The 69,476-nt window shown below is 54.4% G+C and overlaps 2 protein-coding genes and 1 pseudogene across 2 annotated transcripts; 1 reads left to right on the forward strand and 2 right to left on the reverse strand.

The window, feature by feature from the left end:
• Positions 1–3,478: 3,478 nt before the first annotated feature.
• GNAT1 (guanine nucleotide binding protein (G protein), alpha transducing activity polypeptide 1) lies at positions 3,479–7,803 on the reverse strand. Its single transcript, XM_006892881.1, has 8 exons — positions 7,571–7,803; positions 5,373–5,415; positions 5,145–5,286; positions 4,875–5,032; positions 4,660–4,788; positions 4,251–4,380; positions 3,802–3,955; positions 3,479–3,671 (listed from the first exon to the last, which is right to left on the reverse strand). The coding sequence occupies exons 1-8, from the start codon at positions 7,674–7,676 to the stop codon at positions 3,481–3,483; spliced, it is 1,053 nt and encodes a 350-aa protein (XP_006892943.1). The 5' UTR covers positions 7,677–7,803; the 3' UTR covers positions 3,479–3,480.
• A 3,030-nt stretch (positions 7,804–10,833) lies between these two features.
• On the reverse strand, positions 10,834–34,952 carry SEMA3F (sema domain, immunoglobulin domain (Ig), short basic domain, secreted, (semaphorin) 3F). Its single transcript, XM_006892882.1, has 18 exons — positions 34,841–34,952; positions 20,654–20,814; positions 20,483–20,545; positions 20,251–20,370; positions 19,477–19,569; positions 17,938–18,031; positions 16,430–16,549; positions 16,105–16,244; positions 15,905–16,019; positions 15,695–15,764; positions 15,398–15,542; positions 14,315–14,537; positions 13,689–13,777; positions 13,524–13,565; positions 13,206–13,363; positions 12,961–13,028; positions 12,568–12,701; positions 10,834–11,244 (listed from the first exon to the last, which is right to left on the reverse strand). Exons 1-18 carry the CDS (start codon positions 34,950–34,952, stop codon positions 10,834–10,836), a joined length of 2,358 nt encoding a protein of 785 aa, XP_006892944.1.
• A 23,566-nt stretch (positions 34,953–58,518) lies between these two features.
• LOC102868682 lies at positions 58,519–59,171 on the forward strand (annotated as a pseudogene).
• Positions 59,172–69,476: the final 10,305 nt, after the last annotated feature.

The following is a 69,476-nucleotide window of genomic DNA, read 5'->3' on the forward strand; positions in this document are numbered from 1 at the left end:
CTCTCACACACACCAGGATATGCAAACCCAGGCCTGCTCCTAACTATAATCTATTCAACCTGCTTCCTGGGACGCACCTCCTTAGGGTTCTACTGACACACTCTAGAATTGTGGGAGTGTGGAGGGCACTCAGGGTGACCCTCTGCCTAGCCCTTCCCCTAGCCTGGGCCCTCAAAGCTGGTGACCCTTTGGTCTTCCCCTGTCTCCACCGCCCTGGCCTGCCTGCTTGCTCCCTCCTGAGATCTGGCCCCCAGCTTCTCTGCCCACTGAAGCGGCTTAATGAGCTCAAGTCATGTGGGCTGTGCCATTGCCCATGGGGAGGGCCTGAGCCACCAGTGGCCACCCGGCCAGGTCCTGACGTCAGCAGCATTAATAGTCCACCAGGCTTGTCTAATCTCTGGTTGGTGGCTGGGCCAGGTTAGTCCCGCCAGAGCCAGAGCTGCAGGCCGTGGGGGCCCTCGAGGGCACCTTGAGGTTGCAGGTCAGGCAGGGATGGTGATGGACGGAGGTGCCCACAATGAGTAACCCCAGCTTTGAACCTGGGGTGTGGCTGCTGTGCCTGCTCTGGCCAACCCCCTCTGATCCTCTGCCCTGGGCTATGAATCAGGCATTAGATACTCATTGATCCTGCTCCTTAGGATATAATTACACTGGTGTGATGGGTGGGGTTGAGGAGACTTCAGGCCGGAAGACACCCCACCACCATTCGATGGCTATGGGGCAACTCGAGGTCAGGCAGCTTCCCTAGCCAGGTCCTGAACCTCAGATGTTGGGGTTAGAACTATATGTAGGAGAGGATTCCTAAAGGCTGGTCCAGCCTCTGCAGGGTGTTCAGCCTTCTCTCTGCCTTTGGCCCAGGAAAGCTGGGGAAATTATTACCTTTCTTCTAAGACAGGGTGACTCTACAGAAGACCCTACTGACTTACCTCGACTTTCCCAGCCTCCTGTCTCCCACCTCCTCTAGTCTCTCAAGGCTTCCTGCCCTCTGCCTGCCTCTCTCCACTGAATCCTGTCATTTCTCCTGCTCTAGTAGACTGCTCAGGTGGAGTCCTTAAAAGAGACAGTCCCAGCTGAGCCAGACCTAGATTTCATAGACCCATAGATCCAAGCCTCATCCTTCTAAATAGCACCAGTATGGTTGCCTAGACCCAGCCTGGACTCCCTAACACCCCTTAACCCATCCAGTGTTCCTCACATACTACTAGGCTCTGGGCTCTCTTACTTTCCCAGGCTGCCACCTATACTCTACCTTCTGTTCAATCCTAAGCATCTATCTGCTTCTTGGACATCGCCCCCAGGTCCCACAAACTCAGCTTGTCCAACATTTGAAAATCTTCCCCTAAAATGGATTCTTCTTCTTCAGTTCTGGCTTGGAGGGCTTGTTGCATATACTCGGGCAACAGCACAGATGAAGACTCCTGCCACTGGGCTTTATGACTTGCAGATCTTGGTCACCATGACTTTCACCTGAATCCCAGTCCTGTAGTCTTTTCTCCACTTCTAAAGTCTCTAAGATTCTCCATCATCTTCTGAACAAAGCCCAGACCTCCCACCTCGCTTTTGCTACCTGGCTATCAGTCTCATTTATTTCTCTGTTGCTCCATTCAATTCGTGTAGCCCACAGTCCCATAACCCAGGGTATTACTTATACACCCTCTGTGCCTGCTGAATGAGCCTCTGCTCCTCCTGGATCCAAGATCGTTCCTGTGAACATCTCTCTGTGACTCCTCTCCCTCCAGAAACCACCTTTAATAAGCCTAAGTTGGTCCCATGGCCCCTACCAACTCAAGCCAGCTGCTTCTCCCTGACAGTGGTCATCTTCCCATTTCACGTCCAGCCCACCACTAGGCACACGACTAGTGATAGTTAACTGCCCTCCCCAGTGCCCCCAGGAAGGACAACTAGGCCCTGATGCAAAAAGCTTTATTGCTGAGTCTGTGCATCTAGCTGAAGGGAGTGCGAATCGTGCCCTGGCCTTGCCAGATAGAAGCTCCTTGTCTGCGACTACAGCTCAAGTCCAAGGGCACCAGCAAGGATTTTGTGTTTGATGAAGAAGGAAGGAGCAGGGACGTGGAAGACATGGCCCTTCAGTCTTTGATGGTTCAGGCCTGGGCCTCAGTATTCCCTGCCAGAGAATGGGCCCTGAGTGGAGAGGGTGGGAGAAGTCACAGGCAAGGACAAGCTGGCCACCATCTGAGACATCTGCTCATGACACCATCTGAGGCAGGCCACTCTGGGCACAGCCTGGGCCTCGATCCTGTCCTGACACCTGGGTCTGGGTCTGATCGATGAGAGCTGGACTCTGCCCCAGCCACCCCTCAGGACTGCTTGTCCATTGGCCACGGATGGCATCAACAATACCCTCCCCAACAAAACTTCCGTTTGGCCAGCTAGGCCAGAGTACGATGTGTGGGTGGGTTAAGCAGGCATGGATCTGATGTCCAAGGATGGCAGGGGCAGAGGCTGTGGAGGAAGGGGCTGGGGTTACTGTGAGCTTGGGACGAGGTCCAGTGAGTTTTCACTGGCTCCAGGGGCTCGCATGCCTGTCCTTTATGCACTAATTCATCTACATGAGGGCTGCACATGCCAGCACTGGCTTGGACTTTGGGCCCCTGAAGTTGCTGAGAGGAACAGCCAATGGCTGCTGGGTGGACAGGTGTCAGGCTTGTCACATGGAGGTGGCAGGGCACGAGGGGGCTGATGGGGAGCAGTGGCCTGCCTGGAAGAGATCCTGCCTGTCCCCTGCCATTCATGAAACTCTGGGAGGGAGGGCTATTTCTTGAGCCCAGATCCCTCCCAGGTGAGTTGTGGGGCCCCTGGGTCCAGAGAGCTGTAGGACATTGGTCAACGGGTCCTGCTGAGTCACTGTGAGCTCTACTGACCCCAGACTTGCCCATTCCTAGCTGGGGCTGGTTGCTGTGGGTTCTGAAGGCCAGAGCAGCCAGACGATGAAGGGTGGGGCTGGGTTGGGGGGCATTGGGCTCTGGATGACCTGGGGACAGCAGGAAAGGGACTGTGCCTCAAGGCTGTTAGGAATCAGGGCTTTGGGTCTGTGTATGGTGGGGCCACAGAAACTGAGATCAAAAATCCTGGGGTGATGATGGGGTCCTGGGAGCTGGGTCTATGAGTGCGGGGCCAAGGAAGAACATGAGTCCAGGCACCTGGGAAGAGAGAAGGGAACCGAGATAGTATACTGAGCCCCTAGACAATCAGATTGCGTTGAGGGGCACTGTGGCGGTCCGTGGGGGACAAGGGTCAAATAAAAAATGAAATGAGTAGAACTTTTTGAGATCCGGGAGGAAATGTAGAAGTGGGGCAGAGCCGGAGGTCTGGGACCTGGTGTGGAGGTGTCAGCTGGTGGAGTTGGGCTGGAGAGCAGAGCGAGGGCGGGGTTGCCGCAGTGGGCGTGACCGATGGGAGTCTGCAGAGGAAAGGGTGGGACAGGGGAGCGCCCCCTTTCTTGGCCGTGAGCACCCTACCTCAGAAGAGCCCGCAGTCTTTGAGGTTCTCCTTAATGATGATGTCGGTGACAGCGTCGAAGACGAACTTGACGTTCTGTGTATCGGTAGCGCAGGTCATGTGCGAGTAGATCTCCTTCACATCGCGCCGCATGTTGAGCTCGAGGAACTGCACCTTGATGTAGTTGCCCGCGTCCTCGTACGTGTTGGGCCCTGGCGAGGAGACGGGGGTGGGGGGTGAGGGGCGAGGGGCATCCTCAACTCGAGGGTCCCCCAAAAACCCAAAAACCTCACTGCGCGAGGAGCGCTGCGGCGACCCCTGGCGGCCGGGCGGGCGCCTCACCGTCATAGTCCGGGAAGCAGATACTAAGATGAGCCTTCTTGATCTTCTCTGAGAACACGTCCTTCTTGTTGAGAAAGAGCACGATGGACGTGGTGGCGAAGTAGCGGTGGTTGCAGATGCTGTTGAACAGGTGCAGGCTCTCGTGCATGCGGTTCTGGGGGTGGGGGACGCAGAGGCTATAGGGACCCGACGGGGTCCCCGAGCAAGCCCTCCTCTCCCGGCCGGTGGACACACGAGGAGCCTCCTACCCAGCTAATCAATCGCTCAGCCTCTTCCACCTGGACAGATCCAGCGTGGGTCTGACCCCTCCTGTGGTCCTCCTTTCCCCCCTCTACGACCACGCTGAGAGACACTTCCTCTTTCACACGCCTCCTCTCTTCCAGTACTTTCCAGCTGCAGCCTCGCCTTGCCCTCCCCTCCCCTTACTCCGAGCCCCCCTTAACACGCACCACTTCGTCGTCCTCCACCAGCACCATGTCGTAGGCGCTTAGCGCTGCGATGAAGATGATGCAGGTCACGCCCTCGAAACAGTGGATCCACTTCTTACGTTCTGAGCGCTGCCCGCCTACGTCGAACATCCTGCGGGGCCGTGGGGGCCTGAACCCGCGCCCCTAGCCCTCTGCACGCGCCCCTGGGCGTGCCCTCCCCTCCCCAAGGCGGCGGAGGAGCTCTCAGATGTCAGATGGGACGGCACTTGAAGGGACAGAGTTTTTCTGCGGGGCAAGGTGGGTGGCCGATTGAGAGACGCAAGGCCTCTGCTGGGACTGGGACCTACGGGACGTGGAGAGGCCCCGGGGGGGCGCAGATCCTGGAGACTGGAGGCAGGAGCTAGGGGCCCCACCCTCCCCGGGGTCGTACCGGAAGTTGAGATCCTTGAAGGAGAACTGCGTCTCTATGATGCCGGTGGTCTTGACTCGAGAGCGCAGCACGTCTTGCTCAGTGGGCACATAGCCTGGGGTTACCAGGCGCTCCAAGTCTGAGAGATAGCTGCGGGAGATCCCCAGTGTGGGTGGGGTGGTGGGGGCCTGGCAGGGTCCCCCGCCCGCGTGCCCACGCCCGGCCCGTGCGCTCACTATCCCGCGGAGTCGTTGAGCTGGTACTCAGAGGCGCGGTCAAAGCAGGCCTGGATGCCGGAGTCCTTCCACAGCCGCTGGATAATGTCCGACATCTCCTTGGGCATCGTGCCCTCTTCGATGGTGTCCGCCATGTGCATCAGCTTTCGAGCATCATCCTGCAAATAGGAGTGGGGTGGCAGTGTTGATCACCGTGGCCTGAGGTTCTGCCCTGCCCGGCATCTTAGGTCCCCAGAGACTATATGCAGCCAGCCTGCCTCCCCTGCACACCTGGCGCGCAGAGTCTCCATACTGGATGTTGAGTGTGGTCATGGCGCGCACTATGGCCAGGATGGACTGCAGCGTGTTGCCATAGATAATGGCAATGAACTCCAGGCACTCTTCCAACGAGTACCCGTCCTGGTGAATAATTCTGCAGAAGGAGCGAGCTAGTCAACACCCTCGTGGGCTGGGCTTTCACCCACCCTGAGAAGCCTGGGGATGAGCCTGGGTACTCACTTCATCTGCTTGACAATGGTGCTCTTTCCGGACTCACCAGCACCTGGAAAGAGAGCCTCGTCACTCTGGCCACCCCACCCTTCTCATCCCTGCAGTGAGCTTGAGAAACGACAACTAGCTGGGGTGGTGGGTGGGCTGAGAGCTAGTGAAAAGACCTTCAGCAGAAGAAACCTGGCACCAGTTCAAGCCCCATTTACACCTGCCTCAACTTCATCCAAAGTAGAGCCTATTTGCCCTGGAGGAAGAACATGTGTAAAATTTAAAAAAAAAAAAAAGTGACTGGAACAATCAGCAACCTTAATAATTCCTCTGAGCCTCACCTACATCCCAAGACCCTGGATTACAAGTACTAGTTGCTGTTGGCTGTTTCATGATGATTTTATGTGTCAGCATAGATTTGTGTTCTATGCAGTTTCCAAGTAGCTGAATTGTCAGAAGTAGATCTACCAGATCTTTTCCTCCCAGCTGTTTCCGGATTGGCTCTTACCTCCAACTTTTCCGTTAATCGTTTGCACCCCCAGCGACTCCTGATCTTGTTATATATTAGGTGCCATCAAGTGGATTTCGACTCATAGCGACCCCGTGTGACAGAGTAGAAGGTCCCCATGAATTTTCTAAGTTGTAATTTTTTCTGGAGGAACCTTGTTGGTTAGTAGGTTAAGCGGTAACTGCTAATCATCCTACATGCTCCAAGGGAGAAAGATATGGCACTCTGTCCGCTTCCCTAAGATGTGCAAGCCTAGAATCCTATGGGCTAAATTTCTTCTAGCCTTGTATGAGCCATAATCAACAGAATAAAAATAGTTTTGATTTTATTTTAATATTTACAGGAGCTGATCGTCGGGTCTTTCTTTTTCAGAACCGCAAGTTAGGTTTGAACCTCCAACCTTTATATTAGCAGTGGCGTGCTTAAATATACGCAGTTGCTCAATATCCCACGGGCTTCAGGCTCTAGGGCCAAAAAAAAAAAATCCTGGACCGCCACCTTGTGGACAATTCTGGTACTGCCTTCCCGGAATCATTTGAGTTGAACTGGGTTGGAAGGATGGGGAGGATCATCCATTGTCAGTATCAACTCATTGTGACCGTATAATTGTAAGTCATTTCCAATTCAGCATCAGTTCCAATTAATAGCGACCATATAGGAGGAGGTAGAACTGCTTCACAGGCCTCCCAAGGCTGTACTCTTTACGTTCGCCGTCACTTTTCCCCTGGAAGAACTTGATGGCTTCAAACTACCTACTTTTCAGTTGGCAGTCCAGCGCTTAATACTGCCCCACTGACACTCCTTGAGCCGGATCAGCTTTTGGTTTTCATCTGGAGCGAGAGCTAGGGCATCTCCAGAAGACTCAGAGGGAATTAGCGCCTTTGGGTGAGGAGGAGGGCAAAGCTGACTGAGTCCTTCCAAGCTTAGCCGTGTGAGAGCTCTGGACACAATTAATGATATTCCCGGCTTAGCCTCTTTTACTACTGTGAAGTGCCCAGGGATCTATCTACCTGCGTCCTCCTGGCAGTCTGAATCCTGAAGAGGCAGAAAGAATTGGTGTGGCACTTCTTAAAACATCTTATTTCCCTCAGACAGTGGCTGAGAGGCAGCCCTGAATAGTGGATTGGCATCACTTTTTTCCCCGACCCGTTCAACCATAGGCATGGCTTGTCTAGTCTCCTCTGGACTTGGATCTTTCCCCTCCATTGAAGCTTGTTGTTGTTGTTGAGTCATACCGACCCACTGCTGACTCTCCAGCAGTTTTTAGAGGCAGTTAATCTCCCGGCAAGAGTTTGCCCATCCTCCTGCAGGGCAGTTGGCGAATTCATACCGCGAGCGTTGGGGATTGCAGCACAGGTCCTTACCACTAGGCCACCAGCACTCCCTTTGAAGCTTGGCCGCCAAAAAACTCTGGCACCTGAGAGCCACTGCCTGTGGGTCAGTGTTGTCCCCCAGGCCTGGTTTATGACTCCCACAGTTTCTGAGCCCATGACTAACAGGCCAAAAGCTGGAGCCTGAGGGAACTCAGCGAACACAGCCAGGGTGACAGCATTGCCTGAGGTCTGGCCCTCCCAAGAGGCATTGAGGGTCAGGCCCTCTCTATGCCCTGACCTGCATAGAGTCACTCAATCCCAAGGAATCCCAGCTTCACAGAAGGGCCCCTGTCAGCTCCCACACCTGGTGCCCTGACCCACCGGGGCCCAGACCCTACCCAGAAGCAGCAGTTTTACGGTTCGAGCATCCTTCTCAGCATCTTCTTTCAGCTTCTTTTCCAGCTCTCTGGAGTGCTTCTCCTCTGCACTGGCCCCAGCCCCCATGGTCCCAGGAGGAGGGGAAGGGACAGGGTGGGCAGGTGACTCTTCTGGATGGAGGGGATCCCCAGAGCCAGGGTCTGGCCAGCCTCTGGCCTCCCCAGATGCCCTTCAGGCCCAGGACTGGCAACCAGTTGGCTCTCTACACAGGCCCTGGCGGGGGCTTCTTAGTGGGATTTGGGGGTGGGGGGTGCCTAAGAGCCAATCAGAGACAAGGACAGGTGAATCCAGCTCAGGCCCCCAACCCTTCTAATCGGGCTTCTGTGGCCCCAATCCCTCAACTGCTGACTCTGCACCACCCTCAGTGCTCCGCCTCCGCCTCTGGCAGAGGCCTCTGTGCTCTGCCCCCACCCCAGAGTTGGGAGACATATGCAGGTCTGAGGGGAGAAGAGGCCCTGGACCCCCGAGATGGGGGCTGGCATCAGGCTGGTGAAGAGACAGAAGCATGGAGCACATGCAGTCTGCCCAGCACAGAGCTCAGCCCAGAGCTTGAGGCGCTTTAAGTTCACACGAGCCTGGGGGACAAGTACCCATCTCAGCTCCATTTTTCTGATAAGGAAGTGGAAGGAAGGCCAGAGGGTCACACAACAGAAGACATTTGAGCTTGGCTGAGTGGCTTTGGACCAGGCTTCCATATACTGCAGGAGCGTATGAGTGAGAAGGCTGACATTGCATCATCTCCATGCCAAAGGCAAATTCTCACGCTAGCAGGCCCACTGATGCTTCATGGCGGGAGGACAGTGGACACACGTGCCCGTGTATGTCTGTCCCTCACCCACATCAAGCAAGGCGATGACTTACAGGATTTTGGGTGTGTGATTTCTGTGCTTGTCATTAATGTGTGTATGTATGTATGCTTGTTTATATGTAGATGTGTGTCGGTCTGTGTGCAATTGTGTGATTCTCTCCATAGGCACAGGTGCTTGTCTGCATACTTTTCACACGTTAGTACAGGTTCACATATGTATTTTATGCACATGCTTGTACATGTGTGCACGTGTGAAGTGTGTGCATACGCTGTGACTGTGGATGAGTGTGCCTGTGCAAGTATATTCCTGCATACATGCACATTTGCACACCTGGGTGGGTGTGTGCCGGCATGCTTTTATACACACTGTCTTTTCTAAGTGGCCAGCTCTTCCACTGTTCTGCAGTCCCATTGTCACAGGAGGAAACTGAGTCCTATAGCAGGTCTGCCATTCCTTGGGGTTTAGAGGAGAGGGGCTTGCCCACGCTGCTTCATCGTGCACCATAGAACCGTCTGGGGCAGTACGTCTCAGACCTACCCTACTTCACCCAGAGTCTGACCCACAGACACGTGTTCAGTGGGCTGGGGTGAGCTGCTGTGCGGGAGTGATTGGGCTGAGCACATAATATTGAGAATTCAGGCTCTGGGACCACTGCTTCCATCATAAGACCCAAACTACGCTCTCGAGGCCCTATCCAAAGGCGAGTGGTCCTTTGGCTGACCTTGTCCTCCAAACCGCACAACCTTTCCCTAGCTAACCCAAGACACCACAAGGGGGCGCTAGGGCCCCAGGCATGGCAGGCTGAAGGTTGGCTGTAAGGGATCATGGAGAAAATGGGTAATTGGCTCTATTCATGGACCATGCAGTGCAGGGGGATCTCTCTGGGGTATGCTTGTATAAGCGCCATTTGTAGCCTTCAACTTTCATTCAGACTCATCACCTCCACATTGAATGGGCTGGTAGGGTGGGGAGTTTCTGTAGCGCCTGAGACCACCCAGGGTGCAGGAATTGGGTAACAAACCCAGACCTACTCTCTGCATACTGGATCTGCTTCCAGTGGTGGCCAATCAGGCCAGCTTCTGCTGATGGCTCCTCAGGTGCCAGCTGTGACCCTAAACCCCTGCAGGATCTGTGGGTTTCCTCAGCCCTGCCTGTGCACGGCTCTAGGGTTATAAACTTGGCACGAAAGTCCCTTCTTCACGTCAGCATTTTCCATCAGTATTTGCTCATGCTGGGTCCTTGTGAGAGGGGGCTGGGAGGACAAGGAGCAGAATTTCATCAGATTCTCTGAGTGCGGACAGCTGGAGGACTGCCTCTTTTTTGCCAATTCTGAGTCCTCTGTTCCCTGCATGAGGCTGAGCAAGAAAGCCAACAAATGACTGAAGTACTGAATGAGAAAGAAGCAGCTGAGAGCAAGAGAGATCTGAGAGTTGGAGGGCAGGCCATGCTGGGGGGTGTGGAGAACTGGGAGGGGCAGGATCTGGGGCTCTGGCCTCCCTGGCCCCAAAGGAGAGAAGCTGGAGTCTAGTCCCAGAGCCAGTGTTTATTAGCAAGATGTAATTCCAGGGTGTGTGGCCTGGGCAGCAGAGGGCTGCAAGGAGCTCCCAGTCAGCCATCCAACTGCCCCTCAGAGCTATGTACACCCATTGCTCAGGGTGGTGGCAGAAGAAGGCCCCTGGAGAGGTGTCTGCAGGCCCCAGGCCTCCATGGTGGTCCCCTCCCCTCAGGGCTGGGGTGTTCCTCTCAGCCCTGCCTGTGCACGGCCCACTGTGGTCCTCTGGCCTCAATTCAAGGTGGCACAGGAAAAGTTAAAGAGAATGGGCAGCCCTGTCCTAGCCAAGCAGGGAGTGGAGGAGGGGCTGAGGGGCTGCCCCATCCAGGTGGGACTCTGTCCTGTACCCAATAAATAGAGAATAAATACCCAGGAAGTGGCTGCCCTCAGCTGGGCGCCCCCTCCCAGGCAAGGTCTGGCATCCTGTGCTGGCCCCCTTGTTCCCTTCTCTGAGTGCACCTGAGCCCACCCCGCCCACCCCAGTCTCCGAAGCAGTCCTTGAATCCACGTCTGTGCCACAGCATGGCTTGGCAGTGCTCATGGCACAGGTGTGCAGTCCGGGCAGGGCTCCTTCCTTCCCCTGTCCTGCAGATCCTGGTGGCGGCTGTGGAGCAGGTAGACTTCTGCGGGGACGCTAGGTCCTGACCTGGTCCGATGGCACTCTGTATTCTGCTGTCTCTGACGAGCATGGGTCCAGGTTCTGGACAATGCTGCCACTGAGGCAAGCTATATACAACCCACCAATAAATACTGTCTTTGCAGGGGTAGGGTGTGTATAGAATATAGATATTTTTTATATTTATATATATATATATCTTTTATATTAAAAGGGATGAAGACTAGGCTGGCCCATTGCAGGGCCTCATGTGTCCGGCGGATGGTGGCGGCGGTTTCGAGGTTTTTTCTGGTCCTGGAGCTCAGGAGGCCTGGGTGCTCCTGGGGCCTCCCTGGGGCTCGGGGGCACATGGCGCCAATAGCCCTGGCAGTACTGGTGGATGAGGCCCACTTCCGGCTGGGCCAACAGCTGGGCCAGCTCTTGGTAGGGAGGGGTTGGGGGGCCTGAGCCCAGAGGCGGCTGGGCACTCCCAGCTGGTGGGGGGAAGAGAGCAGCATGGACAGCATCCCGGCCCAGCACGTGCAGCTGCACCCGAGTGACGATGTGCTTGAAGTTGTTCTCCGTGGCTGTGCAGGAGTAGAGGCCCTGATCACTGAGCTGAAGAGCGCGGAGCAGCAAGCCTTGCTCTGTGCGCACAAGGCGGTCCTCCGAGCGTATCTGCAGGGGCAGGGGGAAGGGGATCAGGGCCAAGTGACCCACTCGCTGCACTCTGAGATTAGATCACCTTTGGAGCCACTCCACGTAAGAGCACCCGAGTGGGGTTTCCACATTCCAAGAGGAAAAACCCACATGAGGCTTCTAAGGCATGAGAAGCATCTGAACAAGGCATCATTAAAGAATTCCATGTCAGAAGAACAGGTATGTCTTGGAGAAGGCGCAGCCAGAGTAGAGTGCTCCTTGGAGGCAAAGATAACAAAGCTTCGTCTTACATACTTTAGGCAGGTTGCTAGGAGAGCCTATTCCTTGGAGAGAGGCATCAGACGTGGAAAGGTGGAGGGTTGGAAAAGAGAGGAAGGCTCTTAATATTAGATGAAATGACACAATGACTGCAGCAATGGGCTCAAGTAGGTCAGAAATTATAAGGATGGCATAGGATAGGATGGCAGGGTCTGTTCATAGGGTCGCTACGAGTCTTATGGCAGCTAACAAGTGTGCCAGAAGAGATGACCAGAAGGCATTTCAAACAAGGAGAGAATTTCCATACAACATAGCACGCAGGCATGGAATTTATAGGGTTTCCATTCCATGTTGTTGTTAGTGTTGAGTCGATACAACTCACGGCAACTCTATGAATGACAGATCTGAACCTTGCCCTATCCTGCACTATTCTACCTCTGACCCTATGTCATTACAGCCACCGTGTCAATCCATCTTGTTCAAAGTCTTCCTCTCTTTCTCTGACCTTCTGCCCTCCCCAGCATGATGTCTGTCATAATTTTAAGACATTTTCATAAAAGGAGGGTTATCCTACAAAATTTCCACCCAGTGAAGTTCACCTGACATTTTCATAGGACAAACATAAACCTGTAAGGCACCAATATGGGATTTTCATGCAAAGAGAGATGCCTATAAATAGTTTTCCATATAACAAGGTCTACTCCAAGGAGTTTCCATATAGCAAGATTCAGTCAAATAATTTCCTAAGGGAGAGAAGTCAGAAAGTGTTTCACTGATATTTCAATGAAAGTTTACAGAAAATTAGATTTTCATTCATTCAAACTTTCGTTAAAATATCAATTTTTAAAAAAACCCCAGAACACCACTCATATGGAAGCTAATTAATACCCTACTTGAGCTCTATTGGATTACAGAAGAAATAAAAACGGAAATTAGTAAGTTAAAAAACAAGAAGGTGTTTCACAGAACGAGGGCTGTCGCAGATGGTTTCTTTACACATTTCAGTCACATGGGGCTTTTTCTCTACACCAGAGACTCTGGCACCCACACCCAGGCTGCGGGACTGTGGGCGTGAGAACTCACCTCGCGGCGCCGGTCTCCCAGATCTCGCTGGAAAAGCCACTTCACAGTGGCCTGGGGCGAGCGGGGCTGGCACTCAAGGAAGGCTGCACTGCCCGCCACTCCATACTGCACAGATTCCACTGCATTCTTGTTGGCTGTGGATCAAGAAGGTGCTGGTGGATATAGTGGCACTCCCGGGCAGACCACGCATTAGCAAGGCGCAGGCCCCGAGGGGCACCTTCAGGGGCTAGGTCATTGGGCATCACTCCTTGAGGAATGGCAGGGATATCCCACTCTAAAACTGCAGCATCCTCCCAGCCCACGGACATCTGAGAGCTCTTATAGGGGGGCTGTGTGGTGAGTAGCTATGGTGGATGTAGCGGCCGTGTGGTGTGAAGGGTTCCACAAACTCACCATTGGAGTTGAACCCACGGCACTGTCTGATGGGGTTTCCGTGCCGAACGTCCTGCCGCCGACTGCGCCTGGATGAGGACAGGTCTTGAAGGTATGCCTCTGGGGGAGAATGCCCCAAAACTCCAGAGTCCAGGACTCCATTTCCCCAGAGCAGAGAGAGTGGTGTCTCATTCATAGGTTCCCCCAAAGCATCCCATTTTCTATTTCTAAGCCCAGAACAGGGCCTGGGGGCTGGAGGTTCATACCTCTTGGAAGATGCTGTGTACCGGGAGCAGAACTGGCCATCCCAGGCGCAGTAGGGGTCCCGAGCAAGGCAGCAGTCGGCACAGGCGGCCCCGTATGCCTGGCAGCGGTGAAGGCTCAGGTGTGTGACGCCCACAGCAGAGGCCACATACAGTTGTTGCTGAGGGTGAGGCCAGGAACTCGTCAGTTTCTTCCCCACAGCCAGCCTGCCCAGGCTCCTTCCTTTCCCTGTTCTCTGCCTTGCTTTCCCCATCCTGTTTCCCAAGATGTGACTCTTAGGCGATGCAATCTCTACCCTGCCTACCTCCACAAAGACTCACCCGCTTGGAAGAGATGGTCATGGTCTTAACTGGTGCTGGCTCCTGGAAGAAGGTGAGGGTCAGCTTAGCACCCTGGGGATCGCTCCCGGCCCTGCCCTGGACATCTGATGTCTATTAGGCGCTTTGCTGGTGGGCAGGACTTGGGGTTTGGGGTGCTGCACCTACCTTGAAGACTTCCACTTCCTCCAGCATGAGCTCCTCCATCTCCTGGTCATCCTTAGGCAGTACGATGACCTTCTGCACTGTCCCTCGGTCTGGAACGGGCCGGGCAGGGCCTCAGTGAGGCTGGGGGCGGCTGGGGGAGGGGCATCAGCCTCAGCCCCTTCCCCCACCAGGGCCCAAACTCCCTGAGGGTAGCAGAGCAGGAGTGCTGTGCCAAGGTGGAGGGGTTTCCCCACAAAAAGGTGCCCAGGGGCCTGGGGGGTTGGCCCAGAAAACGAGGACTCAGGATTTGCTCCTGGACTCCAGACCCTTTTTCTGGGACCCATGTTGGGGACTACTAGAGTTGCATGTGCGGGGTATGCTTGTGACACACCAGTATGTGGTCCTGTATATTCTGTTAGTGTTTGCCTTCCTTTCCTGTCCATATAAGGGGCCCTCAGGTGCCCCAACAGTGCCTCTGCTCTCTTGGTTGCTACAGCATGGGAACAGGCTCTGGGGGATGAGGGTGGCAGAGCTGACCTTCACGATCCTGCAGCAACCCCCTAGCAGGGCAGGTCCCAGCCCCCATGGAGCATCACCCCCCGCCCAGTGGGCCCAGCGTGGGAGGGGCTGGGAGCAGCAGCGGGTACCTGTGCCCAGGAAAAGCACCTCATAGCGCCCATCGGCTGCGTCCACCTGGTCCACTGCGACAGTGGTGAGCCGGTAGGGAACGCCTGTGCGGACCACCAGGGGCCGCCGCTGCAGCGGGTACACGGCCTGGTACATGAGCGGGTGACTGCGCATGAAGTTGATGACTTCATCTGGATAGTCTTTGGTGGACTTCATGGAGGGTGTGAAGGTCCCACCAGGGCACTGTGGGCAGATGGGAGCGTCAGTGCCAGCTCATCTGGGTGAGACACTAACCGATCAGCTTCAGAAGAGGCCTCAGGGCTGTCTGCTCCCACAACCCTGACCCTCTCCTCAAAATCCCCCACGGGAACTTCTGTCCCCACCCTCAAACCTCTCGGGAAGGCCCATTTTAGTCAAGGCCCTAAGATCCCAGGGTAGCCAAATCCCATGGCTATTACCTGAGCCTCATGCGACCACTCCCTCTCCATGTCCTCATACCCCTCCCTGCTGTCTCCATCCCCTCCAGCTGCTTCTCACAGACTTACCTCTCTCCTTCCTGCTCAGCTGAAGGGCCCCTGAGGGTCCCCTTAACCAGCCCTAGTCTCCCTTCCCTGACGCTTGTTTCCCCTGCCTAGGCCTCAGCCTGCTCCTACCTCTGCCAGTATAAGTCAGTCCGTTCTTTTAGACTCTGGGATGAAGCCTGCGGAGACCCCGCGCCCCAGGCTGACCACACAGAACTGAGCAGTCTTACTGCCTCTGACCCGCTCGTGTGGCTATCCTGCTCAGACCTCGGCAGCAGGCCCCATGGCACTGAGGTATAATGAAACTCCTTATCTGCCCGCAGCTGCTGTGTGGGCCTGACCTCTGAACACCTCCTTTCCAACCCTCTAGCTGCTTCCCTGTGACCTTTAGCTGAGAAACACCACCTCTGATCCATGGAGGAGCCCACACAATCAGCCTGCGGTTCCTTCAGAGTTGATGTGAACACGGGTGGCTTATTTGTGCGTGGGCTTCATGATGGTGGGAGACAGGTATGCAGCACCCGGCCCAGATCAAGACTCTGAGAGGAAAAGGTGAGCGATGGGGGTGAGTGGGGTCCTTACCGTGCCTGGCCGGGGATAGGGCATCTTCCCTGAGAAGGGCATCCACTGGTAGTTGGGGCCTTCCTTGTGGGCAAATGGCCCATTGAAGACCATGCGAATGTCTGCCATGGAGTAGACGCACACAGCAGAGCCTCGGAACACAGAGCTGTGGGTGGGCAAGTGGCTACTGTGAGCAGAGCAGACCCTTGGCCCAGGACCCCTACCCATCCTGCCCCATCCCCATGGCTCTTTACAGCAGCAAACTGGGGTCTTCTATAAATCAGAACCCTCAGTCTGGCCACACTGACCCCTGCTCACCCAGAGGAGATGAAGACGGCATAAATGACTGGGTTTCTCACGTCCTGGGTCTGTTGGACAAATACGTCCTCTGGGGGCAGAGAGAGAAGTGCTGAGTGTGCCTGAGCCAGGAGCCCCATTGTAGCTGTGGGGACCCACTGAGGGCACCTCACCCACCTATTCAGCCTTAACTCTTCCCGCAGTAGCCCTCAGCCCCTGCCAGGTACTCACGGAGCTCATCAAAGTGGGTCTCAATGCCATCCTCGCCAGGCACCGAGCAGACCAGCCGGGCCTTGAGGAAAGTGCTCCACTTGTTGACCAAACAGCAGTGCCCACCATCATCGTTCTAGAGAGCAGAGACCAGGTCAGCTCGCTCATGCCCAGACTCTGCCGCACAGCGAGGGCTGGCAGGGGGCCCCACTCGCTCTTACCAAGCAGATGCGCCCGATGCGGGCATACACAGCGGGGCTCTGAGTGGCCTCTGCCGACCGCTCCCGGAAGAAGAAGTAGAGCTTGTCATCATTGCGTTCTGCGCTGTCAGGGATGAGCTCGGCATGGATGAAGGACGGGTCTGAGGGCAGTAGGGCATCAGCTGAGTAAACCTCTTCTCTCAGAATGCCCTCTTCCTCAGCCAAAGGGGGAACCCTCAGCTCTTCCCCAAACAAGACCACCACTCCCCAGCCAGTTACAGGGGTACAGATTCATCTCCCCATTCGTCTCCTTTGCCATCTCCCAGGTCTTGCAGGCCGTACTCACCATTGAGCCACCGGGAGTTGTACTGGTCAGTGCGCATGGCCGTCTGCTTCCCGAGCGTGCGGAAGATGGCAGCGTCGGTGCCCATGAAATCAATGTACACACCGGCATAGAGCTCCTCATCTGTGGGCGGGTCGTGGGTCAGTCAGGGGCTTGCCCTTTGCTGAGGCACAGCCTGAACGAGCCCAGGACAGGGCCTTGTCTTCTTGCTCTCGCTCCCCACATCATCAATGGTGGGCAGGTAAGGGTCTCACCACTGGTTGGAAGGTGGGGCTGTGAGAGCAAAAGCCCTAATTAGTAGCAATGGCCAATTCCTGTGGTGTAAATACCCCCAACACGACCCATTTCAAGCTTCTAGCCTGAAGTCAGTGCAAGCTAGGAAGAGCTACAGAGGCCACTGTGTACTATTTTCATCCTATAGAAATAAGGGGGTGGGGGGCGCTCTGGTGGCCTAGTGGCCAGGAGCTGCAACTACAATTCCAGAGGTGCACAGTTCAATTCCACCAGATGCTCTGCTGGGGAAGGAGGGACAATCTCCTCCTGTACCAGTCAGATCCGATTTGACGGTACACTCACACAAAAATAATAAAATAAAAATTAAAAAAAAAAGAAATAAGGTCTCAGTAATCTCAAGAGTGTAAGTAGTAAAGTGATTAAGAAGTAATTAGTTTTGAGTATCTGTAACTTTTATTTTTTACTAGAACATTTTTAAAAATCTAACTTATTTAGTTGTAGAGTTCTGGTGTCCTAGTGGTAAGGAACTGTGCTGACAACCCAAAGGCACATAGTTCAAATCCAGTAGCTGCTCCATGGGAGAAAGATGGGCAATCCCCTCGTGCATGATTTACTGCCTCTGAAAAACTCACTGGAGGTCTGCTATAAGTCAGTTCTTACTTGATAACACACAATAATTTAGTTGTAACTTTCTATCATTTAATTTTTATATTATCTATATTTCACAATTGGCTCCAAAACTCCTAAAAATTTAACCATTGCAGTGGCTCCAGCACCCCCTCCTTGTCTTTCCTCTCAGACTCTGCCAGGGCAGGCCCTGTATCCATTGTCAGACCCTGTGTGCCTGCCTGGCTCTGGACTCTGCCAATGAGCACTCTCACTAGCCAATGGGGGAGGGTAATATCTGTCCCCACCTGGGACCTTTCCCAATCTTGGTGGTGGCACAGTGCCTGGCAGCTACTCTTAGAGGTGGACTGGAGTGAAAAGGCAGAAAAAAAGGCAGGGGCCAGCGTGTGTGTGTGTGTGTGTGTGTGTGTGTGTGTGTGTGGTTTGCCCGACCTGGGGGTAGGGGCCGCAACTGCCCCGAGGCAGGATCTCTCCCTGAGGAGGTTCCCAGATGAGAAACACGTGATCCTCAGCTGGCTATACAGCCAGAGATCCACATCGGAGCTTTGTGAGCCTTTGTTGTGTCCCAGACACACTGGGAATGCGCAGACACCCCCTCACCACACCCCAAACCCAGACTCAGTTTAACCCAGGTGGAGTGAGACACTCACTGATGAGGGCTGAGGTCGTGTCCAGCTTGGGGTCATATGGACACTTGCCCTTCCCTGACTCGAGTCTCTCAGGTTCCAGGTAGAAGATGTAATCCTGCAGGACAGAAAGAGGCTCAGCACTGTCCATGCTGGCCCCACAGCCAGGGAGGGCAAGGGGTCCAGGTGCCAAGGGCAAGCGCGAGCCCAAGGAGGCATCCTGAAGGTCCCCTCTGCATCCCCTAGATCTTCTCGGGTTTGAGCTCCATCCAGCTGGGTCTCCCTGGGCAGGGCCATGCTGTGGGCTCCAAGGGAGGTTCCTCTTGGTCCAGCATTCAGAACAGACCAGGGGAGCAGGCCTTGGAGGGCCCTGCCTCAGGAGCCGGAAGAGGCATAATGTGGCTTTGTTGGGACTAAAGTCAGTCCTTACCAACTGGGTCAGGAGGTCTCTGTCCAGGGCCCTCTTGGGCCACAGAGTTACAACTCTTGGGGCCAAAGAGGGGTTCAGACCTCATCATGGTAGGAAGCACTAGCTGAGGACCTAGGCTTCTGTCCTGTGTCATCAGGCCAGGAAGCTTTGAGGTCACTGTGTCCTCAGACTTTACACCCTACCTGTGGTCCTCAGAAAGGCCATTTCCCTAGCCCTTAGCAGAGTCCCAGCTCCCCAGGTCTCCCCAGGGAGGCAAGAGTCGAGGAATCTACCTTGGGCCATACAGATTTTACTGTTTCCCTTGTGCCTCCCAGCCTGGCCCTGAAGATGCTAGGAGGGAGGAGCCTGGTGACGCAGAAGGACCAGGAAGAGCTCATCGACTATGAAATATGGGGAGAAGGGAGGAAAAGGGGAGCCAGGAGGGAGGCGCAGAGGCAGGAAAGAGGAAGCAGCAGGAGGCAGGGATGGTGATGGGGAGGTGCACACAGGCCTGCTTCCGGTCCCACTCTGCACACAGGGGCTGCACACACTGCTCAGCACACGTCACCGCTGCCACTCGGAAGCACCGCTCACACCGTGGACACACACTGAGTCTGGCCCGTCCACCGCACTGCCCACAGACCACTCGCTCGCTCACCATTCACCGGCAGCCCTTGTCCTCTGCCCGCCCCTGCCCAGCCCCAGCTCCCCCAGCTCTGCCTCCGGTCACAGCTAGTGGACAGCTAGCTCTCCCTGTCCCCCCAGGGAAAGGGTGTTCACTGAGTGACCTGTGGGAGGCCTGCCTGACCACATGTGCGGGCCACAGCTGGCTGTGGGCGGTCAGATGTGGGTTTGAGAGTGCACGTGTGTGTGTGCGCTCATGTGTGTCTACACACGTGTGCTCTGAGTGGCAGGAGGCTCGGCTGTCCCCAGAGCTCCTATCTTCCCACCTGGTGGCTCTATGGCTTCGTGCCAACAGGAGCTGGTGTGGGTCCATGGGGAGTGCCTTCTGAGCCAGGGAAGGAAGGGGGGGCCCTGGGGGGCCCTGGCAGACACCACCCAGGAGTCTGGCCTGAGGTGTACAATTCTGGCCAAGGCCCAGGATGAGTTCAGAGATCTGCTGCCTGGTATGGGCCTGGGGGGATGAGGCCCACCTGGTGGGGGGCTCTGGAGGTCGGGTGGAGGGCACCGTCAGTGGCTCTGCTGCCGCGGCCTCTCACCACCTGCGTCTGGGTCCACGGTGCAGCCTGAGGAAATGAGGAACAGGGGGTTAGAGCTGCAGGGGGGCTGGGGCTGGGGGAGCGGGCGCGGGCTGCCAGCCTCTCACACCACACAGGCCAGGCACACACAGGAGTACATGGGTCTCAAAGTACACGGATGCGCGTGACTGTGCACACATACACATGGGCTTGGGGCACACACACATGGCCTCAGGTTCAGTCACTCTCACACGTGCCCCACGAGGTCACACCGGCTCACGTACATGGCCATATGGAAATGGAGAAGGGCAGAAGCAAGCAAGGTAGGGCAGAGCTGGGCAGGGACTCCTCCAACCTCCTAGACGTGGGGGAGGAAGGCAGTGGAAGCTGACCCAGGCACCTTGCCTCCTGATGCCACCAAGGCCTGGCCAGGCCTCCTGGCTCGGCCACAGGGGTGTGGGCTCCAGGAACCACCAAGAAAACTGTGGCCATGTATATAGTGAGTGCTTACTACAAGCCAGACACAGAGCTAAGAACTTCTGAAATATTAGCCCACTGCCTCCTTTTCATGTCTACCTGTGAGAAAGGCTAGCCTCCTTTTCAGGTGATGAATCGGACAGGTGAGGGAGGGAAGTCACTTGGCCAAGTTCACAGGGCTGAGGTTCAAGTGCATCTTCCCATGAGGGCCACCAGTATGGGCATTGCAGAGCCCTGGTGGATGCAGCTTACCTGGGCCCGGCGGCCTCGGTTCACATAGGTGCACATGGGGTTGTAGGCGCCTGTCCCACACACGTACAGGTGTGTTCGGTTCCAGGGCTGGATGAGCCGGACGAAGTTTCCACACTCACCCTGGGGCCAGAGGGAGAGTTGTGGAGGTGTCCAGATGCCTGTCCGGTCCTAGTCTCCTCCCCTGATGTCACTCGGGCAACCCCTGCCCACTTGTCAGCCCCCTGACACTCACATTGCCATCCTTGCCTGAGAGCACGCACTCCTCGATGCGCTGTGGGGACGCCGCCCAGTGGATCTGCCGGAGGTGTGGGAGTCAAAGAAAGGGTGTCAACTGATGTACAGGGGGGACCCCTGGGAGCCCCGGACCTGCATCCCCGCGCCCCACATCTGTGCCTGCCCTTACAATGAGGGGCTCGCGGTTGATGTCGTGCAGGTCCAAGGACAGCACGTAGTCCTTGCTGCCCACATACATGCGGTCATGGTCCTCGTCCTTGAGCAGAATCCGGTAGTCAGTCGTGTTGAGCAGGAAGTTGAAGAAGTGGGCAGTACCTGTGGCCTTAAGCTCTGTGAAAGGAAAAACAGGACAGCACTGAGGTCTCTCAGTGACCAACCACAGCAACCACATCCACTTTGACAGAAGGTGGACAGACTCCAGAGGTCGCCCTCAGGGTCTCCATTCTCCCCTCAGCCTAAGCCCTCCCCAGACCCCTTCCAGGGCCCACTGTGGCCCCTTTCCAGCTCCTGCCCAGGCTAGGAGGAGAAAATGGAACAGGTGGATAGGCCAGGAAAGAGGCCACACCCAAAGCTAAACCTCTGATTCATCAGCAGCCAGTCTCTGGGTCCCGATGAAAAGGCAGTGGCGCGGGTCAGAGCACATGATACCATCAAAGACTCTAGGCTTAGGGGTGCGTAAAAGCTCCCACACTCGGGTGGGGCCAGCGTCACACAGGGGTTAATGAACAGGTGGGGGTGGGGCAAGGGCAGCCAAGACAGCCACAGACACTGGCATGGTGCCCTGCTGCCCTATCCTCACCCTATCTGCCCCCTCGAGCTCAGTGCAAAGCTGGCACACAATAAAAGCCCCACCACAGGACATGGGAACCCCTGCTGGGGCCGTGCTGCCCCACAGAACTCCCACTTCCTCTAGGCCTGGGGGATGGTGCAAGGGGGCTTCTGGGGCCATGAACCCAACCTATAATAGCTCCGCTTAGACAGTGCAGTCTAGCTCCAGAGCCCAGCAAGGCATTGCTAATGGCGGAGTGTCAGGCCACTGAGGCAGCTAGGGGCAGTCATTCCCAGGCAAAGCAGCCCTCCGCCTCACACTGCAGTCTCCAGGGCTGAGGACAGGGTCCAGCTGGTCCTCTGTTCTCTTTCGTGGCCCACACTTTCCCACAGCCTTGCTCTTCCAGCCCAGGTTGCTGGGGCGGGGGGAGGGGGGGAAGCCTTCCTTTAAGGTAGAAGCTTGGCCAGTGGCAGACATGGGAACCTATCTCTGGTGGGGTGGAGAAGGGGGTGCAGAGGGTCCCCTTGGCAAGCCCCTCCTCCAAGCCCAGCTATTTTTAGTTCAGAGGAGAGGGAGGACTACAATAAAAGTGATGAATATTCACAAGCACAGGAGCCTCAGGATGGCAGCACACACTGACGAGCACATACACATGACGCATGTGCCAAGTATGCTCACGTATGTATCCGTGCACACACGTGTCCTGCATCACGGGGTGCTCAGCAAAGGCATCACCCACATCTCATCTCCCCTCCTCACAGCTGGTAACCTACTTCCCAGGTGGGACAATCAAGGGAAAGGCCTGGGTCAGGCCTGAAAACACCTGACAGAGAGCAGCTGGGATCTGGGGCCCTAAACCCAAAGGCAGGACTAGCAGGTGGCCCCAGCTCCTCCATCAAGGTCACTTCCTTTTAGGGTCGCTCTTCCCTGACTGGCCTTGCTGACTCAGCCCTGCTGGGGACCCCAGGAAGGACAGAAGTATCCCTGAATGGAGCTTCAGACAATCACAGATGGGGAATCACATCAGGCTGAGGTCAGGGGGCTCCCACAGCTGCCTCAGAACCCATGTCAATTCCCAGGACCTCACTCAGAGGGCTGAGGGCAGCAGCCCTGACTAGTGGTGACAAGGGAATACAGGTGATGACCTTGGCCAACCGCTGGGACGCAGGGACGCTGGGGATCAAAGGGCCGATCCTGGCCTGGCCTCGGCCTCGCCCGCCTGTGCAGCGGCGCCTCTGAAGTCTTGGGCAGGGCAGTCCAGGCACCTGTCCTGCATCTGTTGTTGGGTCACTCGGAGTCTCCCGCCTGGCCACCCAGCCATAGTGACAACAGGAAAGTAAACATTCCCCCACCCCCAGAGTCGGGAAGTGGCCAGAGAGGAAGCAGGGCTGCCAGCAGAACCCCCCTCAACCCCCCCCCCCCCACAAAGCGGGGACAGCCCGCCAGCGGTTATTTATACCCTGGCTGGGGGCACGACTTTGAAGATGCCCTTACTCATCCAGCTGGGCTAACGGGCACTTTGGGGGCAATGGAAGGGAGAAGGGCAGGGACCCACCTTTAGACACAGGCACCTGGGGGTGTGTGTGAAATCTCTGGGTATCCAGTCTCCAGGGATTCAACCAATCATAACCTTTACCCTGTACCCCTGCCCAACTCTTGGGCCTCTATAAGCTGGACCCTCCCCTTGGACTGTGTCAACACTCCCAAGACCCAAACTTTGCATTCAAGTCCGTTACTCAAGTCCAAAGCCCTAAAACACATCAGCTCCAGATCATTCCGTCAGCAAGTCAGGGCAGGAGACCAGCCTTGAACAACATCCAGCCTCTTAACTCCCTGTCCTGCCCTCTCAAGTCTGTCCCTGGATCTAAGTGGGGGTGGAGGGAGCCTCTATGCAGTCATCAAGGGTGGGGAGCCCTGTGTCTACAATATCCAGTTTACAGGTGAGAGCATCAAGTCACAGAGAGGAAGCGAGGCAGCGCGTCAAGGCGCACACCCATTCATGGGATCCCCATCCAGGCCTTTTGGAGACCCAGGGGGGTTAATCCTGCTGGAAATCGCCTCTTCGGGAGGGCCCTGGCCGGAAGGTGACTCTCCCTCCATGACAGGGTGCATGACTCAGGACCCCAGGGATGCCTCCCAATTCCACAGGATGTGGCGTCAATGGCTCTCATCACAGGACGTGATGCTCTGTCACTGTGGAAACTGTGCAGGGGGGAGGAGAGGCTCCCATGAGGTAGGGGTAAGGACGGGAAACAGGTGGGATCAAGGGTGAGCGAACCTCAGTCACAGACGTGGCCTGAGCGGCACAACCCCAGGGGGACATCTGGCTAGACCATCTCTTACAGCTTTTCTAGCGGCAACATTCACAGCGAGATTAAGGTGGGTGGGAGGCCTACCCTGACCTCAGAGAGATGGGTACAACTGGGCCCTCTCTTTCCTTCATAGAGGCTCTCTGCCCTTGAAGGAGGAGGAGGAGAGATGGGATCACAAGTTTTTTCCAAGGAAGCAGCTCCCAGCTGTCACCATCTCTTGGAGAATGCCGCACCCCCACCCCATTCTCATCCCCGCTTCATTCCCAGTGCTGGGGAGGAAAGAAGAGGGCAAGGGACAGGAAGGGGCTTCCTGTACACTCATCTCAACCCACCCCACACCCCCAACCTGCCTGCATGCACTATCTTCTGACGTACGGAAGGAAAGTTAAACCCATAATCATCTTAATCCATAATCATTTTAATCCATTCTACAGAAGGGGAAACTGAGTCAGGGAGAGCTGAGTGCTTTATAGATCACAGAGTGAACTGGGTATAATAGAGCTTTTGCCTGACCAACTCCAACTCCTGGTTAGAATGTTAACCTCACTCAGACCAGATAGTAGAGAGGAATTTAAAGAAGGACACCCAGTGCGTACCTCCAACTACAGATAAGAAGACTGAGGTTGAGGGGAGAGTAGTCGCCACCTCAGGAATCTCACCCCAAACCTCCCCCACCCTTCCCCCATCCCAGCCAAAGGAACCAGGGATCTTCATCCCTCTGGACACCTGACTCTGGCAGGAAGCAGATAAATGGACTGGAGCCTTGGCTAGCCCTGGGTATCTTCCTCTGACAATTTCAGTCCTAGTAGAGGGCATCTCCCGCTGGCCCTCTGCTACCGGGGGGCTTAGGTCTATTGGGAAGGGACTTAGGCCAAGGGAACTCACGAATCCAAAGAGGTATTGGTGAGGGGACCTCAGGGCTCCTGTGAATTCAGCCTGTCCATGTCCTCAGATCTATTCCTATCTCTACCCTCCTGATCACAGGCACACCTTTGGGGACAGAAGTGCTATCCCTGCCCCATCCCCGTGGCAATACTGTGAGAGGGGTCAGGGCACAAATGGGTTCTGTGGGTGCCAGGTTGAAGGGCCTCTGTAAACTTGGACCTCTGGGTCTACGGGTGGGAGGGTGTGCCCGAGTGATGTCCCTTCACCTTCACCCAAACTCGGGTGGGGTGTTGTCCAGGAAGGCCTTTCCCGTCAAGAGGAAGGAAGAGCCTTTTCTGGCACCAGACAGCTCATTTCCCGCACTGTTCCCAGGCTCTGGCACTCCCCCGTGGCTGTTACACACTCAGGGTCCTGGCACAGAGCAGCCTGGCAGAGGTCCAGCACAGGAACACTCTCAGGGCACAAGGACTTAGTCCTAGGGGGTCGCTGCATTTTTTAATTTTGGGGAAGCAGCAGAGGATGCCTGCTTCTGAAGGAACTGCTGAGTGGACACAAGTCCTAAAGAGGTGGGCCTACAGCCTTCATCCTCAGACCCCCCCAGTTGGCAGCCCCCTGACCCCCGCTGTCCATCTCTAGGACATCAGGTCAGCTGTCAGTGAGGCAGGGTCTGCTGCAAAAAGAGGGGTCTTAGAGCAGAGGTGGGCGTCCCGCCCCTTTGGTTACGGGCTCAGAAAGCAGCAGGCCTGACTGACAGCGACACCTCCCCTGGCTGTGCTGGGAAGTAGGGAGTGATGGACAGGCCCCTGCAGCCCATCCCTGACCTCTGACCTTGTGTGGGCTGATGCGGCCCTAATCCCCAAACCGAAGAAAAACGCCTGGAGTGGGGAGGGCCTGGCCAGAGTCTTTGTCAGCACTGGAAAGACAGATATCCTTTCTGAGGAGGGAAACTGAGGTAGAAAAGGATATGGTGACAGGGACAGCAGAGGCAGGACCAGAGGAGTTCCTCCCAGGCATCCTGTGGTTGGCTCCCCATCCCTTTATCACCTCCCCAAAGCTGTGAGGGGCCTCAGAGGAAGGCCTGGGGCCTGGGCTGGCCCCCTGGCTCCTGGCCTAATCCCCTTTTAATGAGCGGCCAGCCGGAAGGCCTCAGCCCCTGGCCACAGCCCTGCAACCCCGGGAGTCCCAGCCAGGCCGAGCTGGGGGCAGGGCAGCCCAGTAGCTTCTACATGCACCTCTCCCCAGTGCAGCATACCAGCCCCATTCATACCCCAATGTCCAAGATCCCGGCTGGTAGCCAGGATAACTCAGGTCCCCCAGCATCTTCAGGGAGATTTATCAGGGTGACACCTACCCTGTGTCTCTGTGGACTCTCTCCTGGACATTTACTATTTATTGAGGTTCAGACCCCACTGGGACAGGGGAGTGTCCCTTTGAAAAGCAAACCCAAGGTTGTTTTATGGGCTTAAGCTGCCCTTCTATAGGAAGCAGGTTCCAGAGTCCTCTGACCCAAAGTCCCTCAATATCTGACCTCCATCACTGCCACCTCTGGGCCCTGGCTCTCCAGATTGGAGACCCAGAGGTCTCCCCAGGAGCTGTTTAGGCCCCGCCCCATCCCCATGGCAGGTGAGCCAGGTCGATGCCAACAAAACCAATTACAGGCGCTCTCACCCAATTAGCAACTAATTATGGCCTCATAGCCCATTCAACGTAATTAACATGTAAATGACTCTGCGTGTTTATATTCAATAACTGCTCTGATTGAATTTAATTTAAATGTCTGAACTGGGGACCCAGTTACCATATTTCACCAGTTAGAGCTGCTACTTCCTGGGCCATGTCCGCTTATCCAGGTGACAGGGAGCCAAGGCCAGAGGCAAGGTACATCGTGGGATGAGGAGAAGGCAGTGAAAGAGACCCTGACATGGCACTAGGGAAGCGCCCTGACACTGACCCAGCCTCTGCCCGGGTGTCCTGAACAGCACTGAGTAACCCCAACACCCGGGCATGCCTATCCCAGGAGTGTGGGGAGGTGATGAGGTCAGAAGAGCCCTCAATGGGACCCTCAAGATGGGAAATCCTCCCGCAAGAGGGGCCTCTTCTTAAGGGCTACTGTAAACATTCCAGCTGTTCAGTAAACACCAAGTCCAAGCTGAGCAAGCCAGGGCCGCCCACTGAGTTGGGTTCCAAGGACGCTCCCCTCCTGCTTTGAGGGTTGGGGGCTGGAGAATGGGGGCTAGAGGCTGGCAGGCCCAGGCATGTGGTTCCCACGCCCGTTCTGCCCCAACAGCCACCTGCTCCGCCCAGGAGGGGACGCAGGGGGCACACTGCTCAAACAGGAGAAGCCAGAAGGGCAGGCGCCACAGGTCACTCACTATCTGACTGAGTTCCACACACCTCCCCCAACAACATCCATGGACCTGGGTCTTTCTGCCCCAGCAGGTGGGGGCTGCCCACACCTCAGGATCTTCACTGACCCTTGTGCCTTCTGCCCCCATGGTGCCGCCAGATCGTTCCGGGTCAGGCCTGGGGGCTCTGGGGCCTGGGAGGTTCTGTAGGACCTTCAACAGCTCTCACGGTTGGCTGAGAGAACACCTTTGAGCATTCATGGGCAGAGCAGAAGTCGGTGTTCCAGCCTGCATGGGGCGACACAGTGAGCAGATGGCATGGGCAGGGGGAGGCAGGGTGGCCCTGTGCAGTGGGAAAAGAGGCCAGGCCAGGCAGTTGACATGGACGTGTGTCCCCATGGAAGCTTGGAGGAGTGGGGAGAGGTCAGTCCCGAGGGATGGGCACAGAGATCCATTTCTCAGATGCAGAGAGGGGAGACAGTATTGGGGCCTCCAGCTCCCCAGTGGGAAGGGGCGGGTGGGGCCACCCCTCCCCCCACATTCCAGACCTGGCCCGGAAACCCCTCACTCCTTCCTCTGCCACCTCCTCCTCCCCATGACTGCAAAAGACAACAAACTTTCCATGGCTCATTTACTCCGATAAATCACCCAGATGGACAGGCCAGGATGGAACCGACAGGCTGGTGGGTGTTGAGATCCTCCCCCTGCCCCTGGGCCCAGCCCCCACTTGTGCTGCCATCCTTGGATTCCTGAGGTCCCCACCCAGAGTCTCATTAAGTTTCAGGGAGGTTCTTCAGTCCATTTCTTGACATTATAATGGAGAAACTGAGGCATAGGGGCAGGTCAGCCACAGAGGATGCTGTGCAGCTGGGTCAGAGGATGCTGTGCAGCCTGGAACTCAGCAGTCAAGGGGAAGCAACTGAGAGAGGGCCACACAGGCCTGCTTCTGAGACAGGAAAGTGTGGATCAAAGTGACAGGCTAGCCCTGGGCAGAGGCCCCCTCGCGTGCCACCCATTCCACTGTGGGTGCTGCCCAGAGCCCCCAAGTTCTAGCTCCTTACTCTGCCAAACGTGCAGCGTGATGCCAGGAGCCAGGCATGCTGGCTGACCAGCAGATACACAGATCAGTGGGCTGGGGCCAACTTAGGAAATGAGGGCATCGTACTGAGCTCCAAGTAGGAAGAAACAAGGCTTTTGGCTGGGGAACGTGAGAGGAAAGAGCATGTCCGGGTAGGAAGCCAAGGAGGGGACAGGGTGGTGATCAGAGGGGCTAGAGGAGGAGAGGGGGCAGGGGAAGGAAGGAAGGAAAAAGAATGGGGGAGGGCAGGCTGGACCCCAGGTCAGCAGCTCCAGCCAGACACTATCCATTGCTGTGACTGGACCAGCGATTGACAGTCTAGAGCCCAGGAGCCCCTTGGTGACTCCAGCAGCCTCCACTTTCTCCCAGGGGCTGATTAACAGCCGGGGTGGGGGGTGGGGGGCTGCAGGCCTGCCAAGCTCCGGCACCCACGTGAGCAAGGCTTTGGATTCAGACCACAGCCTTCTGGCGTCCAGGCCTCTGGCAAAGGATCTCTTGCAATTTCTAAGAAAAATGCAGAAGGAATCCTCTCTGCTTCTCTAAGACTCCAGGGGCTCATGGGAGGCGGGGCTCAGATTCCCAGGGCAGCAGCAGGCCTGGTCAGGAGAACATGCTCTCCGATCAGCCACGCAGATAGATGCCCAAGAGAACGTGCCCAGATCTCGTCAACTAGACCAGAGTCAGGGCAGTACTCTCAGCGAAGGCTACATGCTTCAAGCGGGCAGGGGGCGCATCTCAGGACAGCCAGTCTCAGAGGCTTCCACTCCCTCCTGAGGCATCGTCGTCATTGGATTTTTTTCCTGTTATATATTTAGTCCCTCTGCCGTGAGAAAAGAGCTCGAAAATCATACAAAGAAAGCTCATACTCTATGTCGTGGAACCTAAAGCAAGATCCGGGCTCCCATCCTCTCCAGCAGGTGCCACATGACCCCACCCCTGCCCCTGCCTTGGTGACTACTTTTCTTCTCCCACAGTCCCAGCTGGAGACGCCGCTGCCTCCAGGAAGCCTGCCTGATGTCCTTGGTGGGAATCTATCTTCAATCTCACTCTCTAGGATTACAGTTCCTACTGCAGCCCTTTCCAAATGTCTTTCTGACGTGATACTAGAATTGAGGCGGAGAGACTCTCTGGAGCACCCTCCTCGACTCTTGAGCATCCTATGAGATTTACTCCCTTTACTAGGGTAGGAGCCATATTCACACTGTCAAATTTCCTTTCATGAAATCAGAACTATTAACATATTCCCATTTTACAGATGAGGTAGTGGGAACGTATCCCAAAAAGTCTCCACCAAGAAGTCTATTCTGACTCATTGGGATCCTATAGGACAGAGCACTGCCCCATAGGGTTTGCAATCTTGCTGAAAGCAGACTACTACTTATTTCTCCCACGGAGCAGCTAGTGGGTTCAAACCACCAACCTTTTTTGTTAGCAGTCTCAGGCTTTCACACTGCACCACCAGGACCCCTTTAGTGGGAAATGAGGACACAGAGAGAAGGTCCTACCACAGCCAACATCTACCCACTGAATATTCCATGGACTGCCAAAAGAACAAACAAATCTGTCTTGGAGAAAGTGCTTCTTGGAGGCAAGGATGGTGAAACTGCGTCTCACATATTTTGTGCATGTTGTTAGGAGGGGCTAGTCCTTAGAAAAAGACATCATGTTTGGAAAGGCAAAGGATCGATGTAAGCGAAGAAGGCTGTCAATGAGATGGATGGACACATGGACACAGTGACTGTAACAACGGGCTCAAGTATATGAGAGATGAAGAAGGTAAGAGGATAGGGGAAAGGTTCTCTTGTTTATAGGGTCAACTATGGGTTACACTCAACTTGATGGCATTAACAACACCCGCAGCTTACGAGTCCCTGGGAGGAGCAAATGATTAACACATCCAGCTGCTGACTGAGCGGTCAGTGTCCAGTCCACCCAGAAGATCCTCAGGAAAAAGGTCTGATGATCTGTTCTGAAAACTAGCCCCTGAAAACAGCTGCTACTGTGATATATATGTGGTCATCAGGAATGGGCAACAACCCCATGTCAAAAACAAACAAACAAACAAACAAACAAAAACACAGCAAAACCAGTCAGTTATCAAGATGTGCTCGCAGGAAGAAACCAAGTCTAAGAGAGACAGTCATTTGCTGACGAGGTAGAATCAGAATTTGTCCGCCATCCCACCATTTCATTTCTGCATCATGACAGATGTAAGTGCCCCCTCCTCTGGTGAGGGGTGGAGGTCTCTTAGTAGTTAAGAGCCAGGTCCCCACATCCCTGCTGACACCCTCTGGGGCCATCACCACCTTGAGAATGGCCACAGAGTCAGAGGGTGCACGCACACCGGTGCAGACAGCCAGGAGCCCACTCAGGCACGCTGCCTCTAAGCCACAGGGTGAAAGATGCCTTTATGGGCAGGGATGAGATTTTTATCTTGGCGGTTTCTCTTTAAATTCTTTATGATTGCGAAGCAGCGGGGGCTGCCAAGGAACATGATTTACTCCTTGAGCATGCACCAGCTCCACGCTCGGTGCCAAGGGAAGCTGGAGCCAGGGAGGGAGGGGCAGGCGTCATGCCAGGGAACCAGAGACAAGGTCTGTTCCGCCCAGGCCCCTTGGGTGGCAGTCCCGTCCGAAACATAGCTGGACCTGGAAGGGACACAGCTGAAGACCCCAGGCCTTGTCTAGGTTGATTCAGGGTGGGTTTCTGGCGAGTTCTTGGGCAAACGCAAGGCGTGTCTCTCTCCACTTTACATAAAGGTCGATTCCCAGGGAGGAGGGCAACCCTCACAAACCTCTCAACTCCTCAACCGGCTACTTCTGAAGTCCCCTCTCAGGAGTGAGGTGGCTCTCATTTCCTGGAAAACCAGGATCCCAGATGCAGGCATCTGGGCTCAAGTTTATGCTTTGGCTCTTCCTTCCTCCCCTATCCTGGCTCATCCCGGAACATCCGCTCCTCCCAGGCTGGCCAGTTCCAAACCCATTGTGGCTGTCAGTCACCTGACTCATACCCAGCTCCCAGGTCCCTGATCCCTGGCTTCTAAGTTCCTAGGCTTCCTCTCACTCTCTCCCAGTGCCTGCAGTCTGGAGCTCCGTACCTTGGTTTGGCTGGTCTAGGATTCCCTGGGGGACCAGAGTCAGCCTTCTATTTTTATTATATTCCCCACTAAATAGGCCTGGGCCAGTGGTCCATCAAGGCTTGCCAAAGGTACTTACACTTCCTCCCATATTCACCCCCTCTACACTTGAACTAAACAAGCTGTGACCCCTCTCAACCTCTCATTGCCAAACAAGGAAATCTTGTTTGGAAAAAGATCTTGCTTGTGACTTCAGTCCTTTGCTGCCACATGCAAATGATGTGCAGGATGGCTCTGTTCTGGGCCATTAGCCCCAGAGGCTCAGGCAGGTGGGAAGACTGTGACAGGAACTCACCCATTCACCCCCCACCTGCAGACATCCTTCCCCGCTGAGCAAGCCAGTTTTGTCAGGGCTGTCCCGGCCACAGGAACCTTTTTTTCTCCCTTGGGTTCTGGTTTTCTCATCTCTGAAGTGCTCAGGAGGCTGGAGTGTTCAAGGGCTGGATTAACAGCCTGGAAATAAGCAAACCCAAGTGCTGCTGCTTCAGCAGACAAGATGTGGGGAGCCTGGCCCAGCGTGACCCCTGCCAGTTCCTTGGGAAATGAAGACAAGAGGTTGGGCTAGGTCCTTGAACCCTGGGCCTTTTACCCACTCCCCTTGCTGCTGGTCCTGAGACAGGCACAGGCAGACCAGGCTCAACCTCATTCTGCTCCTACTGACTTGGGAAGCTACTGAATCCTTCTTATCTCATTCTTCACCAGAAACCCAGGGAGACCCCCGTAGGCCTTGGGTGGAAACTGGTTATCAACTCAGAAAGCTATTGTTATTTCTGTTTTTTTCTAACCTCCCCTGGCAAGGTGATCATCTACTCCCTTTTCTGATCTCTGTCTCACTTTCCCCAGCCTTTTTTGTCATCACAAGATCCCTACGCCAAGTAACACCTCTTACTTGAATCCTGAAAAAAGCTAGCCCATTCAACATACTGCATTTTGGGGCAGGGCTTCCAGGAGGAAAAGTAAACTCTCTGAGTTGAACAAAGGGACTGGCACTTCCTTGTTAATGCCAAGAGGTAGTTCTCAGACCCTAGGGACTTCTGTCCCAAGGGCAAGGTCATGCTGCCAGAGGTCACATAGTGGGGGTAATGTGGAAGGAGGACTTTTACCACCTTGGACTACAACTCTGGGTTGAGGGACCCCAAGCCCAGGCACAGATGAATGGAAGAACTGAGTCAGCTGTCCAGCTCATAAACTCTCAGGGACTTCCTGGAAATTTTCCTTGCTCGATTCCTCACTTCTGCCTGACCTAAGCTGTGCTGCTGATGGAAGCTTAGGGGGTGGGCTGTGGAGCATCCCAGGCGATGAATCCTGAAGCCCTCCTCCCTCAGGCCTTCTCAGCTCCAGACCTGGCCAGGGTGCCCAGGCGGATGGGTGGGCAGTAAGCCCGAGCCTGGCTCGGTTCCTGCCTTTGTTCCTTTATCTGCCTGGGCAGCGCGGCCCCTCATGCCAGCACCTCCGGCTTGGAGGGTCTGGCCCAACTCAGGCCGGATCTGACACCTCCCAGGAATGGCAAGACCTGAGGCTGGGGGGGCGGGGATGCCTAGCCTGAGCCCCTGAGACCTGGTGTGCCAGCTGCTTATGTCCACCCGGGTACCAAGGGAGAACTGAGGCTGAAGCCGAGAGAGAGGCAGAGTGAGCACCAGTGCTTTTACAACAGTTCTCTGTCCTTCCAGCCGATTTGACAGCATAGCCAGCACAGGACTGGGCACACTGTAGGTGCTCAGATACCTGCGGAACTGAAGTGATATGTCAAGGTAAAATGAGGACATAAAGTCAAGTGGGGAACAGGGAGGGTCACATACATAGAAACGTGCGCATACAGAGGCCCCTGGGATGGGGTGGCCCCCAGCATCCTTCAGCCCCACCCCAGACTGCGTCAGCACCGCAGGCTGGCGGCCAGCCTGAGAAGCAAGTTGGGCTTTTACTCACTGCGGGTGTCGGCTTCAGAGCTAATTGAGGGGGAATCGACCTGAGGAGCTGTGGGCGCCAGCAAGGCCAGGACGCCAGGGTTCTATTTCTGGCCTCACCTCTGCCTGCTGTCTGACCTCGATCCTGCCCTTGCCTGAGCCTCAGTTTGCCCTTTGCCCCTCGAGGTCTAGAAGGTGCACACAAACAACTTCCCTTGGTCTTGGCTCTCTTGCTTCCTCTCACAGGTTTCTGAGACAACAGAAATAACACCCTGCGTGAAAGCCTGGCCTCCAGGGGCTCCTGGGTTGTGTGGATGGAGCGACTCCTCCCTTCCACTTCAGAGGAAGGGGACACTTTACTCCGAGTGGACTTGGGAGCGGACGGGGCGTCAGGTAGGCGCCGTTAAGATTTATTAATCTGCTCGAAGGAATTCTACCAGGTGAGGTGGAAGCATCAGCAGAATAAATATCGTACCTTGGGAAGCCTGAGGACATGGGGAGGTGGGGACATGTGCATGCTTTAACAGCTCACACTGGTTAACTCTTCTCTGAACATTTCTCAGGTCCCCCAGAGGATCCCTTCTGAGCACATCTTTAGAAATCCCCAGAAATTGGTGACTGGGAAAAGCCTGGAGCAGGCAGCTCACTCCCTTCTCGTTGACTCACAAGGGTAGGATGAGGCCAGAGGAGGGGCCCTGTAGGCCTGTAGGGGGTCTTGGTGGGGTGCGGGTTGAGCGTTGGCTGAGCCTGAGGAAGGAAAGTTCAGCTCAGCCTTTCACCCCAATACGGCTGCCCGGAAACCTGGCCAGCCGGGACTGAGCCGGCCCCACCCACAGCAGGCAGCTGGACAAAGTGACCTCGGGCCAGAGAGGGGCCAAGGCTGAAGACTCAGCAGTGATTCTGTGTCCCCTGGGCCCAGCGCCAAGGTGGATTCTCCTGACAACTCTGTGGAGGAAGTGGCAAGTGAGGAGGGAGCTGCCTGCACACCTGGGATGTACAGTGTGGTGTGCCAGCCTCCTGTGCCCAGTGGGGGAGGGCAGAGGGGTTAGAGCTGAGGACCCTCACTCTGCAAATTCTAAGCCATCATGAAAACTTTCCAATAACTTCCCAGGCAGAAAGTTCAGTGCAGAATGTGTGCTATGCCTGAACTCCCTGAATGGCCCACTAAACCGCTGGCCATGGATCAATGGCACCCTCCCCGACCTGAGCGTCTCTTCTACCTGGAGACCTATAAAGAAGATTCCTCAGGCATCCATTCCCCAACAGAGCAGATATCTCTGGTCTCCAGACCTCCTGAGGTCCTAGGTCTGCCCGATTGCCTTGTCCCTCTGGCCAGGGCTGCCCAAGGCAGGACCAGGTACACAGTGGTGGGGAAGGAGGACTTCAGCAGCAAACAAAGATTTAGAATGACCACACAGAGAGAGATGGCCTGGAGACCCAGCCTCACTCATTGCCATGGAGTCGGAATGGACTATCACTGACCCTCCAGTGGGTTTCCAAGCCTGTAAATCACATTGCTCATCTTTCTCCTGAGAAGCAGTTGCTGGATTTGAACTGCCAGAGCAAAGCCTTTCAGCTAGCAGTGTTATCAGAGCTCTCTCCTAGGGCTTTAAGTTCAACCATGGAAAGGGCCTAAACTCAAGACCCTTCCCCAAAACTGGCTTTCCATTCCCTCTTCCCTGCAAGTACACTCGTCCAGGGTAAGCCATATAATTGCACACTTTGTCTTTTTTATTATTATTATCAACACTAATTCAGCATTTCTCATTTAGTATGTCACATAATAAAAAGGCTTTGAGCAACAAAGTTGCTTGTTGAGCAACACAGTGGATATCATCTGGCTTCAGGAACAACAATTTGTCCTTTTTTGCCCCAAATCTCTCCTCTCTCCTACACAGTGGGGCCAAGAGCAAAGGGGCCATCTTACCTTTGAATGAGAGCCGGACCCGGGGTGTGGCCTGGAGGAGGTCCTGGGTGGGGGTAGCCGGCCAGGCCCCAGTCAGCAAGGAAGCCCAGAGAAGCAGGCCAGCGACAGGCATTGTGGGAAGGGCCTAGGGCCCAGGAAGCAGGCTCTTGAGTGTGTGTGCGCTCTCTCTCTCTCTCTCTCTCCAGACACCTGGGAGGGGAAAACCAAGAGTAGAATGTAAAGGTGATAAGGGATACCATCTCCCTATGCCCAAGGCACCTCGGTTTACCCATCAGAACAAAAAGGGTGGAAATCTGCTTGCACACACTTCAGCTTGGAGTCATGAGTGTGTTGCAGTGTGCAAACCTCTACACTTTGATGCCTTCGTTTGTCTTGGGGAAATACCAACAATGGGCCTAAAGGAAGATGGGCGAGATGGTCAGCCTGGGGTCACTGGAGTGGGTGGGGGCTGTGGGGAACCCCATTCACCAAAAATCCTAAATTCTATCCACAGGGGGCAGTCCCAGCAGACACTCTTAGAGGCCTCTCTAGGCCCCAGCAGGTTCTCTCTCCTCTGCTTCTATCCCCACAGAGGAGGCTGCTCCTTCGCTCCTTCATCTTGAAGAATGGGGTCTGTCCCTGGCTGACCCAACCAAACCTCTCCTCACAGTGCAGAGGAATCTGGACCTGATTATTGGGATGGTGGGGGGGTGGGGAGTGCAGGGGAGAGTGAGGCGATGAGCAAGACACATAGCAATAGCCCAAAGTCAGAGACAGTACTAGGCAAGGGAGGAGAGGGAGAGGAGTAGGGTTTACTTAAACTGAAATCACAGCAAGAGAGATCCAGGTTAGACAGACAGAGGGACTTCCTGGCAGGGAAAACATTCAGCTCTTTTTTGAGGCTCCAAGAAGGAAAGTTAGCCTGCAGCGGTGTCTGTGCCAGCCTTAGTCACCCCTGCAGAGCCCCCAACCCTCAGCAGGTCCAAGTTTTGATTCTGTGTTTTTCAAATATTATCTCCCCAGGCAGGCTGGCTGTTGGGTAAACGCAGCCCAGCACCAGTTGTCAGAACATATTGCTCCCTCCCGGCACAAACCGGTGCCAACTCCCACCCACCCCCCAACCCGGATGTGCTGGGGGTATGACAATGTGAGCCCCATCTCCTCAGATCTGCCCTATCTGATCCTTTCTGTTATGGGAGGCAGGACCCTGGGACCATCACTAAGACCTTGGGGTGATGGGTGGAGATTTACGCCTTTTCAGTGCTGAGACCAGACCCAAATCCAGTACTTGACTTGTAGGTCTCACTCGCTAGGCCCTCATGCTCCACCCCCCTACCTGAGCCCTGAGCCTTTCCTGCCAAGGACTTCGGTCTTCAGACTGGAAGTGCAGCTTCAGACCTCCCACCTGGCCTATTCCCCATGTGATGCCCTCTGCTGGGAACATCCTATCTTGAGTGCCTGGCATACCTCCTTCAAGATGCCCCATCATCGTGCTCTCCCCTGAGGTGGTGGTGGGTGGCCTGGCTCGTGCAGTGTCCCTGGTTGACTCTGAAGACAGAGCAGGTGGGGGAGAGGTTTGTATAGCCACCATCACCCTTGGGGTGCATTTGGAAGGCCCCCACTAACAGATGTGGATATACACACATCCATACTTGCGCGCCCACACATGCCATTACAAGCGTGTGTCTGCCCAAGAACTTGACCTGCAAGTGGAGTGAGTGAGCAGGGAGACACCGTCCAGGATGGAGAGAGTGCAGTGCAGCCTGAGCCACATCTATCAGGAAGCTAGGTCGACCACCCTTTGACCTCATTTCTTCTGCATGTACTTTTAGGGTGATAGGGTCAGGGTCACCAAGGACATAGCTGGAATCCTCTAGGATGTCCAGGAAGGTGGGGGAACTTGCGGCACTAGAACCTCCCAAAAGTCTCTGGCTCTTTAAAAGAGTGAAAAGGGTACTGGGTCCAAAGGCCCAAGTCTAGGCTTCCTCCTTAGCAGCTTAGGAGAGGGTGGAGGAAAGGAAAAGCAAGGAGGAAAAGGAGGAAAAGGAAGGCGAGGCAGAGAGGGCATTGTCTACAGTCACATAGATCTGTTAGCCCCTAGATGCTTTCCACTCAGCCCCAATCCCAGAGGTGACCCCAACCCTGCCAAGCCCAGGTGGATGGACAGAAGAACAGCCACCGCCACCTGGGAGCCCACCAGGAGGAGAGTCTGGAAGGAAGGAAAGAAGGCTGTCGGGAGGGAGCGAGGGAGGCAGGCAGGAGGGAGGGAGGGAGGAGGAGAGAGGGAGGAGAGAGGGAGGGACAGAGGAGAGGCGCTTGAACAAAGAAACGAGGAGCTGGGGCTGACAAGGGGTGCAGAGAAGGGGCAGCCAGGGTAGGGGGTACGGAGGCACCTGGGGGTGGAGCAGAGGGCCAGGTGGTCCAACTGTCCAGCTCCATCCAGACCTCTCAGCCTTGAAAGGGGGATGGGGAACAGCCAGCCTCGGGGAAGGGAGGTTGGCTCTAACGAGCTAAGAAGTGCCTGGATGGTAGGGAGATAGGAGCAGGGGTTGTGGGGGAACCTGGGGAGGGAATTATTAACAGCTCCCCACCCCCTTCCCAGTCTCTTAGATACCCCCCCAAGGCCAGAGCTCTTTCCTGGCTCCTCAGCTAGCCCCTCCCCCAACACCCCAAGGACCAGGAAGCAGAGCCACCCCAGCTTGGCTAGGACTGAAACCTCCCCCTTACGTGGTCAGGGTTTGCCAGTCAAGGTCACCCTCTCCATCCTCCCCCCTAAGGTATGCAGAGCAGGGGGTGCAAAGGCTGGGCTGCTGGCTCTCATCTCCCCACCACCACCACCACTTCCGGCCCTGTCTCCTTCAGAGCTGAGGGGCAACAGCAGGGATAGGTGTGCTGGGGTGTGCCCTCCATTTGCCCTAGACCCTATACCCCCATGGAGTCCAGACACCCCCCCAGGGGAGAGGCTCTAGAACCATCCAACCCCCAGTGCTGGGACTGAGCCCTGGGTGCAGTTTCAGTGTTCCTGTGTCTTCAACTACAATAGAGGCTGCTGGGAAATAACTGGGTAATTTCAGGACAAGGACCCCCCAACCTGGCCCAGCTCAAGGGCAGACACCCGGGTGCCTTCAGTTGTACCCCCTACCCTGGGCGTTCATGGGCTGATGGCATCAACAAAGCTATTACAAGAATTAGAAGTTATTTATCCAGCCAGGCTCACCCACAGCCCTGGCTCCAACCAGCCTCTAGCACTCTGCCTCTTTACTGGACCACCTTAACATCTGTCCGTCCCACCTGCTGGGGACCAGTCCAACAAGGTCCCTGGTGTCACCTGCCCACTTCATCACAAGGTCTTCAACGTGCTCTAACTTAAGTTTGAAGGCCCATAGGCTTTCATAGCTCACCTACATCTTACAGCTGGGACCCTATCCCCTAACTCTGCCAAAAAGGCAATCCCAAGCTGCCAAGCGGAGGTAGGAGGCTGGCAGAACACAGGAAGAAGTGCCTAGAGGCAAACATTCCTTCTGCCCAGGCGACCTGAAAGCCCACACTGCGTGGGTGCTGAAGAGTGCTTCTCTTCAAGTTGACCTGGTCCTCAAATGGGTACACTGAGGCAGGGCAGTGGAGGAGGGCCGGCTGCTCCAGGGATTGGTGGGAGAGAACTGCTGAGCAAGGAGAAGGGAGTTCAGGGCTCCCGCTTTAGCAACGTGGGGGTAGAGGGTTGTAGAAGCGTCCACCCACCCGGGACCTTGAGAAAAAAGTTGCTTCGCACGCTGGTGATCCTGCAGGCCACATCGCCCACACGTCCCCAAGAATAGGTAATACGCCCATCCCAATGCTGTGGCCCTTTCGTCCGAAGGCCGTCACCCAGTCCTGCGCTCTGGAAGGTCTGCGCCCAGGATACTTCGGTGGAGTTGGCAGCACTGCGGGTCCCAGAGGGGCCGGAGGTGGCCTGGTAGCCTGCCCGCTCCCTCCCCGTTCTCGTCGCACTCACCTCTCCCGCAGCGGCGGGGCCTGGGCGCCCGGGAGGCGGCGGCAGCAGCGGTAGCGGAGCGGCTCCCGGCCGGGCCAGCCCGCGCTAGAGGCCCCCCGGGGCCATGGCCCTACCAGCGCCCTCTCGTCGCTGCGCTGGAGCAGCGGTGTGCGTCGCGGCCGCTGCTAGGTGGGCTACACGGGCTCTGGGCACGTCAGCAACCGAGGCCCCGGGTCCCAGCCCGGGCCATGGGAAGACTCAGGGGCGCTCGGGGCCGCCTCCCCCGGGGCGCGCTGCGGGCGCCCCCTGGCCGGTGCGCCGAGGGCGCATTCCCCGGCGCGGGGCGCGGGCGGCGGCGCGCACTCGGCTGTGGGGCGCTGCTCTCGCCTCGGCTCGGTGGCACTGCGCTCTCCGAGCTCCTGGACCCGGGGCAGGCGGCCGCGCTGGACTGCGCCGCTCCTCGGGGCGGACCGTGGCCCTGCGCTGCGCTGCGCCGCGCTCGGGGATGGCCGGATCGCGGCCGCTCGCTCCCTCGCTCGCTCTCGTCTCGAGGCCGCCGGCGGGACAGGGAGCGAGGAGCCGCGCGAGGAGCGCCGGCAATTGGCCGCCCGTGGGCAGCATTTGCATAGCGCGGCCCCGCCCCACCCGGCCCGCCCAGCCCCACCTCCGGGGCGGGACCCGCCCGGCCACCGCCCCGCCCCCGCTCCACCTGTCCGCGGGCTGGGCTCGGGGCTCCCACGCGCTTCGGGCAGCCGTTGCCCGCGGGAGACTGGTTCGCGCCCTGCACCCACACCCCCGCCCCCGCCGCGCAGGCGGCGCCCCCGCCCCGCCCCGGCTTTGTCTCTCCGTGGATACACCGCGCTCACTGCGCCTGGTGTTTACCCGGGCAGTCAACTCCCTGGCGGGAAAGACGGGCGCGCCGGAGAGTAACAAGGCTGCGCTCACCTGCGCACCCCCTGCCGCGTCCCTCCTCCCCCTCACAGCTGGCAGTGCCCCTGGCCCCCCGCATGGGAGCCCGGAACTGCCCAGGACGCTCAGCAGGTGGCGGTGCAGCCCCTACGACGACTGGCATCACCACTGGACCTGCCAGTGGCCGTCGCCTCCAAGCCAGGCCAGCCCTGGCAACCTAGCCACACAGTTCTGTCCAGCCATTACCATTCTTATTTGAGGTCAGCAACCCCCACATACCCCAAAAGACCCCAAAGACCTAGCCATTAGACCCAAATCCCAGAGAAGTCAGAAAGGCTCCTAAAATGGTCAGGTCATATGCTTTCAAATGGCCTGGTGATGGCCCCAGGGCTCAGAAATTGAGCCTGAAACTTTGTCCCAGGAAAGGACCTTCACCCTGCTATGGCGCCCATGGCATCAGGAGCCAGAATGTAGTCTTAACCTTGCTCCATGCACTTTCCTGAGGTCCCCAGGGACCTCAGTCTTTCCTCTTCCTCCTCCCCTTCCTCCCACTTCTATGTCCCCTCCTCCTTACTCTTCTCACCCTCTTCCATCTCCTTTCCTGGAATCTCTCCCTTCTTTTCCATCTCCATTTCCCATCTTTCCTTCACCTCCCCTCCTCTCCCTCTGCCTCACATTTTTCTTCCCACTCCTCTGCTTCCTCCTCTTTTCTTCCTGGCTAACAGGATCTCCTGAAGACCTCTCTCCTCAGACCAGCTATTGCAGGATGGAGGAGGGATAGGTTAGGTCTCCTGCCCCAAACTGGCTGTGCTTGCCCCACAGAGACTGTGCATTTGAGGTGTGGAAACATGAGCCTGGAGTTAAGGTGATGGCAGTGACGGTGGCTGCATCTCTCCCTAGTCATGCCTTATTTTAAACAGTGTGAAACTCTCTCCTCACTCTCCTGCCTCAGGGTCACCCCTGAAGTCGCCACCCTCATGCCACCACTGGACAGCTCGTGTTTTCTATCCCCTCACAGCCTCTGTGGTGGTCTCTCATAGCCTAGTTGCATCTGTCATCACCTCTAATACCATCATCATCTTCACCATCACTAAAGAAGAACTGTTAAGATTCACTCCAGACTCTGGTGGGAATTGCCTTGTGGGTGGAACTCTCCTCCATTCAAACAGACTGGACTCAGGACCCAGAGACTGAGAGGCCAGGCAGGGAGCGGGAAGGAAACTAGAGTTGAACAGGGACTACTACGTACAGTGGAATGCATGCACGTTCTGTCCTAAGCAGCCTGAGAAGGCTCGAGAAGCAATATGCACACAAACCGTAACTGAAGCAGTGAGTCTATGCTACACTCTTGTTTTGGGTCAATAGCATCTTATACGGAAATAAATAATCCCATGGTTTTAGGATTTCATGTTCAGTTTCACAAGGTTCAAAGACCCGAGACCATTCTTAGACACCAGACTGACCATTCTTCATGTAACAGGGTTTGCTCTTAAGCACCCGAGACCCTCCTCAACCACTTGGAGAAGTGAACCCTGTTGTTCTCATTGTACAGATGAAGTGGAAACCAGGGGATGTGGGGTAAAGCCTATAGCCATTGGGCAGCTATGATTGGAGAAGGAAGCCTTTTCAGGAAGACATTAGGGGAAAAAGGGCCACAGGGTCCTCATCGGGCCAGAGTCTGTAAGGCATACTGGCATTAATAGTGCTAGAGCACTTACAGAGTTCGAGAAATCTTTATTGAATGAGCCAAGAGACCAGAGAGCTGACTTCCTTCCCTGCTTCCCAGCGCCTCTGCCACCCAGAGTCAGGTTCTCCCATCCATAAGCCATTTATCTGTTCTACCTCCACAGGAAAGCCTCCCGGATTCCTTGTGGGATGGCGTGAGGGAGATCACCAGCTGACTTCCCACTGGTCCGGCTTCCCTCCCTCCTCTGTAGGACACTCGCGCTCATCTGGCTTCTCTGTGTCCCCAACAGCCTGCCCCGGAGGACACACTAAACACACGAGGGTGGTGACAGTCAAGAGATAGATCAGATCTGAGTTTCCTCCTCATTCAATCTCTGAGGTCCCTTCCTGGAGCAGCCCCTTCTCTCTTCACAGATGTGCATTAAATAACTAAGCGAGACTGGCCTTCGGTGGCATCCTGGCTGTGTGGCCCTGAGCTCATAGCACAGCCTCTTGGATCTTTGAAATGGCACAGAGCCTAAGAGTGGGGGTTGCAATGGGAAGAAATTAGCCCCCTCAACCCAGCCCTGCTCTCTGATGACTCTGGTATGAGGCAGAAGAACTTGACAACTCCTTCCCCCAAGCCTCTCAGCCCTTCACACCAAGCTCGGCTTTTGTTTCTGGCAGGGCTCCTGCCTGTTTCACTTCCTCCTGGTCCTTCCTGGCTGTGGGGTGTGTGTGTGTGTGTGTGTGTGTGTGTGTGTGTGTGTGTACGCGCAGACTGTAGCCTTACACTGTCTATTCATTCCCTGTCATCCCTGGGTTGTCTGGGTCTAAGGGGGAAGCCTGATGCGCTGGATGACCTCAAGGGAGATGTTGCCCCTCAAGGTGAAGAAGGCATGTATGTGTCTTGGAAGCTGTGTTCTCCGAGACCACCCCCCATGCCCCCGGATGGAAGTGGCAGCTCCACCGGGCACCCCCTCCTCTGTCCTCGTCTCAGGGGAACCTGTTTCCCTGGGCTGAGCAGGCCGAGCAGGCCCTGGCCCGCCCAGCCCCAGCGTCGCTGGCTCAGGTTTCCCCACTTTCTGGTTTTCTCATCTCTCCTGCCCCAGGCGCCGCTGGCTCCGTGCCCTGCCCCCACCCGCCCGGAACTGGATCCCAGAGTGGGGGAGTGTTAGGAAGGGGGCCTGGGAGGGGGGGTGCTGGGCTGGCGGTTCAGCGGCACCAGGAGGGGGCAGGCAGTGAGGAGTCACCCGTGGCCTAAACCCAAGGTGGGTTTCAGCTCCGTCTTTTCCTGCCCAGCCTGCCACAGGGGCTGGCTCTGAGCCCTGAGCCTGAGGAACGCTGGAATAACCCACCTCCCGGGCTGTTCCAGGTCTTTTCTGCTGTAGTCCCCTCCATCAGGAGCACTGGTCCCAGACTCTAGACCAGTGGAAACCCCGTCTTTTCCTCTTTGACCCGCAAATGCTGTTCTTTTCTGCACAAGAGGTCTGGCTGCCCTTCTGGGGGCTGCCTCATTTCCCCCTTCCCCAAATTCCAAGTCTCTTCAAGAAGCTATATGCTCTTATCTCTGGACCTTCACACATGCTGTTCCCCTGGGGCTAGATACCTTTCCTTTTTCCTTCTGGATCCTTCAAGCCTCTGAGCAGGTATTGCCTTCCAGAAACCAATCCTGAAAAGGAGTCAGGAGCTTCCTAGGGAACCTGCAAGTCCTACCACCGCCATCCCGAGAGCAAGAGATTCCAGCCAGGCTCTAGGCCTCTAGGGACCTGTCAGCAACTGCTTTTCACATGAGTTCAAAGTGAATAATAGAGAGGAAGACACAGGACTCCAAGACCCTCACGTGTGACCCTGAAAGAGAGCGAGAGAGAGTGAGGGAGGGAGGGAGGGAGGGAGAGAGAGAGTGTGTATGGTGGGCGGTGGGAGTTGGGTGGGTCCAAGCACGGATGAATCTGCAGTGACCCATGACCATCAGCCAGCCTGAGCACATCCTGTTTAGACAGAAGCCAGACACAGCCGCCCCTCATCCCCCTGGACCGTCCAGCCCTGCTAGGGAGCCCAGGTCGTGGGCCTGCAGCTTAATTCTTATCTGGCCCTGTGAGAGACCTTCTGGGGATCAGTTAGGGGTGGGAGCACTGGATTCCTCTGTCACAGAGACCTTGTCTCTGGTGACCTGGGATTGTGGGTCAGTAATGGACTGAGCAGTTCCGGCCGCTGTGGGAGTGAAGAGAGTCTGTGAGGAATAGATATTATATCTAGAGTCCAACCTGGGAGCGCTCCTTGCAAAGAGCTTCTCCTGGGCTCACTTGAGGTCAGTCTATCCAAAAGTCTTGACACTAGCCTGGATTTGCTCTTTTTGCAATCCACTGGCAAATTATTTCAGCTTCACCTTCAAAATATGAAGTAACTTACTTCTCACCTTTTCTGGAGGCTGCCCATTCTGCTGGCATGAACATTGATCGCTTCCTCAGCCACCCTCACCTCTTGCCTGATGAGCATAGGGGTCTCCTCACTGGGCTCAGCTTCTGCTTTTGCTTCTTCTGTTCCCGTCAGCTAGCCTCCAGAGAGACAGTAGAAGTCAGGCTGTGCCTTTCTCTCCTTTCTGTCCAGTCAAAGCCACGTCCTTATGGTGGCCATCAGGGCCCTGCGCTACCTTCATCGGTTAACTCTGACTTACTCCATCCCTTATCCCACTCCAGGCCACAGCCTCGCTCTGCAGCTACCACATCAGGTGGGCTCCAGCTTCAAGATTCCTGTGCTGCTGTTTCCTTTGCCTGGATGGCCTTCCCAAAGACAAATACATCACTCCTCCCACCTGGCCTTCAGGTCTGCTCAAATGTTACCTGACTCCTGACTTTCTTTACTTTTCCTTCGTCTATTTGTTCTCGCTTTAGTGAATCATAGGGAGCTCTGGTAGACTAGTCTGTGGAAAGTTGCACTGGTAACCCAAAGGCTGCATCCTTCTCTGACAGTCAGAATCCACGAGTGGGTTAAAAAGAGACAATCTCTCCCATGTCATTTACAGCCTCAGAAACCCAATGGAGAGTCAGCTATGTATGAGTTGGTTCTCTCACCACAACAATGAGTGAGAATATATTCTATCTTTTTAAATACTTGTTACTAGCTGTCTACCTCCCCATTCTTGGGACTGTTAACTCCAAGAAGGTCCTTGTCTGGTATATTACTGTATCCTCAGTGTACCAAATGGATCATGGTATACAGAAAGTACAGAATAAGTAACTGAATGGGGCAAGTGGGTAGAGAGACTCGGACCAGGGTGCTCACCCTGAGGTGAGCAGAGTCTGTGAGCTATTTCTCACCCTCTGGAGGCCTCAGCTCATACTCACCTAAAGCTGAAGCTGGTCTAGAGAGGGATGCTCCTTTGATCAGTTTTCCTTCTATTTATTTAGAGCTGGCAATTGAGGGAATGTCTCAAAATGCAGCAGCAGAGACTCAGGGTAGACTCCACCTTAACTTACAAGGCAGTGAGGCTCCAGTTGTGGAGTCTTCAGGAGCAAACATCTTCCTTCAGGCAAAGCCATTCATACCTCAAGGCTGAGGGAAACCTGGCAGCACACACACACACACACACACACACACACACACACACACACCACTGACTGGGACATCCTCTGATCCTGTGGGGTTCCTGGCTGCCTCCCAGGCCCACATCTGCTGCACACACACCCTCCATGTGTCTGTGTGGCCACGTCCTGGTGGGGGGGAGGGCAAGGAGGGTCCGACACCAGGCCTGCAAACTGGGATCTGGACTTACTTAGTTCCAAATGACTGGGGAATGTCCCTTCCGTGACAGCCGTAGCGTGGCCTCCTCTGGTCCCTGGCTCCCAGCACTGGAGTGAGGCCCAGATGAAAGCAGTCTCCTCAGAAAGGAGAAGAGCCTAGTGGGCAGAGGCTGGGTACCCTGCCAACCAAGCCCCCCTCCCCATTCAGAGCAGGCCTCTGCTCTCCCCAAGTCTAGTTCCAGGTAAGTCCTAGGAAGGGAATGCAATATGAAACCGCTGTCTCTGCTCTCAGACCAGAGATCTGGGACTCGAGAAGCCCATGTAAGCCATGTAAGCCACCTTGAACTAAGAAATGGAGGACCTTGGATAACATCAATGTGGTATAGCAATGTGAGGACTGGTCAAGAAATCTTGTTCCTTCCAGAGAATCTTCTCTTTATAGCTACGGCCCAGAATGGGAGCAGGAAAACAAGGTTAATGTCGAGTAACTGGGGAGCTGGGCTGCCCTGGCGCCCTGGTGCTTACTGGGTACTCTGTCCAGCATGCCGGCTTTCTTTGCTTCTTGGGCTGTGACTGGCAGGGCAGGGAGGCCTTGCATGTGCTCCCTGCCCTAGATTTGAGTGCCTTCCCATTTTGTTAGGGCTTGATTTTCCTTCGTGCCTGAACAGAGCAGGGGTCTTAGCCATAAGTGGCCTCTGGCATTGCACTCTTTACATTAAACATGCCACTAACACAGACAAATTTTAGCAATAATCTTTGGTTCTCCTTGGCCAGAAGAACATCACTGAGTACCCATTTAATAGAAGGGAATACTGAGACCTTTAAAAGCGAGGATCTGGGCAGTCCCTTATGGTGATTTTTCATCTAGGAATCTCCCAAATGTTGGGATGTGGCCTCTGAGAGTGACAGGGCATAGCATCATCTGATTGAAGCTTTAGAAGGATTCCTGTGGCTGCCACTGGGAGACCAGAGGAGACACTATGAGCATCTGGAAGGGAGAAAACTGGCTAAGTCACTCGAGGGGCAAATTCAGTACCCTCAAACTTGGCCCTTATTTCCTCTTATTTGCGTCTCCCAGAGCACAGCCACTGCACCTAACCTTTTTTTTTTTAAATTTTTTTATTTTATTTTATTATTTTTTTGTGTGTGTGTGTGTGTGCGTGTACCGTCAAATCAGCTCTGACTGGCACAGGAGGAGATTGCCCCTCCTTCCCCGGCAGAGCATCTGGTGAATTCGAACCGTGCACCTTGCACCTAACCTTGAACTTCGGGGTGGAGAGAGAGATCTTTTCCCTGTGTGTACCCCACATGTGGCCTGCCCAACCAGATTCCCTGGCCCTCTCTCTCCTGAGACAGTGGTTTAAGCTTTAATCCCAGGACAAGTTTCTGCAAAGCTCATGTTCACTGCCGGAAGGAGCGTGACCAGACCAACCTAGATGGAAGGATAAGAGTCGGGGGTAGGGGAGTGAGGGGGCAGGGTCTACATGGGGTGAAATCCACCCTCTTCTCATGCTGCTGGCTCCAGAACCCCTAAACAAACCTGGGAGGGCTTGTTCTTGCCAGCTGAAGAAGATACTATTGGTGGTATCTGCTTGAATACTTTTTAAAAACACTTTTTAAAATTTTGTTATTTTTTGTGTGTCTACCGTCAAATCAGATATGACTGATCTGACTGGTACAGGAGGAGATTGCCCCTCCTTCTCCAGCAGAGTATCTGGTGGATTTGAACTGCGCACCTCTGGGATTGCAGTGCAGCTTTTTACCACTAGGTCACCAGAGCTCCCTTTTGAATATTTACTGTGTGTCACCCCTGCCTCAGTGCAGAAGGAGGAGGGTCTCTGTGACTCAAGCAATGTCATGAAGGGTGCTTGGAGCACTTCCAACCCTCATCCCCAACAGTCTCTGATTTCCCACACAGTGGAGGAGCAAGGGAGCACTACTTGTCCAAAAGGAGGTAACTGACTGCGACACCAACTGCAGAGCTCCTCATAATGTCTGAGGAGAAACTGAGGCTATCAATGTGTCTACATTCTGCAGCCTAAATAGCTGTATTTAGAACCAGAAAGCAGTTCCTTCCACCTCAGTGCCCCCCACCTAAGGGGATTGATCATAGACCTCAGAACTAGCAGGGGATATCAATCCATTTCCTTCTCAGCCTCAGCTTTCCTCTTTGAGAAATGAATGGTCTCCCCGTCCCATTGTGGCTGCCCCACCAGCTAACAATCAGCACGTCCCAGTCAAGGACATCTGTACCTCAGCCTGATAGGAGTTTTAGCTCCCTGGAGTGGCCCAAAGGTGATATCTCCTTAGTGGTAGACACAGGACACCGCAGGGAGCCCACATCTTCCAGCCAGAGGTCTGAGTCAGGGTGCAGGCTGGACCACAGGGGCACCTGGCTCCCCAGGGAGAAGCTGAGCAGAACTGGAGCTCAGTCTCTGAATAATCCTGGCATTTCCCGCTGGAATGTAGTTGCCCTGTGAGTGGACCCAGCCCTGAGCTGAATGAGGCCCTGTGGCCTTGAGGCCACTCCGTCATCTCAGGGCTTTCTGGTGGGGCAGGGACCTCAGAGGAGGTAAGGGCTGGGCTCCGGGTAGAATACAAGATCTGAGTGCTTCCTCACTGGCCTGGATTTGGGAGAAATTCTGAGTTAAATGCCTCTGCGCCCCCAGCCCCTACCTTAGCTGCTCCCCTGGCCTGATGTTTGCACTTGATGGGGCTTGTTGTTCACGTATCTTGGGGCCAGTTTCTATCCTTTCTGTTGTTTGTTGTTTTAGGGCAGTTCCTGACAGGACAGAGGGGACTTAATGCCTTGTGGGTCCCACATTCCACTTCTGCTCCCTGCCTAGGATCCCAGGATAGGGTCTCTACATACCAGGGACCCCACAAAATCCAGCAACTAGCACCCTTCACCCTTTATCTGACAGTCTTTAGGCAAAGTAGTCACTTGATGACAGGAAAACCAGGGTCTTAAAGGAGTGTTCGTCTCCCATACTTTGGGCATGTTGCTAGGAGAAGCTATTCATCAGAGAGGAATATCATGCTGAGGAAGGTGGAGGGAGAAAAAGACCTTTGGCCAAATGGATTGACGCAGTGACTCCAGCAATGGCCTTAAATGTGGTGAAGATGACACAGGATAGGACAGAGCTCAGATCTGTTGGTCATAGAGGTGCTATGAATTGTTCTTGACTCTCAATGGCACCTAACAACAAAGGAATCCCACAGGAAGTCTGAACCAGAAAAGTCTGCGGTCCCAGCCGTCACTTGGACATGCCCCTGAAGGGCTCTGGGGTCCCCCTGACCTGGCCGGACACTCTCTTAAATCATTCCACTCTTATCATGCTGCTGCCCCCTGGTCTTTGATTCTCCCACCAGAATGACTTTTCCTGACTTCCTAGGAGGGTTCTCTGGCCTGACTCAAGTATTATTCCTCAAAAGTCACCCCTCACGGCCCAGCCAGTGTCTCTGTCTTCTGGGTTTCTGATGCAGGTTGGGGGCTGCAGGAGGGTGGCTTCATTTCATCCTGTGTCTTGGCCAGATGTCATTCTTTCACTCATTCATTTGACAGACTTCATGTCTACCTTGTGCCTGTGACATGAACCCCAGGTGGTCTAGTTGAGTCTGGTGAGGTGCAGACTTGGCTCTGCAAAAGATGGACAGAATATGCCAAACTGTCCCCAGACCCCTGTGGTCAACAACTTCCAGCCTGGTTCTCAGCCCCCAGACCCCATAAAATCCCTTACATTGATGAGTTGACACCTGAGTTTAGACTAGATTGAAGAAAAAAAATGGTTCTGAGTAATTCTAGTCCAGGGTTACAGGCTTGGAGCTGGTGTGGGAGCCACGGAGGAAGGGAATACCTTGATGGCACAAGAATGAAATGTGCAAGTCTCTACCCTTGAAAACTGAGAGAAGGACCCCAGGCAGAAACAAGGCCTGGGATGTAGAAAAACCTGGAGCCTGGCTGGGTGCAGCCGGGTAGGAGTGGATGCCCTGAAGGTCTGAGGTCCATGTCCACGGATCCATTGTAGTTTCCTTGCAAATGGTGACATCGCAAATGTAGACAAGTCCACTGAGCTCGCCAGTTGGCCTGGGCGCTCTTTGACTCCAGAGAGCCTCAATCTACCCACCCAAGGGACAGGGCCAGCAAGGCTGGGGTTGTGGCCACATCTTCAGGAGACTCCTGTCATCAATAAGCCCCAGAGGCTCCACCAAGGTCTCCCCACTCAGTGCCCTAGTGACATGGTGAGGCTGTCACCATCCCCCCGCCGCCCCAGGTTCATTCTCTGCAAAATGAGAACAAGCCCCTCCCTCGCAGGGTGCTGCTGCTGGCAGGATTGAACAAGCCGAGAGCAGATTGTCAAGAACAGCACCCGGCACGTAGGACACACACTGCCTGTGTCACCCTTTGGTGACTCATCATTCCTCCCTGGTGGGTCACAGGGAGACTCAGACCCATAGCCAGGAGCACAGTGCCTTTCTGGAACTGTCCTGGGGCTCGGGCCCCAGCTGAGTGGGTGGGTGTTTATCTTGTCATTTAATGACAAGATCCAGTCAGGCCAGGCAGTCTACAACCACATGGCCTTGATTCCATCTCCTGCCGCCGCCTCTGCCTGTCATGTCCATGCCCCGCACATCAGTTCAGTACAGTGACTTGGTGCCTTGCAGGCAATGACATCCTCACCATCCTCCCCTCCCCAGGAGAGGGCCCACATTCGGGTTGCCATGGGAACTCAGTATCAGCAAAGCAGGTCGCCTGGGACTCTGGAGCCCCACATCTGAGTCCTTAAACAGATCAGCTCTACTCTGGTCCTAACCCCAACATCCCACCCACAATTTCCCAAACATTTACAAGCCACGAGTTGTAGGACTTGGCACGGGAATGAAGTCATACTTACTTATAAAGGGCCCCTGGGTCAGCAAGGAGACATCCTGCCAAATATGTGGATAGGAGAGAGAGGAGTGGGTGAAGTGGGTGACTCAATCAGGGAGGACTGCCTGAAGCAGATGACATGGTGCAGGGTCTAAAGGACTAATCAGAGATATCTCTTCCTGAAGGATGAGGAATCATCCCGGGGCAAAGGCTGGAGGGAGGACCTGAGTCCCAGCGCACAGAGTAGACCTCAGTGCAGACAGGCACCACCAGTGAGGGAGGAGTGGCCGGGGCAGAGTTCAGCCAACAGATGGAGTGTAGGTGAATGTAGGCCCTGGAATGGTCGTTGGGGAAATGCTGGCCAGAGGCAGCTGTAGCTGGGGCCAGGGGAACCAGTACGACTGATCAGAAGGAAAAGCCATGATACAAGACATGGGGTCAGCCCTGTGCACACAGAAAACCCTGCCCGTGGAGTCTTTACACCGTCCCTCAGATGACTGGTCAGCTGACAGATGCCTGTAGGACACACTGCTCTCAGAAGGACTGGGCTCTAGGACTCCTTGACGAAGGTGGTGTCCCACTCTCATATGGGTCCCCAGTGTCCTCTTCAATGTTCCTGGCTGCCCATTCAGGAACACAGGCAGAAGTGACCCTTGGGTTAGGATAGGGCGCTCCTGATTCACAGTGGGCAGAGTTACTCCTCAGAGACCCTGCCCTAGTATCCTGATTCCAAATGGTAAAACTGAGGCCCAGAGAGAAGGGCTCGCCCAAACTGCCAAGGGACAAAACTGAGGGCTTTGGTTCTCGGTGGCTGACGTCAGAAATCAGCCATCTCTCCTGGTCTTGGTAAATGACGAAGGGAAGGCTCAGGCTGCAAGCAGGTCATGGTCCACCCCTAAGTCTTGGTCCTAACTTTCAGGGCCCTCAAACCCTGCTCTGTCTCCTCCCAAGGGCCCCTCTCGGGCCTTCAAGCTCAGCAGAGCTTCCCATTCAGTGCCCTGTTCCCAAAGGACCCCCTCTCTGCTTCTTTTGAGCTAGGAGAGGTCCCAAGCAAGTCTCTGATCACCTCTCAGGAGCTAGCCTGCTTGGAAACTCCCTGCCCCATGAGCCAGGGCCTCCAAGGGAGGTGGGCCCCCCGCAGAGACAGGTCTGGGGAGAGGAGGACAGGGTTTGGGGGGGTGGCCATCTGAGGTTGCAGGGGGGAGGCCTGCCTGAGCGCCCAGTTCATCTGGTCTCCCCCAGGGGTTTTCTGTGCTCTGGGAGTCAGGAGGGGCTCGTAGCTGCCCCGCCCCCACCAGGTGTGGGGCTTCCGGCAGCTCAGAGGCCCCTTTGTCCCTTATCTTCTCCTCCTCCTTGGTGGCAGCATCCAGATAAGCATCCCATTTGGGGCTGAAATTCCAGCCTGGCTGCCCACTCCCCCACCCGGAGTCTGGGGCCCGCCCGCCAGCTGCACACTCTCCATGGACCCCCTCAATTGCGTTCTCTCCCCAGTACCCACCCAGAATCTTCTCTCTTGTACATTTTCCCTGGGACTCACTCCACTCCTGTCTGCACCCCCAATTCCTTCAGTGCACACACAAACACACAGTCTCTTCTCCCCTCAAGCCTCCCCATCTCTCCCATTTTGCTGACAGTGGGACACTTTGACGCCCCTCCCTGTCTCCTCATCTTCACCCCACATAGGTGGGGGTGGTAGGGAGATTTGCAGATGGCCCCTGACCTGCCATTGGGAGTCAAAGCTGAAGATCTGACCCCTGCCTGGTCCCAAAGACACCCCTCCACCCCAGGCGGCCCTCAGATGTAAATATCCCTGAGGTTTCAGAGACCACCCCTCTCGGGGACTCTGCTGTCTCCATCTCCAGCCCCATCTCAGTCTCTCTTCTTCCCTGTCTCCCCCCTCCCCCCTCATTAAGCCTCCCAAACCCGCCAGCTCCCTGAAGCAGGAAATTGCATTCTGCCAAGATTAAATGGACTTGAACGCCCAGCCTCTGCCCGAGAGGGAGGGGAGCTGCAAGGAGCCAAGTTTGCTAGGAGTGTGTGTGTGTGTGGGGGGGCGCTGAAGACACTGAACCCCAGCTTGCGGGCAGGGTAAAACCTAGAAGGATGCAGGTATTTCAGGATGGGGTGGGGGCTTTCTGAAGGACAGAGGGAGAGGACAGGGCACATGGGAAGCCAGGAGGCAGGCTGGGATGGCCACTGAATACCCCCTCCTCACTGAGGACGAGGAGCTTTGAGAGGAAGCCACTCCATGGGGGTGGGGGACCAGGTTCTGATTACTTGTCAAGAGTGAAGGGGGAGTGTTGGGGGAGAGGGGCGGGAGGAAATGGTGATTGGGAGGTGAGAGGGGATGCCTGTCAGGTTGAGATCCAACCAACCGGAAATGAACCTTGGGGGTGCAAGGTGAGAGGAGGGGTGTTTCAGTCCTTTATAGAATATCCAGAGGGAGGGGCTGGGGCACCTTTTACTGCCCTGAGGTCCACAGCAAAGGCACAGTCAGGCCAGTTGGGACCCTTGTGTGGGACCCTAGAGTCCTTCAGAAACTCTACTCAGTCCTATAAGAACCCAGGACCCCTGTCCTGCACTGTTAAAGGTCTAAAGGTTCCCCATTAGGTGACAGAGAACTGGCCTGTCTGGGGAGAAGGGCATCTCCTGAGGGTGCGGAGATCCTCTGTCCTCTTCCCAGGCAAACAGTGTGGGGGCTGAAGGTCTTCCTCCAAACCTAGCGGAAGCTGGGACAAGACAGCCCAGGTTCTACTGTTCACAGTAATATTACATACATGTTGCAAGGAGGGACCAGTCCTTGGAGAGGAGCATCATGCTTGGGAGGGTGGACGGACAGTGCAAGAGATGAAGACCCTCGACGGATTGACTCAGTTACTGGGTCAATGAGGGTAGGTTTATCAGAGACAATGAGGTTGGCACAGGATAGGGCAGGGTTCAGGGCTATTGCACATAGGGTCACTCTATGAGTCACAAGGGACTAGACAGCACATAACAACAACAACAAACAACATGCTCCCCATTTCCCATATCAGAACTCAGAGTTCCAGAGAGGCTGCCCCAGCTCAGGTCACAAGGTTTCCTCCAGTCAACTCCAAATGTGAGGTGTGTGAGGACAGGGTTAGGGTTGGAGGGTGTCCTAGGCAGCTTCCCCCTAAGGGACCAGCCCAGCTTGGAGTCTAAGTCAGTCCTTTAAAATAAAAAACCAACTGAAAACAACCCATCACTCTCTGCCTTCAAGTCCATTGTGACTCATAGTGACCTTGAAGGACAGGGTAGGACTGCTCGGCAGGATTTCCAGGCCTGTAAATATTTACAGAAGTAGACTGCCTCTCTCTTCTTGGGAACAGCTTGTGAGTTCCAATCACCGACCTTTGGGTTCGAGGCTGAATACCTTAACCACTGCACAACTAGAGCTCCTTCAGGGACTGAGGGAGCTGGAGGAGTATCAGGAAGCTTAGCAGGTCCAAATGGGTGGAACCTTGAACCAGGACCACTTGTCCCAGAATGTCATAACCAGGAGTGGCTGTCCTGGCCCTAGGTTTAGCCTTTACCATTTTCTGAACACCCACTGAGCACCTGTTTATTCTGGGGGCCAGTAGGTGGGGAGGACAGCCCCCTGCAGAACCAGTTGACAGGCTGAGGGCTTGGAGTATAGTCACCTTGCAAGGATGGGCCCCCTGTAGCTGTGGGAACTGTGTGAGCTCCAGAGCGGGGCTGGAGGCCCACTACCACCTGGCTATGGAGCCATTCTGTTTGTTCAGATGCTGGTGCCCATTTCATGCAACCTGAGCTGGGCAGACAGCTTCCTGGGGAGGAGGCTGGCTCTGTCTGGTGGCTGGTGAAAAATGGGCTTCGACAGTCCAGATGTGGAGGAATTGATCTGATCGTCAGGGGGTCCCAGGAGGAAGAGCAAGCTGTGGGCTAAGCGTATGGGCGCTGGGCTGACCCTGGAGGGTCTCAGAGGGAAACAGCTCAGTCCATAAAAGGAAGTGACTGCTGAAGTAAAAGACATGCCGGACCTGCTAAGACACAGGAATAAAGCTGGGGTGGCAAGTAGCCCCTACAGAAACTGCCCACCCTACCCCAGGGGCCTAAATCTTATCTGATGGCTTCCTGGTTAATTCCTCAGTCTCCAATTGGATCAACAGAATGAGCTGCTGCTCATTTATTCTTAGTGATTGTGGAGCAGTGACCAGAGGCTCTACCACCACCCAGCTCTGGTTCTATGCTCCTCAGGCTACCCAACGTGGATATGAGGTACCCCCAGCACCTCCCCGACTACCAGCCTTTCCTGAGACCCACTCTGAGAAAAAGCCTGTCATTGTGGATTGAACTGTGTGTGTCCCACCACCCAATGCATGTAAATCCTCACCTCTGTGACTGTGTTCTAATCCCATTTGGAAATAGGTTGTCTTTGTCATGCTAATGAGGCAGGATTAGTGTAGGGTGTGTCTCCAGTTAATCTCTTCCAAAATATAAAATGAACAGATTAAGCAAGTAGAGATGGGAAGATACGCACCAGGTCACGAGGAGATCTCTGAGGAGCCAGGAACAGAAACTGAATCAGCAAGGACCACCCCAGCAAGCCCAGAGAGGAGAATCCCCCTAGAGCTGGCACCCTGAATTTTAATTTCTTAAGTCTCAAGTGTGAGAAAATAAACTTCCGTTTGTTTAAAACCATCCCCTTGTGGTATTTCTATTATAGCAGTGCTAGACACGAGGGAGAAAAATGGGCAATCTTCTCCTGTGCAGTTTACAGTCTCTGAAACCCTGCTGGAGGGTCAGCTATGAGTCTGTTCCAACTCGAGGGCACACCACCACGTCAGACACCTGGGAAGACAACCTCAGCCATGTCAGGATCTGTCCAGATCCTGACATAAAACCCTCTTCGAGGCTGTAGCTTTGAGGCCACTGGCCTTGGTTGGTTCAGCTCTAGGACCTCTACTCAAAGAAGTTCTTCCAGGTCCCAGACTGGGGTCAACATCTATCTCAATGTCTCCCCATCCTGTGATCTCAACAGATCAGACAACTCTGTTTGCCCTTTGCCTGCCTTTTCATGGGGCTGTGATCTCTGGAAGGGTGCAGGCCACATTGGTTTCAGTCATACTTGGTCCCTAGCTCCAGCAAGCACTGGGTACTGCCTCAGTCAACATTTTTGACTGAATGACTGACCTCAGGTATAGGTACCACCACCTCAAACATCACCAGGCTGGACGTTTTTCTTTCCTAGGTGTCTGTCTTGTTCCTGGAAAGAACATTTGTTGAAGAACATGGTTTCTGCCTACAGAGTGCTCAGAATCTTCCTCAAGTATTTAAGGAAAGGAATGTCATCCCTCTGGGTCCCAGAGAACCCTGGGAAAGGGCAGTGTAGTCAATAACAGAATATCAGATGGGTATTGAGATCAGGGATGCTTCCTGCAAGGGGTCCAGGAAGAGCACTGTCATCAGATGGGGTTAAGTTAGTCAGCAGGGGACCCCCCCCCCATCAATGATCACTCATTGCCCCTCCTCCAGGTCTAATCTCCTCCCTGTCTGTCCTTGTGTGACTGGGCTGCCTGCATAACCGACAGGACAATTTATGCTTTCCACTTCTTCTTCAGGAGTTACCTCACCCCCACAGAAAGTTCCCTGACTCATCTTCATGCAGGGATGCTGGACCCTCCACTAACTGACCAGGAGGCCTGTTCAGCCACCCAGCCTGGGATCGAGAGCCTTGCCTTGGTGATCTGAGCCAGTGTCCTCACCCCATTTGCTGTGTCCTTGTCCCCTGTCCCAGCCCCCTAGACTGTCCTGATCATGACTCATGTGATCCTCTCAAAGCTACTGCCTTCTCTGAGCCTTCAAGGTTTTTCAGCTTCGGAGCAGGATTGCTCACCACTCAGGCAGGTGGCCATCAAAACAAGGGCACATACATGACCTGGGTTTGGGCTGACTCATCCCACAGCCACCAATGTTGATGTTCTGAGCTGATGAGTTGGATCTGACTCATAGCTGGCCCTCCAACTGATTTTCAGAAGCTATAAATCACGTGTGAGGAGATTGCTCCCTTGGAGCAGCTGGTGGATTCAAACCATCTGCCTTTGGGTTGGAATACAACTCCTTACCCAACAGGGCCACCAGAGCTCATTCCACCTACAAGTTGTTGTTGTTGTTAGGTGCCATTGAGTCAAATATGACAAATAGCAACCCTATGAACAACAGATAAAAATCCCTGTCCTTTTCTGTGCTATCCTCACTCGTCCTAACACATTGGAGCCCATTGCAGCAAGTCACCATGTCAATCCACCTGGTTGAGGGTCTTCCTCATTCACCAACCCTCTACCTTTCCAAGAATGATGTCTCTCTCCAAGGAATAAATATTCTTTCCTAGCAATGGTGTCTCTCTGGAGACTAAGGTGCGTCTGATACAGGCCATGGTCTTCGCAATTACTTGTTATACATCAGAGAGTTGGACAATGACCAAGGAGGATAGAAGGAGAATTGATGCCTTTGAGCTGTGGTGCTGGAGAAGAGTATTGAGAGTACCATGGACTGCTAGGAAAACAAACAGATTTGTCCTGGAAAGGGTTAAACCGGGTGGCTCCTTGGAGGCAAGGATTCTGAGGCTCCGTCTAACATACTTTGGACATGTTGCGAGGAGAGACCGGTCCTTGGAGAAGGACATCATGCTTGGGAGGGTGGAGGGACAGCGCAGGAGAGGAAAGCCCTCTATGAGGTGGATTGATTCAGTGACTGGGATAATCGGAATGGGAGTGTCAGAGACAGTGAGATTGGCGCAGGATAGAGCAGAGTTTAGGGCTGTTGTATATAGGGTCGCTATGAGTCGGAAGCGACTCGACGGCACATAACAACAACAACAGCAACACGCCCAAAAATGTAAGAGGATTATTATCTTTGCCTCCAACAAGCACTCTGGCTACACTTTCTCCAAGATGTGTGTGTTTGTTCTTTTGGCAGTCCGTGGGATATTCAGGAGTACTTTTGTCCAGGTGCACCTTCGTCCTCAGACTGACATCACTGCCTCTCAGTAGTTTGAGAGGTCCTTGATTTCAAACTTTCCCAGTATAATACATCTCCTGATTTCCTGACCACTGGTACCAAAAGTGTTGACTATGGATCCAAGCAAGATGAAATTATTGACAACTTCAATCTTTTTTCTGTTTATCATGATGTTGCCTATATCAGTGTTGTGGTTAAGAATTTTGTTTTCTAGGGAGCTCTGGTGGCCTAGTGCCAAGAAACTGCACTGCAATCCCAAAGGTGTGCGGTTCGAATCCACCAGATGCTCTGCTGGAAAAGGAGGGACAATCTCCTCCTGTACCAGTCAGATCCAATTTGACGGTACACACATAAAAACTAAAAAAAAAAAAAAAAACAACCAAAAATAAAATTGTTTTCTTGACATTGAGATGAAATCCATATTGAAGGCTGTAGTCTTTGATCTTGTGAAGCAAATCCTTCAAATCTTCCTCACTTTCAGCAAGCAAGGTTGTATCATATGTGTAATGCATGTCATTGATTAATCTTCCCTGATCCTGACCCCACACTCTTCTTTATAGAGGACCAGCTGCAGGTAGTCATTGGCATTTCCTTAGTTTCCCTGGGAGTCAGGTCTCTGATCCTTGGTTTCTGGGTTCTAGGTCAGCCTCAGGGGCCTTTCACCATTGAGGCTGAGTACTCTGGGGTTTCTTAAGGCTCAAAGGTCAGGCTGTTGCAAGGATACCCTGGAGCACTTTGAGACCTGCTCTTGTGAGTCGTGTCTGCACAGGGTGTGTGGGGACAGGGTGCTGGCTCTGACACTGGAGGAAGGGACACGGAGTCATGTCAGCAGAACCCAGGTGCAGGCGGGCCAATGTTCCATACTGAGCTCTCTCTTTCCATGCTGTTTATCTTGCCCACAGGGGTCATCCCAGGCCCTCTGCTGACTGCAGATGGGGACTTGGTCAGTGGACAAACTTGCCAGGGGCCCGCAGGCCCTCTTGAAGGGTCTGTCCCATCAGGTTTTGTCCTCAGAAGCAGGTCACATTGCGTAAATCTCGCTGGACACCTGTTGTGCACAGTGGAAGCCTCCCTCAGCCCGTCCCCCTAGAAGGTCAGCCTTAGTCTCAGGTGTAAAGGGCCTGGTGGAGCTCTTTGGTTCAGAAGCAGTTCCCTGATATCAAGGGGCCTCTTTGGGGAATCCAGGAGTCATAGAGTCCTAAGGAGGAGGGAGTGTCTGGGCCCCCATGTTTGCTAATCCTGAGTGGGGATAGGGAGCTGCAGGGAGCAGATGCCTGGGGGATAAACAACCCCCTCTGCCTGCTGTTGGAGACCCTCAGGTGCCTTCTAATCATAAAAGTCCAAGGACCAGGGTGTCCCCACCTAGGAGAGACCTCCTCTTGCTGAGGTTTGAACTCTGTCTTAGTCACCTAGTGCCGCTATGACAGAGATACCCTACATGGATGACTTTAACACAGAAGTTTATTTTTAGCCTCCTCCATATTTCCTTTCAAGGAGGAAGAAGGTCTAGTCTTCTCCAGTTGCTGTGGTGCTGAGGACCATGAGCAGCAAAGTCTCTCGCGACACCCTCTATGAGGAGGTACACGGAGTCCCCCAGGGAACCAGTGCAAACGCAGAAAGGTTTTGGAAATGGCAGAGTTGCAAATCAGTTTGAAGAATTCTGACTCCCAGAAGGGCAAATGCTCCTCAGGGACTGTCAGGCTTACGTCCACCCCAGCCCCAGGTTCTCAGTGTGTGTTCTTGGGGATCACTGTGATGAGGGCAAGGCTGTGGCTAGCCTCTACGTGGACATCGAAGCACCGAACAAACTCAACTAAGAAGCTAGCAAAAAAAAAAAAAAATCTGGCCACGAAGTATGATGCCTTGTTGGCCTCTGAATCCCTGATCAAACAGATCCCAAGAATCCTTAGTCCAGGCTTGAATAAGGCTGGCAAGTTCCCTTCTCTGCTGACCCTCAGTGAGAACATGGTGGCAAAAGCAGATGAAGTAAAATCCCCCATCAAATTCCAGATGAAAAAGGTCCTGTGTCTGGCAGTGGCTGTTGGCCGTGTGAGGGTGACAGGTGATGATGAACTTGTTTACAACATCCACCTGGCTGTCACCTTTCTGGTTTCACTGCTAAAGAAGAATTGGCAGAATGTTCTGGCTTTGTACATCAAGGGCATCATGGGTAAGCCCCAGAATCTATACTAAGATATGGCTCAATAAATCTTACTGTTTTATAGCTAGCTAGATAGCTAGAGAGACAGATAGCTAGTCTATCCCTTTGAGATGTATCCTTCTAATAAATCTATCTTTTCTTTTGTGTGTGTGTGTGTGTTTGTGTACTGTCAAATTGGATCTGACTGGTACAGGGGGAAAGTGTCCCTTTCTCCAGCAGAGCATCTGGTGGATTTGAACCATAATAAATCTATCTTTACTTTTTACTTTAAAAAAAGTTTCTTAAAAAAAAAAGGTTTCTTTTCTCAGCCTCTCCTCCATATTTCCTTGCAAGGAGGGATGTCCATCCCTTTGACATATAGCTTTCTAAGAAACTTATTCATTTTTTACCTTTACTTCTGCTTCCTTGAGCTCTAATAAAAATCTTCAGCCTAAAAAAAAAAGTCTTTTCTCACAGTTTAAGAGACTAGTTGTTGTGCACAGTCAATTTGGGAATGACTCATAACTGACCCTCTAGCAGGTTTTCAAAGGCTGTACACTGCACAGGAGGAGACTGCCCATCTTTCTCCCTTAGACCAGCCTGACCGCTGAGCCTGGAGAAACCCCAAATTGTTCAGCCTGAAAAGTGAAAGGTCCCTGAGGTAGACCAAGAGCCCAGGAACCAGTGCTCAGAGGCCTGCCTCCTGGGGAACATTTGCAAAGGGAACTGAGGAAATGGCAGCAACTACTTGCAGCTGGTCCTCTGTGAGAAGAATGTGGTGTCAGGATCAGGGGAAGATCCATCAATAACCTGTGTTACACAGTTGACACAACCTTGCTTGCTAAAAGTGAAGTGGATTTGAACCGCATGCGTTTGGGTTGGCAGTGCAATTCCTTACCACTAGGCCACCAGATTTCCCTTGTTAAGGAGACCGGAAGGCTAAATTCAGAGTGCCAACTATAGAGGGAGGTTTCGGTCTTGTGTTGACTCTACAGGAGGGTTCTTTCCAGATTTTGTTTCCTCGTTCCTCAGAGATCTCCACATGACTTGGCCTCCATCTCCCTCCAGCTCTGTCTGCTTCATGTGCTCATTTTATACTTTGTAAGAGGTTGACTCAAGACATACCTACAGGAGTCCTATCTCACTGGCCTAACAAAGACAATCCATTTCCAAATGGGATTATAACTACCGGCAAAGAGGTGAGGATTTACAACCCATATTTGGGGAGAGTACAATGCATAACAGGCTCCCTCATTGCTTATGTGCTCTTCTGAGAGGAGGAGGGAGTGGAGAGAAAAGAGGGCAGATGGCAGGTGGGTGCGCTCTGTCCCTCCCTTGGGCCCACCACCTTCTCTCTAGAACCCTCTGTATTAACCTCTTCTCCACAACTCCTCCTACCAGCTGGCAGGTGGACAAGGAAGAGTTAAAAATGCTCTTGTCATTAAAAACCATGTGGCTTTGTCTGGGCCGGTGGAGCCTACAGGGCTGGTGGGAATAATAACTTATGAAAAGTGTCAAACACAGACTTTATTATCCTGCACGTGGGCGGGCGTGGACCCAGGTGTTCAGGCACTTGTGGACCCCATAAAGGCCTTGGGGATCTGAGTGGGCAGGGTAGCAGAGAGGCTCCCCTCCAGGTAGGGTAGACTCTGGTGCTGGGGTTGCTTTGTCATAAGGAAGATAGGGGAAGATAGTGTTTAATCTAAACTAACTATCCAGAATCCAGACTTCTGTCTCGGGTGAGAAGGAGTGAGACAGCCTGGGTCTCCAGCTGGGGCTTCTCTGTAGTCCCCTCAGGTCAGATGGCCCACCTGTGCCCCTGAGGGGCTGTTTCTGTAAGGGCCCTGACTTGGGACCAAGACAGAGGGAAGCTGGATGTCACTTTGCATTGGCACCTATCTGATGATCTTGCAGCCCTAGCTTTGGGGAACCAGGCCTGGGCTTGTGGGGGCGAGAGTGATATGCACAGCTTTGGGATGTGCTGGAATGGGAAAAGAGGATCAGGTCAGAGCTGAAAGGAGAGGGAGAGGTGGCCCTGTTATAGGACTCACCCTAACTTTTCCACCTTCAAGCACCAGCCTGAAGCAGAGATGAGGCACAATAAGAAAGAACTGTAGGCAGGTGAGTGCCCAGGGATAGGAGAGGGCTCTATCATGCCCATGACCTGGACCATTCTGTCCAGATGGCATCCACCTACCAGCCCCTGACTGTCAGTTCCCCTTCTCTCAGCCAGGAGGTAGGAGAGGAGGTTTTTAAAAAGCAAGTGCCCAGGGATAAGCATTCCAGTTAGGAGGGGGAGAGACCGGGAGGGGACAGTGTCCTCATCCCCATTCCCTTCATCCTTCTCATACACCCTCTGCCCAAATCCGGCCGGCCAGCGGAGGGCTCCAGTAAGCTCCTTAGCACCAGGACGCAGCATAAACAACATCTGTTCACTATTGTCCTGGGTTCTGAGGAATCAGTATCTCTAGATGAGCCCTAGGGACACAGTAGGGGGGACCTGGGAGCATTCCCAGGTTTTTTGTCCCTGTGGATGTCAATGTACACAACCAACCAGCTTGTATCCCCAACTGGGCCTCCTAGGGATTCTTGCCTCTGTCTGTCCAGCCACAAAAAAAAAAAACCCTGACACCCTCACCGTGGACCTTGTGTTTGGGGAGAAATGGCGAGGAGGCTGTTCTAGTTTGGTCTGGATGGAAAAGTCAAGGAGGAATGGAGGCCAGAGTTTTCCCATCAATCCTTCTGACCCCCTTCCTCTGGCCAGTGGCTGTGGACACCACCCCCGCTCAACCTTCTAAGATTCAGAGAAGAAAGAAGTGTCTGAGGATGAGGATTGAAGGATGGAAATTACCTCAACTGAATTTTAAAAACCCCTGGCTTGTTGCCATGGTAACAGAAAGGTGCATCCCATTGCCATGGCAACAGGCAAACACCCGAGGTCTGCTGCTGGGATTGGGGATTTGGGATGTGGCCGGAGGGGGGTGAGAGGAGGAGGTTGGACCTGGGCTAAAGCAATAGAGATGTGGGGGTGGCTACCCAACCTGGGAGGACCCATCCTCACCTTTCCAGGGAGCCAGGAGGCCGGGGCTGTTTCTTTCCTGGCAGTGGGGTCAGAGAAGAATGGCTTGTCAGAAGTACCCCACCCCTCCCAATCCTCACTCCCTACTCTTCTCTCACACCATCTCTGGAATCCCAGGGCAGGACTTGGGGCCCCACTTAACGAGAGGCTGCTAGCAGAAAGGCTGGGAGCTTGAAGACAATCCAAGCCCACTTCTGACCTCAAAGTCTCATTCTTAGAGTCACCCTTACCCACATCTGGTCCTGAGATAGAGGGCATGCCTAGGACCCAGCCCTGTGATGCCAGAGGACAACACTGGTACCTTGAGGACAGTGCCACAGCATCTGGAGGGGGAGGAGGATGACCTCCCACACCTGGAGGACACTCACACATCTGGAGGATGGCCTCACACACTTGGAGGATGCTTACACACCTGGAGGGCTGCACACTCTCCTGGAGGGTGCTCTCTCTCACACAAACACCTGGAAGACTGCTACACACATGTAGCAGACTACACACAAACCTGGAAGATGATCATATCCACCTGGAAGATGGTCACACACACCCCTCGAGGATGCTCACACCCCTAGAGGGCTGCACACTCATCTGGAGGGTGCTCACACACCTGGAGGATATTCACACACCTGGAGGATGCTCACACATCTGGAGGATGCTCTCACACACACACACACCTGGAGGACTGCTACAAACACATAGCAGACTACAAACATACCTGGAAGATGACTGCACACACTGGAAGATGGTCACATACACACACCCCTGGAGGAAGCTCACACATCTGGAGGACTGCCCACACACCCCTGGAAGACAGTACACACACCTGAGGATGCTCACACATCTGGAATAGATGACCTCACATGCCTGCTGGTTGGTGGTGGTCATCTCCTCACCAGCAGACCCTAGCTTAATGTAAACAGCACAGAGACAGGCGGAAACCTTCGGTACTGACACCCACTCAAAGGGAGAGCAGAACAAAGGAGGCCCAGTTTCTGCAACCAGAACCATGGTCATCGTCAGCAAGTCCTGGCGCAGGCTTAGAACTGACCAATACAAGCAGGAAATCCCTTGGGTCCTCTGACAGCCATGGGCTCCCCACTCGGGGCTGACAGCCAGGCTCGATCGCCCTGTGGCCTGACTGTCCACCATGGAAGTCAGTCTGTGGAGTTTCCCGGTGACGCCATCAGACACTTGTGAGACACACCTGGGACACTGTGGCTCCTGGAGTCTCCGACTCTTCCATTAGTGCATTAGTTAGCGGAGGTTCCGAGAGGAGATGGACTGCCTGTGACCTTGGTGGTGGTGATGGGGGCATGTGTGTGTGCTTGTGCACATGTGTGCTTACGTGTCTATCTGCATTTAGAGGACAGTCAGCACAGGAACGGAACAGACTTGTTAAAATCCAGATTTTCAGCCCCACCCCCAGACTTCCTTTCAATGGAGGGCCCATGCCACCAAGATTTTGAGGAGACCCCAGGAGCAGCAGGCCAGCTGCATAACCTTGGGGGTACCTAAGGGAGGAGGAGGCTGCAGGGGGTCTGGCAAGAAGGTCCTCCCTCAAGATGCTGCCATGGCCGAGTCTTCCAAGGGGCCATGTGATATTGGGTGAAAGTGGGGTAGAGCCTTCTTTGAAAGGACCACTCCATCCCAGGACGAGTGAATACCTTAGATAGGGCTCCCCTCACACCAGTCGCCCTCTCACACACTATGACCAGAGGGGGCTGACACCTGGCCCAGGCCTGGGAGATGGACCAGTCTCAGTTCTCAGGGCGGCCTTTTCAGAATTCCACCTTGCCCATAATCCCAGCCACCCCAGGTTAAGGAATCCTCGAAGTCCAGATGGTCTGCCTGTGGCTACAGGGATCTGCTAAAAACAAAAGCACCTGGGTGTCAGCCCTACCCTTCTGAATCCTCTGTGGTTTACGCCTGCCCGGGCTTGCCCTGCGCCCTGCAGAGCCTGCACCTGATTGAGGTCAGAAGAGGTGCCCCTTCTGGGCGATGGGGCAGCTTCTCCACCTCAGGAAGATGGCTTGGAATTGCTGCCACCAGAGTCATGATGGCTGGGATGGGGTGCTGACTGTGACACCTGAGGGACAGCACTGTATCCAGGCTTGCCTCTCTCTCACTGGTGGACACGTGCACAGGGAACACAGCTCCCTCTCGGAAGCAAGTGCTCTCGGCTGCTTGCAGGTGGGAAGAGCTCTCCAGATCTTGCAACCTTAACCCTTACCCTAGGCTGTGCTGTCGGGGAGTAGTCAGCTGGAGCCACAAAGTCTGTACACCCCACCACACCACACCTCACCACATCCAGGCTGGTGTCTGATGCATGGCAGCTCCTAGGACAGAGCTAAGAGGGGGACCCTTCTCTGTACCAAGAGGAGTCTCTCTTCCAGTCTCCATCAGCTGACTTCCAGGGGCCCATGTCAGTGAGCAGAAAGGGAAGAATTAGAATGCACCAAGGCGGGGGGGGGGGCTCCCTCAGCAGTCCCCACCCCTTCATAGACAGTCCTGAGCCACCTGTTTGGCAGAGCTGGGCCTCATACTTTAAGGGGTTTAGGATCCTGGGTCAGCTCTAGACTTTATCAGTCAACTTGGATCCTACTTCCCTGGGACAGAAAAGTCCAGAAGAATCTCATTGGGTTCATCAGTAACAAAAGTCCCCTTTTGCAAGTCAGGACTGCTACTAATGCTCACTCTGGGTACAGCAATTAACCATACTGGAGCCATGTCCCAAGAGTGCACCAATATTGCTAGAAGATCTAATACAGCTTGGGTGTCTTATTTACTGTTGTTATGTGTCATCGAGTTACTTGTAACTCATAGAGACTCTACGTACAACAGCTCTGAACTTTGCTCTATTCTGAGCCAACCTCATTGTCTCTGTCACACTTACCCTATTGTTCCAGTCATTGAGTCAATCCATCCGGGGTCTTCCTCTCTTGCCCTGTCCCCTCCATCCTTCCAAGGACTGGTCCCTCCTTGCAACATGCCCAAAGTATGTCAGATGAAGCTTCAGAATCCTTGCCTCCAAGGAGCAGCCTGTTTTCACCCTCTTCAGAATGAGCCTGTTTGTTTTCCTAGCAGTCAATGGTATAATCAGTACTCTTCTCCAGCACCACAATTCTTCTGTCATCCTTAGCCATTGTCCAGCTCTCTGATGCCTAGCAAGTAATTGCAAAGACTATGGCCTGGGTCAGGCACACCTTAGTCTCTAGAATGACATAATTGTTCTTCAGTACTCTGGCGAGGTCCCTGACAGCAGATTCTCCCAATGCAATTAATCTTCTGATTTCTTAGCTGCTAGTACCAAGAGTATTGATTGTGGACCCAAGCAAGCTGAAGCTGTTAACAATCTCAGTCTCTTCACTATCTATCTATATCTATCATCTATCTATCTATCTATCTATCTATCTATCTATCTATCTATCTATCTATCATCTATCTATCACTATGCTGCCTACTGACTCAGTGGTGAGAACCTTTGTTTTCTTGATGTTGCATAGTTCAATACAATATTTAGTGAGCTTTGGTGGCTTAGTGGTAAGGAGTTGTGCTGTCAACTCAAAACGGCATGTGGTTCGAAACCACCAGCTGGTCCTGTGAAGAAAGATGGGCAATCTCCTTCTGTGTGATTTCTAGCCTCTGAAAACCCACTGGTGAGTCAGTTATGATTCAGATCCAACTCAATGGTACATAAAAACAATACGATGCAATTCAATACAATATTTACTCACCTCTTAGGTGTATTATTTCATCAGGTTCTAGGTGTTGTAAGCCCAGGACAATGCTTATTTATGTCCCTAGAGCATCAGTACATACTCACATTCCAGGTGCTGTATTTACCTCCAGCCTGGGAGAGAGAAGTGTGTCTCTCCTCCATGGATACTGTTTACCCATGAACTTGGGACAGTCTACACACACACAGACTGGTTGCTTTATTTCTCACATCTGAGGTGCAAGTTCCATTCTAGACCATTGCAATAAAGCAAATATCAAGACAGATGAAGCGAGTCACATGATTTATTTATTTCCCAGTCCATAAACATATGTTTACACCAAACTGTAGGCTATGTGTGTGCAGTAGCATTGTGAAAAAGTTTGGGCTATAGTGAAAATTACTAAAATGTAACACAGAAACGCAAAGCAAACATATGCTTTGTGTTGAAAATAGTGTTGATAGACTTGTTCAATGTAGGGTTGCCACAAACTTTTAGTTTGTAAAAAATGCAGTATCTGTGAAGAATAACAAAGCAAAGTGCAAATAAATAAGATGTTTGTATGATATTTATCCATACCATTCCTGCCCGTCCCTCAAATGCTCTGCCATGGAGTCGATTCTGACTCCCAGCAACCCCCCATCAGGTTTCGGAGGCTGTAAATCTTTTTGGGAGGAAACGGCTTTTCTTTTTTTCCTTGGAACAGCCAGTGAATCCAAACTGCTGACTTTTCAGTTGGCAGTGGAGCATGGAACATGTAATACGCCGTGTCAACATCCCCAGAGAGTGTTATCTGCCCACATCACAAGGACATTTTCAGGTCCACCAAGTACAGCAGGGGCCAAGATGAGGAGACTTTGTCTCACACACTTTGGGTATGTTGTCAGGAAGGACCAGTCCTTGGAAAAGGATATCATTCATAGAGGGTCAGAGAAGGAGAGGAAGACCAACAATGATAGGAATTGACACTGTGTCTTCAACAATGGGCTTGAAAGTACATCAGAGAGATAAGGAAGGCATAAGATTGGATGTTTCCATCTGTTGTACAAAGGTCGCTCCTAACAATGCTCAGATACAGCATCTGCACACACTGAAGCACGCACCCTGAGTACAATGCACACTCATATCCAGTATTGTCCTTCTGCCCCTGGAGCTTCAGATCCCTGGTTCTCTCACCCTTGGCCCCCAGATGAGGAGATTCTAGATGGGAGAGGACAATAAAGGAGAGCCCCAAGGTGCACTGCAATGTGCTGGGGGCAGGAGAACTCCAGGAGTTGAGAATAAGGCTGGAGGGCCTCCTTTGATACCAGCCCCTCAGAGGTGTGTGGAGTTGCCCCTCCTGCCAGCCTCCCTGCTGTCCCAGGGCCAGAGCAGTTTTGACTGGGGGTGCGGCGTGTGTGCCGAGGTCAACAGCATGTGGAGGGCCCAATTCTAGTCCCTAAAAAAGCCAGCCTGTGGTGGGGACAGTCAACATGGATATAGACTTTGTGAGGTGTGAGGAGGAGGCAGCCCTGGGCAGTGTGACATCCAGGAGGGACAGTGCCATCCTCTCTTACCCATTCTCCTGAGGCCCCTCTCATCCAACCCCCTCTCCAGGACAACCACCCTGTCAGGTCTCTCCTTCATTCAGCTCCCCAGCCCAGCTCTGCTTCCAGAATCTCAAGTCCTATTTTGAGACTGCTTCTCCCTTCTGCTCCCAGGACAAAGGTTTGGGCAAGGACCTGACAGAGCCTGCTTATCTCTTCATAAATATTTATCAGGCTTGAGGGCTGGTGCCTGCAGCTGGCTGAGTAGGGGGAGTGGTGGTGGTGGTGGGGCAGATGCTGCAGGAGGATCGATAAAAAAAGCCCTCCCCTAATGAGGGTGCTGTGAGAATGGAGTGCCACCTGGGCCTTGGGAGCTATCAGGAGGGGGAGGACAGATGGACAGCGGGACAAAGTCAGGGGAAGCCTCAGGGACTTGGGCATGGTCCCGTCTCCCAGCCCTCCTTGCGCACCCAGGAATGTAGAGGAGGAGCCAGAAGAGGCCAGGGCTACAGGGGACATGTCAGCCTCCTCCCCACACAACATGCTTGAGAGCTGTGGTCTCTACACTCCCCCTGCCAGAGCAGGACCCTCTTTATTCTCCCAGGCTGTGATCCCACCCCAGTGCTTCTCCTCACACAGTCCTCCCGGGTGGGATGGATCTGTGCTGTTCAAGGGTTTTTGGGAATTGTACTCCTTCCAGAATCTTGCTCTTGAGACCACATCAAGCTCCCACCTACCATGTCCTCCCAGAGCTGTGCTTCTCCAGAGGCACTGTCCTCAAGGCTGTGCTCCCATCCACAGTTAACAAGAAATAGTGCCTAACACATGCCTCCGCGTCCCTAAGTTGTGCCCCCCAATTCTACTCCCCATTCTCCATCCTCCAAGCTGTGCTCCAAACATACAGGGGCCATCTCCGCCCCTCACAAGCTCCTCTCCTTGTCAGGTGAGAGGAGAGGGGACACCCCATGGGGAAGTCTTTCTAGGTTCCAAAGCTGCCAGTCCTCCAGTAAGCCTCATCCCCATGCCCGCCTTCCAACCTGCCTCATTGACATGCTGGTGGGACCCACAGGTGGAATCAAAGCTCTTCTAAGAGCCAAGCTGCACAGCGGGGAACGCGGAGCTGGGAGTCTTTGTCTCCCAAGCCCAGGGGAAGTAGGGGAGATAGGGGTAGAGAGGTCCCATTTTGGAGCCTGGAGTCGCCTCCTCATCCCACAGGCAGGCACAGCGGCAGATGAAGGGGGGCAGCTTGAGCCAGTGAGCACCCCCAGTGGCTAATGAGGGGCTGCGGGGTCCCATTTTGGAGCCTGGAGTCGCCTCCTCATCCCACAGGCAGGCACAGCGGCAGATGAAGGGGGGCAGCTTGAGCCAGTGAGCACCCCCAGTGGCTAATGAGGGGCTGCGGGGGAAGGGACAGCCTCAGGCACAGCCTGGGGAGGCATAGCTGCCTCCCGGAGCCCAGAGCTCTCATTAGTGGAAGCCTGTGGGGGGAGAGGCAGCTAAGTGGGTCAGTTCCCCTCCCCCCAGCCTGCTTGACAGGTGTGGGTGGGAGGGAGGATTGTCAGCCTGTTGTCCCCCATTGAAGCTGGTCCCACCCTGAGTTCTCTTTCCCTCCAACTCCCCCTCCCTGAGTCCCAGGCCCCTCACAGAGTCCCTGCTGCCTTCCAGGGTCTGCCCCCCTCTAGGCCCCTCTCCCTCCCAGAGACCCCCTCTGCCGCCTCCATCCCTCCAGCATCTCAGCTCCTGAGCCCCTCCCTCTCCTCTCGCTGAGTACCCCTCCCAGGTGCTGGCCCCTCCACCCGCCTCCCCAAGGCATCCTGCAGACTGAGCCACACCTGGGAGAAATTGAAATCTTAGCCTGGTCCCCCCACCCCCGCCAATGAAGCAGACATCCCCGTCCTGGCCACGAAAGGCAGTAAAACAAGGCTCCGCTGGGGCCGGGCTGGGCCGAGGGCTGAGCCAGAACAAGCATCCAGATTTGGGGGAGGGAACTGGGCAGGGCGTGTTGTGGGCTCCAGGCCAGCATGTTTCTACTCCCCGCCC

Source organism: Elephantulus edwardii, unplaced genomic scaffold (assembly GCF_000299155.1).
Source record: "Elephantulus edwardii isolate Elephantulus edwardi_28Jun2011 unplaced genomic scaffold, EleEdw1.0 scaffold00121, whole genome shotgun sequence".
NCBI classification, from domain to species: Eukaryota; Metazoa; Chordata; class Mammalia; order Macroscelidea; family Macroscelididae; genus Elephantulus; species Elephantulus edwardii.

Coding starts and splice junctions, on each gene's coding strand:
- GNAT1 (XM_006892881.1), bottom strand. CDS start 7,676: ATGGGGGCTGGGGCCAGTGCAGAGGAGAAGCACTCCAGAGAGCTGGAA. Junction 3,956..4,250: donor TGGTGGAGGACGACGAAGTG/GTGCGTGTTAAG, acceptor CCCCACCCCCAG/AACCGCATGCACGAGAGCCT. Junction 3,672..3,801: donor CTGCTTCCCGGACTATGACG/GTGAGGCGCCCG, acceptor TCTCCTCGCCAG/GGCCCAACACGTACGAGGAC.
- SEMA3F (XM_006892882.1), bottom strand. CDS start 34,952: ATGCCTGTCGCTGGCCTGCTTCTCTGGGCTTCCTTGCTGACTGGGGCC. Junction 20,815..34,840: donor GGTCCGGCTCTCATTCAAAG/GTAAGATGGCCC, acceptor TTCCTTTCACAG/AGCTTAAGGCCACAGGTACT. Junction 13,029..13,205: donor TACACAGCATCTTCCAAGAG/GTATGAACCTCC, acceptor GTCCTCATCCAG/GCGCAGTCGGCGGCAGGACG.